The sequence below is a fragment of the Tamandua tetradactyla genome, chromosome 17, assembly GCF_023851605.1.
Source record: "Tamandua tetradactyla isolate mTamTet1 chromosome 17, mTamTet1.pri, whole genome shotgun sequence".
Classification (NCBI taxonomy): Eukaryota; Metazoa; Chordata; class Mammalia; order Pilosa; family Myrmecophagidae; genus Tamandua; species Tamandua tetradactyla.
This window is the reverse complement of record NC_135343.1, coordinates 64,328,727-64,400,815: the sequence shown is the minus strand read 5'-3', so window position 1 is coordinate 64,400,815 and position 72,089 is coordinate 64,328,727. Positions and strand designations below refer to the sequence as shown.

The window sequence follows — 72,089 nt, the reverse complement described above, 5'->3', positions numbered from 1 at the left end:
ATATCCTCCAACCTCAGAGTCCTCTGGTTACTGCCTAACATTTTTATTTCCATATGTTGCTTGAACAGTGGACACTATGGTGTTTTCCCACTCACCTTACCTCACAGTGAATTCAACCATGGTGTTTTAATTTCTGTATTGACTAGTCATGCTTCAATCATTAGCCATGTTGTCAGTACTTGAATATATAGATAATTATGTTAATGACTAATACCTATGTTATGTTTCTAATACCTCTTTTAATATTCATTTAAATCAGGTGAAATAATGTTTTATTGTTTTCCTTGATGTTTGTGGGAACTGCTTATGTGCTGTTGAGTTGGTTTCTAAATGCTCATTCACTGCCTGGTGAGACAGGCTACAAAAAAATTCTTTAGATTTTACTGAAATACAGATACACAAATTCCAATTCTGGGAATTTTGAACTGTTTGTATTGTACCTAAACTGTCATATTTTCAATGTTTCCAATATGATTCTAATATGCAGCTCATCTGGGAAAAAATGAGCATCCTTGCAGAAGATGTGTCCTTGTGTTATTTACAGTTTGTGGAAGAATTTTTTCCTTACTAGGGTAATTTTCTTCTTTATGCCATTCTGAAACAGTGCTGTCTATATACTTTTACTGAGATGACTGTCCAGTTGAGCATGTTTCAGTTATCAAACATTTTCCCTTTAAGTGTCATGAATTGCTGCATTTGAAAAAATCTTGGGGGATTTACAAACACTTCACTTGTTAATATTTTACTCTCTGCTTCTGATACAATTAGTTTCAGAATCCAAGTGTGGTGAAGAGATCACTCTCTAAACTGCAGCTCAATCTGAAATAGACCTGCAATAATACTTCTTTTTTTCCTGACCATTTCCCTTTTCATCTTGAGACAGCCAGATCCTCCTGCTTGATGCATCTGTCCCTGCAGCCTCTTGGCACACTGTTCACATGTGCTTTGGTCTGTGCTGTGCCTCCTCACTGTGCAACGTGGCCAGTTGCACTCAGTGAGTGCAGTGTTAGTGTTGGAAATTGTCAGTTATTTATTTGAAAAACTTTTTTTTTGGAAAATGTACTCAAGAGTCCTGGTGTACAACAGTAATAGAAGACAGTTTGTTTCTTACTACAGTGGTTTCTTTTCTTCCATTTAGTGTAGGTGTATATTGTGACAATATTGTTTCATAACAGTTTGTTTTTAAATTTTGTGGCAACTTTTAGGGTGCAATACAGTAACCCAATAAAAGTGAGTACAAAACAAACAATCACCTACTGAATTTTTCTTTCTCAATAAGAGCAAAATGATAAATGTGTTACATAAAACACTTGCCACTATTTACTATTTATATGTCTTGGGGGTGAAAACACATGAAAACTATAAGTCATTCATCCATGGAAAGATATTTACATTTATTTCTTAGTGAAAGATTTATTTTAACAGTGCTTGTCCAGCAGCAATTTGCCATTTTTATCTGCTGAATAGTTAAATATCATTCTACAGCATGGTTTTTCCTCAAATAAAATGAGGGTTCTTCTAAATTTATTTTCAATATCTTTCGTTCCATGTTTTCTTGAGAAAATAAGACATGTAAAGTGACATGTTTTTGCTTGGCTTCCTTATCAGAGAAACAATTTCACAGAGTACAATAATGGCTATATTATATGAATAAACTCATATGTTTCAAAAGAACATATTTTTACTCCATAATGATTTGAGTTTTCTTCATCAAATTTTTAGTATTGAAGAAGAGCTTATGAACTGGATAGTGTTAGTTGGGAAGGAAAAGAGGAAATTAAGCAAGAACTCCTGCAATGACTTAATTTTCAAATTCCACAATTGCATTCCGGAATATTTGGGCTGACAATTCAATTCGATTCTCCTTTACTTTGGCGAATGAAACACTGGGCAACACAGGACTGTTGCCTGTCTCTGCCATCATTTAATTTCCAATGTCCATCTTGGTGGCAGTGTGAATGTCCCTGCCTTTGATGCTGCAGAGGTTCTGGTTCCCTAAGAAATGTTTATGGTGAGGTGAGTGTTGGAATATTTTTATTACTAAAACACAAATTCAGAAAAATTACCTAACTTAAAGGTAGGAAAAGGGTGTCAGCAGCACAACTAAACACTTCTTCTCCTTATCTATTTTAGGAAAGAGTTTTGCACAAGATACAAAATTATAGGAATTGAACTGCTTTAAAGCTCTTTATGCACATGAAGCTCTGAGAAAATCTTGGTGTCACCCAGGGGCACATTTATACAGGTTTGAAAGGGCTGCTCTAGGGGATGTTTGCTTGGACAAAGAGTCTAATGAGGCAAATCAGGCATCAAAGAAGCATGTTTTTCAAATACTGTCAGGTCTCACCTGCACAGGGAGATGCTGAATGTCTAGTATAAGAGCTATAATGTCCCTCCAGAAGGGGAAAGGATGATCTCACATTGTCATTCATGACAGATTCCCTTGGTCACATCCAATATTCATTCAAATATACTATGGAATCCTTCCATGCAATTTTAAAAATAAGTTTTAAGTTTGGAATAAATTTCATATTTTTTCTGTAAAGATGCAGATATAGTACAATGTTCCTATACAAACTCAACCACTTGCCCTTAAGATAACATAGTATGTGATCATGCCACATTTATCAAACTAAGAAATTTACATGGGAGAGTCATATTAAATAAAATCCAGACTTTAATCATACTAATCATTTCTTTTCTCATGTCCTTTTCCTTTTCTAAGACCTAATCCAGGGCAACACATTCAACTTGGTTTTCATGAATTGGTTACAGAAAAATTATGTGACCTTTGCAAAAGAATGTCATGGTCACTGCTAATACAATGCTCCAATCTTACATGAATAACATAATGTTTTATTCTATCCATGAGTATTTTATGAGTTTGTCCACCCATCTCATTATTTCAATGTTATTGATGAGCATATGCCTCTATGGTAACAATTATCGAACTCATCACCTTCATTCATTTATACAGAAGAGGTAGTTGGTCACCTTCATGGGGCCATGGAGTCAAGTGAGGAAAGGAGATCCCAGAGACCGTGAATGGGTATCTGAGAACCCTGATGCATGGTAAATGTGGCTCGATGTGAATGGGCCCTTCCACCTCACTCAGTCTGATGACATGTCTGCAACAGGGAACCTTGTATTGAGTGTCCCAAGTAAGAGCATGTGGCAGTGTGAGCTGCCAAGTAAATGTATAAGGGAGTGTCAGGTAGAATTTTATCTCTAATTAAGAGATTGTTCCCATATTGACAGAGGATGTATCCAGTAATAAACCTAAGTTTAGAATTACACATTCTAAAAGAAATTGAAGAATAATAGTTTCTTGATTTTCTTTTTTTCACATGAAGACAAAAATACAAACAGTTATATGATTCCCCAGTTAGAAGGAAACATCCACATTGGTACATCTGACACTTCTGCGCAATTAAGCAGTATGTTTCAGGTCTGCTTGGGATGTCCCCCAATCACTCACATCTCTAAAAGAGAGCCCTGCTGAGGACTGTTTCCTTCCTCAGAGGACATGTCCATGAGAACAATCAGGGACAGACCACGGCTGTCTTAAAAGTTAATTCTGCTTTAATTTTTATAGCACAGTATTCAATCCAGATTGTGTGAAATGGAAGCCCATTAGGAAAATCTTTGTGGGTGAAATGGACAGATAACACATGGAGCATAACACTTCAGGAGCAGAAGTGCCATTAGGATCTTGACCAGGGACTAAATGGGATGGTTATTTCTTCGCTCTGACTTTATAATTCTTCTTATAGCATGAGGTACATTAATAAACCAATTCTCTATCATGTAATTACCAACTAGCAATATATTAACTCACAGTGTTACAGGTCAGAAGGCTGCCTGGATACTGTGGAAGGGTCTCTGCTCAGGGTCTACCAAGACTAAAATCAAGGTGTCAGTAGAGCTACAATCTTTTCAGACCTGAGAGCATTGAGGCAGCAAATCCCTTCCTGAACACTGAGGATGAAGGTCCACACTCTGCCTTTGGGGCAAACTCATACCTTCCATGTACATGGGAGGATCCACTCTCCTTGCCTGAGACACATGGAGATACAGGCAGAATTACCCTAGTGATAAGCAAGGACCACAGGAATAGCCAGGATCTGGAGAGAACCAAGGGAATATAAGAGACCTAATGCCAGAATTGGCTCCAGAGGAGCTAAGTGAGAGTCCACAGATGTTTGGAGAAAAAGCTACTGGCTTTTCCTCTGAGAAGTATCCTCATTTTGGTTCTCTAATTTGGACATTTTCATGTATTGTGTTACAGGTTAAGATTTCAACTTATAACACAATAAATCCCCTTTGTTAAAGCCAATCCATTTTTGGTACGCTGCATTCTGACAGCATTAGCAGGTTGAAACCCAAGGTGACATGGTTTGTTAGAATCAGTTCCTTAGGTGGTAGAACTGACATCCATTTTCCTCTTACTGAGCATATAGCAATGGATCTACCTAATCTTAAAAATAAAGTGAGAAAAGAGAATAATGGAAGAACATCTGACAACTGTAACACAACTAAGATGTGGGACATACAAATATGTATACCAATTGACAAGAAAGAAATTGACAGAAGAAATATTTGTTGAAATAATGGCTGAAAATTGTCCAAAATTAATGAAAAACTTGAGACTTCATGTCTAGGGAGCTCAGAGAACGCCAGGAAAGATAAATTCCCCTCAAATACAGCCATGTGTATTACATTCAAACTGCAGAGTATCAAAAAACAAAAAGAAACATTTGAAAGAGAACAGAGGAATGAAATATCGTACCTTTAGAGAAACAAGGGTAATTATTACATTGGACGTCTATTCATCAACCATGCAAGCAAGAATAGGTGAGTGAAATATTTAACGTAAGAAAAAACACCCAAATCTAGGAACCTGCATCAGAACTATCCTTAAAATTGAAGGAGAAATAAGGAGTGTCTCAGACAAACAAATGTGAGGCATTTGCAATTTTTTCTTGTGAGAAATGTTAAACACACTTATTCAGAGAGAAAGGAAATGATATAGGTTGGAAACTCAGATTTATCTATAGAAAGGAAAAGTATTTGAGAAGGAATATATGTAGGAGAAGTAGAATCTTTTCTGTTTCCTTTTTAACTGACATATTAGATAACAGTTTGTTCTTAATAATAGCAATAATCTTTTGGATAATTTATGCTTAAGTGACATGATACTATAAAATAATATGGCGGTACATGGCAACAGTGTTATAAGAGATGGGGGAAGAATTGGAATGACTCTGATGTAACCTGCAGTATATGTGAAGTGTGACAGTGTAGATTGAAAATGTATACAGGTAAGTTGTAAGTATATATTGTAAAATCTAGGACAATCATTAAAATAATTTCAAAAAGAATTTAGTGCTATGCATATAGACAAGTTAAAATCAAATTATATATGACACCAAAAGAAAACCAGTAAAGCAAGAAAATTATGGAGAAATAAGATAAAAGAAAATAAAAACAAAAAATAAAAGGAACAGGAACAATGAATACAAAACATAATTTCTCTTTCAATTTTTTTTGATGCAATATTTTTTAAGCACATGCAGTTTAACCTCAATATATTAGGGATATTTCCAGTTCTCCAGTTGTTATTGATTTCCTGCTTTGCTTCATTATGATCAGAGAAAGCACTTTCTACTATTTCAATCTTTTCAAACATATTAAAACTTGTGTGTACTCCAGCATGTGGTCTATCCTGGAGAATTTTCCATGAGGACTTAGAAGAATATTTATAGTGCTGTTTTGGATTTAATGTTCTATATATGTCTGTTAGATCTAGTTTATTTATCATATTATTTAGGTTCTCTTTGTCCTTGTTGATCCTCTGTTTAGATGCTCAGTTGCAGAGATGGGTGAGTTGAAGTCTCCCACCATAATTGTAGAGCAACCTATTTCTCAACTTTAGTTTTGCCATGGTTCGTCTCAAAAATTTGGACCACCTTGATTAGGTATATACATATTTATGATTGCTATTTCTTCCTGGTGAATTGTTCCTTTAATATACCTTATAGCACTTTTGCATTTAAAGTCAATTTTTTCTGGTATTAGTATAACTTTGCCAGCTTTTATTTCATTACTGCTTGTGTGGAATATCATTTTCCATCCTTACACTTTTAACTTATGTGTATCCATTTGTCTAAAATGAGTTGCGTGTAAAAAGCCTATAGCTGGGTCTTATATTTTATCCATTATATCAATATGTGTTTTTTCTTGAGGTGTTTAATCCATTAATAGTTAACGTTATTACTGTGACTCATCCTTAGTTCAACCCTTTTATCGTTTGGCATTTATTCATCTGATCTATTACTTATCTGTCCATTTATCCATTTTTAAGATAAAACGATGTGCATGTTTGAATCTATTATGTACCCCAAAAAGCTACGTTCTTCTTATCCATTATTGTTGGTAGAATGTTTTGATCAGGTTGTCTTCATGGACATAGGATCCACCCAATTCATGGTTGCAGTTAATGACATTTCTGGAGTCCTTTAAGGGACAATAAAAGGCAGAAATATTTTGGAGAGAGCTCAGATGCAGAGATGTTCAAAGAGGCACAAGCAAGGACACATAGAAAGTCAGAGAGAGAAGAGTCAGCAGACATCACTGTGTGCCTTTCCATGTCATAGAGAAATACAAATGCCATCGGCATTTCTTCAGAGTCAGGGTATGATGTCTTTGTCTGGATGCCTTCAATTGGACATTGTTTTAAGTTTAGAACTGTAAGTTTCTACTTAAGAAATCCTCTTGCTAAGAGCCAATCCATTTCTGGTATGTGGCATTTGGGAAGATTTAGCAAACCGAAAGGTTCTCTGGAAGTCAGGTGTCTGGAAGGGGTGGTTCATCAGTTCTGGAAGTCAGGTGTCCAGAAAGGGCAGTTCCAGAAGCCATGTTGGGAGGGGCGACACAGCCCCCACAGCTCCAGTTGCTGTGCCCTTCCCCGTTCCCCAGACCTAACATACAGATTGGTAATTGTTCTTCTAGAATATTTTTAAATGCATCTACAGTATTTTCATTTCCAATAAACCTGCTACATTTTGTATTTTGTCAAATCCTTCCTTATGTTCTCATAGTGCCTACTTGGTATCCTTTACTTTTAAAATATTATGGAAATTAATTAGGAATTTTGCATGAACATAAATGATTTGATATTCTAAATTCTTTAGTTCCTTTAAATCTTTAATCTGATCATTTGTGTGGCCATATCTTCTTGTTTGTTAATGTACATTGTAATTTTTCATGGTTTGTGGACATCTGATTACCTTGATAAGTTTATCTTGGAAGTTATTGTCCCTGTCTTGTTAAGATTTTGTTTTTTATTGGTTTCCTGTTGAAGATTTCCTTTTGCTCTATTTAACAGCCTAACCAGAGCCATGGTCCCATGCAGGGAGGGCAGCCCACTTCCAAAATGCCTTAGAAAAAGGGACAGGAAAGTAGCTCCTCATACTGCACTTCCCCAAGCTCCTAAGCAGTTGGTGCTCTTTAGTCACTTATTGTTTACAGCCCTGCATAGGTATGTTTTATTTCTGCTCTCTGACCCCCCAGTTTTTACTGTATATGGGAATAACTGTCCCACAATACTCGGGGTGCCTGTCCAAAAGAGAATAAGGCTGTGGATCCCTACCATCTTATTTATTTACTAACCAATATTTGTATCAGGACTGTTCCCTCCCTCCCTCTCTTCCTGAGGGGAGGGGGCTGTATGCCTCATCCAGACCATTGCAGCCCACCAGTCTAGAACCAGGCACACCCTGGGATTTTTTGCTATAAGGAAATACAGTTTTCCTACACTTTTGAGATAAGCTAGTCCAGATTCAAGACATCAGCAAGGTGCTACTTTCTCCACAAAGGATGTGGTACTGTGGGGCTGGCTGCCAGCATCCCTTGGATCTTGACTCCCCCCCTCCCAGGGCAATGCACACAGCCACATCTTCTATCTCTTCTGGGTTCCAATGCCTTCCAACATCTTGCTGCTCTCTGGCTTTTCCTCTACATCAGAATTTCATTCTGTTTACAAAAATCTCCAGTTAATCCTGATTAAAACCCAAATTGATTCACTTTCCCACGTCTTAACTAAAAGTCACATCTTTAAAAGGCCTGTTAACATGGATTCACATGCAAGTGATGATTCAGATAATGAACAAAGAAAAAGCTTGGCTCTGTATTTTTTTGGAGGGATGTTCTTTATTGAGAGTGCGATGTTCTCATTTACAGATTCCTTTCTTTATGATGATTTTCACATTTTTATCATTCCCTTTAAATTTTTTTGGAAATTTGAGAAGATGAAGTCTGATGGGACTTATCTGCTGTTGTGAATCTGTAATTACTCATGCATTTCATGTTTAGGATCTCTCTCTTTTGAAGATGTTGAGAAGTCTCTGACATCTTGCTAATACATACAGTTCAAAAATTACTTATGAGAATACTTGAGAGTTTTTATTGGAGTGCTCTCCTCAGGAGAAGTTTTAAACTTATTTCTGCTAAGTGCTTGTGGATGCTACCAAATAGAGTTCAAACCAGGTTCAAGTTCAAAAAGTCCAGACACACCCACCTTGGTGGATGTAACTCCAAGCATCTGACATGGAGAAAGCTTTGATCCAGATCTCATTAGCTGCTCCCCTGAGGATGGAGGCCCAAGAGAATCCCAGGTTAAGGGAGAACTGGTCTACCTGAGAACTTTCCAACCTGGTGGACTTTAGAACCCACTTCTGCCCCTCTGGCCTTTGCCAGACTTGAAAACGCAAGGTCAAAGTTTTGCAACATACCTGCACAAATCACCTTCAATATGAATACATTCCTTGTCTATACGATATCCAAAATATCATACTTTATTTTTTAAGATAACTGTTTAAGAAGGTAAAGATATTAAGATATAGATGAACTAAAAATACAGGCCCTTTATAGACCATCTTTTTGGACATAGTGTGTTTAATAAAAATATTGATCTTGCAAATCTATTTTATATTTCAACTTCTCAGACTTTATTGGAAATTTTAGACACTGATTTCTGTGTCTCTCAGTGTCGCAGTCATATTATCTGCAATGATGATGTCTTTAGCTCTTTCTTTACCTTTTATGAACCTGCAACCCAGCTCATTCAGTTTGCTTCTGTAATTGTGCTCTGCATTGTATAGACCCTCTGCATCCTAGGCAGCTGTCAGGGCTGCAAATGGGCCCTTTTGCTGCAATGTGACCTCAGCAGGGACTAATAGGGCAATAGCTAAATGATTATGTCACAGACCCAGATCCTCACATGCTGTTGCTTGGATTCCCAGGTGAGAACTTAAGCATATTCGTTCATCCTGATTATTATCTCTGAGGATTAGGAAAAATTAATATTAGATTAAGAGTGAAATAATTAATTCTAATGATTTTAGAAATGATGTTGCAAAACATATTTAAAATTTTTTTTCACAATAATGCATTTATATCAGATATTTGTCAAAAATGATTTTGTTTGTCAACTGTGGTCTCATCTTCTGATCTCCTGGAGAAAAGCATTATATACCCAGGGCATTTCATAGACCTTCACAGAAGACCTACTTTGCCTGGTAGCAGCAGAACAAAGACAAGTCCCTCAACTGTCAATTCCCAGGTATCCACCTGGCTGAATGGGGTTCCCCACCGATGCAGTGGCACTAGGTCAGTTACACATTCCAGTCTCTGCATCATCAGGCTCAAGGCTGAAGGTGTGGTGGATGACTTCTCTCTCAGTTACTTTACAGCTGTCTTCTCACAGCACTTCAGCCTTGAGCATGAATCTCTCTAGTTCTCACTTGTTTTGTCCTCCTCACTTAGGCCTGGATTTTCACAACCAGTCAGATTCACCAAGAAGGTGTTTATCCTGACAATTAAGGACAAAATAACTTTTGGATCTCCTATTGTTGAAGTCAGTGTAGGACAATGCAGTAAAGACCTCTTATTTGTTTTCTATGGGAGCTGAAACAAAATATCACAAATGTATTTGCTCAAATGTTAGAAATCATCATTTACACTCCTGGATGTTAGAATCTCATAAAAGAATCTCAGTGATGGAAAATCAAAATGCTGGCATGGCTGCATTCCATACTGGAGATTCTTGCAAAGAATATATTTCTTTGCCTTTGGATCTTCCCCACTGAGACCCCCTTACTCCCACCTCAAATAGAGAAAATTTGAATTTCTATGGTGGCTCTTCCAGTTTCATCTTCTTCTCATCACAACCTGTGGAATTGCAATTTTTTGGACTCGTGCAAATAGATTTAGTTCATGAATATAATCTAGGATAATTTCCTCAATTCAAGGTCAATATCTTAATCACATCTTCGGAGTTCCTTTTGCCATGTAAAGTAACTTATGCACATGTTCCAGGGATTAGATTATTGACACCTTTAGAGAGTTTGGACATCTACCTATCACCTCTCTCTATGTAGCCTCTGTTATATTATCACGAGATTACTGGATCACGAGAAACTGCCTTTTCCACAGAGATAGATGCTCATGACTGAACAATCATAGCTGCAGCTCTGCCCTCTGCTACGTCAGATCAGAGAGTTTTCTCCCCTGATGTGTCAACTACCAGTTCCCTGTGCCTTCTTGACATAAACTTTCCTATGGTAACTCCCCTAAGTGTCCTTCACGTCCTCTGCGATCACCTTCCCTCCTGGCCGTCACCCCTCAGATCCATATCAAGATATTACTCTGATCTTCTCAGGTCAAAATTCCCACTGGATACCTTGTATGCCTGTCTCCCTCCTTGCCTACTGCAGGTTCAGTTCCAGCCTTGCCCTTCTGCTCAGGGTTTACTCCTTGCGCTTGTACAGTCCTATCCCAAGTCTTTTCATTTCTGTTTTCTTTGGAAAACAAAAATACATTTGAAAGATAGAAATTTATTACTCTCAGTCATTCTCTTCCTATTTAAGGCCATTCCCCAATTCTCTAACCCTAATTAGAAATGTGAGCAAATTTCTCCATGGCTTTGTTTCTTAAGGCATCATTTTTTTTTTTTTTACATCTCTGATACTTCCTTGCAATGTGCCTTGAGTAAATGACCTAACTTCTAGTGGAAAGTTTGATGAGACGTATTGTGGATATAAAAATTACATCTATTGTGTAGGATATTTTGAGGCAAAATGATTCATGACATATAAAATGCTTTGAACAGCACCTGATGTATAGAAAATACTTGGGTACCACCTTTAATAGCATTTTCATGTCTCATTCAAAACGTGCTTTTGATTCTCCATTATTCATTAAGTTTTAGTGATTAGATTATATTTCTGTGGCTGCTTCAACAAATTACCAGAAACCTGCTCAATTAAAATAACAAAAATCAGCTCTCTCACAAGTTTGAAAGCTGAAACATTGAAATCAGTATCACTAGTCTGAAACCAAGGTGTCTCTAAGGCCACATTCCATTGGGATGCTTCTGGGGAGAACATATTCCTCACCTCCATCAACTGATTGAGGCTGAAGAACTCATTGTTGTTTTATTTTTTTTGCTACATTTCTCCAATCTTCAAGCCCAGCATCTTCAAATTTCCTAATACTCTGCCCTTCCATTACCTTTCCTCTGAGATTTTGTAAAATTTATGGGTAGTAAGATTTAGGACCACATATTTTCAGGCTATTATTCAGTCTCCAATGTGTACCCTGCAGCCCCAAATTTATTCATTTATCACACATGCGAAATACATTCTCCCCATTCCAACAGCTCAAACATCTCAACCCACTGAAGCCTCAGTGCTATTCCAAATCCTCACCTAAATAGCATCAGCTCACAATTGTCAAATCATCAATATGAAGTATCAATGACACTCTGAGTAGGATTCATTTTCTAGCAAAATTAACCTCTATCTGTTGAACAAATAAATAGGAAACAACATTATTGATTCCATAATACTGGGGTGGGTGGATGCACAGTTGAAAAGTTGAAGATTCCCATTCCAAATGTGTGAATAATAGCTGCATTTAAGAACTCATGATGGTCACAATTACCTTTTATTTGGTCCTTTACTCTCAGCTTCTTTCCTGGTGTTAGTTTATGAGAGTCTTGTGTGGGAACAGAGCTCTCATTCTAACCATTAGTTACATTGGAGAGACATCTATAAAATCCCTTCTTGCTTTCCTGGCCCTGCACCTTTACATAGTGAGATCACTGACTCCATGCAGCATAGGGAAGTGATGGGTGAAGTACTGGATACATCTGTCCCTCCAGTCTGTTGGTGCAGTGGCTCATTGTGCTTTGGTCTGTGCTGTGTCCTCCTGGATGCACAAAGATGCCAGGTTGATCTTGGCCTGAACGGTAGAGAATTATAGGTGAATTAAGCATAAAATATTTGTTGGTTGAGAGATTCAGGAGCCCAGACCTGGAAATAAAAGAGAATAATATGAAGTCTCTGTTAAAATGGTTTTGTCAATTAGCAAAATGTGTTGGTAAAAATAATTTTCTCACAAAGTGAGAATACCAAAAGTAAAGAAATTTTCTTTTAATTGATTTTGTTTGAGACATGTTCACAATTGTGTTCAAGCACCATGTGCTCTTCTACAAACTCAATGTGAAACTGCAGTGGCTAAATTTACAATGATTTATATACATTATTGTGTTTAATTGCACATGTTAATATACACACAAGCACAGACACATGCACACACACAGTAACTGAATTGGAGCTTATACAGTGTTGATAGTAAATAAAAAGAAAGTAGTTTAGTACATACCTTGTCACTCTGGTGTCAATTATAGGTTGATTTCCAGAAATTTGAGCCATTATACAATTACATATAGTGATGCAAATTTCCTAATTGCTAATGAACATTTGGAAAGATAATCTGTAAATTTTTTTCAAATATTGTTCAAAATCACTTGGGAACGTAAATTCCAATTGTTCATGGGTGTAGCAAAATCTCAATTTTGCTGACCTTAACTAGGTGCAATTAGTCAAAGCAAAATTTTCACCAGATACATCCTAAATGCAAGCAGGAAGACAAAAAAATTAAACAATGAAAAATATACCAATGATTTGATTTTGAAATTCATTACTAAATTCTGGAATATTTGGACCAACAATTCAACTGGATCCTCCCATTTTGTGGAATGTGAAACATTGGACACCATAGGAGTGTTTGCAGTCTTCAGAGTCATTCATTCTTCATGTTGACACTAGTGGGAATGTGAGATTCCCTTCATTTGGGAATACAGAGGTTTGGATCCAAAGGAAATGCTTATGATGAGTTGAGTAGTAGCTTTTTTTAAAAATTAAATCAGAAGAGGGTGATGTGATCTTGGATGTGGAAAAATGAATCAGCAGCACAACTTGACTGATCTTAGACTAATCCTTTGAGGAAAGACTTTGAGCAGAAGACAAAGATGTAGAAAGTAACTGCATTAAAGCTTGTCATGCCCATGAACCTCTGGGAAAACCTTTGCATCCATCCATTGTGACACATACCCTGGTTAGAATAGTTCTGTTCTAAGGGATTGCATTTATACCAAATGTTCCAAAAAGTGAGGAAGATCAAGTTTCAAAGAAGGATGTTTTTCAACTAGTGTCCAGCTCTCACTTGCAAATAAAATGTTGAACTTCAGAGCAAATCTATAATGTCACTCTAGCTCATGTCTGGCTTTTGAGAATTGTTAACACTTTACATCAGCTTTGGCAGACCTCACTCAGTGGCAGTATAGTCTCACTCAGCTTTTCCCAATCAACAGGCCATGTTGTTGATTTTTTTCTATTAATTTTGTTTATTTATTTTGAAATAATTCCAGACATGTAGAAAAGTTGCAAAAATAGTATGGAGAATTCTTGTGCAGCCTCACCCACTTCCTCTTTTTGCTAACTTCTTACATAATCATGGATCATTTTCAAAACTGCACTCTTTGTATTGGTAAAATAATAATAACTGGACTCCAAACTATATTTGTGCTTAACAATTTTTTCTAATGTATTTTTCCTATTAAAAGATCCAGAGCAGCACAATATGTGGCATAGGCTTTCCAGGAATTCATTAAAAGAATGTTGAGCTTCTTACACAAGAACATATTGGTCACTGCTAATGGAATGCTCCCATTTGAAATGAATAGCAGAGTATTTTTAATCTATATATGAATATTCCATGTGTTTTCAAATAATCTCATAATTTAGTATGAAAAATTAGCTTTCCCTTCTTTAGTAACAATTGGCTAAATCATCACATGCACTCATTCATCTTACAACATAATTGGGCACTCTCATCAGGCACTGCAGCTGCAACAGGAATGAACATTACATTGACCACAATTTTTGAGAATGCTGATGCATATTAAAGCTGTCTGTGTGTGAATCAACCTTTATAACTCACTTAGCCTGATGTTACATCTGCAACAGGAACACATGTGCTGAGTTTCCCTAGGTAAGGCCATGGGGCAGTGTGAGCAAATAGATAGGCAGCAGAGTAGTTCAGTTCTTCAAGTAATGTTCCAATCTGTCCCTCTATGACAGACTCCCTGTCTGGAATTCTATCAATGTGAAAGCATGATGATATAGTCAAAGAAAGGACAGATTCTGACCATTTTTACACTTAATTCTGTTCTTCCTTGTGTTTTCATAGCCCAGTATTCAGCCCTTATCCTGTGGATATGATCTAATGACAGGATAGTATTCATAGGTAACAGAGGTGTAAAACACACTCATTGTACTGGATGTAGGAGAGAAGAATCAGCATCACTCAACAATGAAGTAAATGGGATGACAGTTTCTTCGCTCTGGGTTCAGGAATCTCCTTTAACATGAGATCGGTTGATAAACAGGTATCAGTATTTTTTAGTTAATAACGAGTGAGCAGTTCATTAGTTCTCAGTGCTGTAGATCAGGAGTCTGTCTGAGCACAGTGTGAAGGGTTCTCTGCTCAGGGTCTTAGGATAAAATCAAGTAATCAGTGAGACTCTGTTCTTTCCAGAGCTTGGAGTTCTCTTCCAAGCTGATGTGGTTGGACAGAATCACTTCCCTGCGTGGTAGGATTGAGATCCTATTCCTTGTTGGCTGGGTGTCATCATCTCCTGCAGGCTGCCCTCATTCCTTGCCATGTGGCACCTCAACCTCCATAGTCAACATTGGATATTTTCTGCCATGTCACATCCTAATTATCTATGAATTTTACTGAATTCTTCATCTCTGGCCAGTACAGCAATATGTAAAGGGTTCTTGTAAAATGATCAGGCCCATTTGAATAGTTTCCCCTTTTTAATGTCAACAGATTTTATTTCATTTGCAATCAATGTCAAAAGATTTCATTAAGTATGCAAAATCACTTCATAGCAGAATCTAAATTAGTGTTTGAACATCTGGGATAGGGTTTGTACCTGCCGGCAACCAGGAAACTTGAGCACCCTCTTATATTCTACTTACCTCAATGCTCTTTTTATGTTTTATGAAGTATTGTTTTGCCCCAATTTTAATTTTTGGCAGTGAGGAGTTTGGGAAAGCTTAAATTTAAAATGTCATGATATGGCTTTAGAGAAGATGATACCAGCTTTATCTTCCCAGCTGGCACAGAAAGGATAATGATTCCACATTACCCACTTCTTCACAGTGTTAATGCCCATAAAATGACATAGAAAATATCTGCTGAACAACTAATGAATTCTGACTCATGTTCCATGGAATCTCACTGCCCTTAATCTAAACCCACAGCTCTCATCCAGACCTTATTGGGTGCCTAGAATCAGGTCCTTGTCTGCTTCTCACATTTTTTACTTTCTTAATCATCCAAGACCACATCCTGTGCATTTTTGGAAGTGTTCTTCCTTGAGCATTGCAAGCCAAGTCTCTATTTATTCATGCATGAGGTTAACTACCTACTCTTCAGAGAGAACATTCCCATACATTTTATGTGGACCCCTGATGCCGTCATTCACATGACACAACCTGAGTCATCACCATGTCGTCTATGACAATCTCAAGTTATTTAATGCATGTAGGCACAGAAAGAGCCTCTATTGTACAGAGGCAAGAAAATGGTCAATTACAAAGTAGAAATTTAAATTAAGAATATATGCATATTACCTTCATGGAAAAGCACCAAAAATAAACCATGGGGGATGAAGGCAAACAAGAAGCAAGTACTGGCATCTTTAAAACCCATATATATGGTGGACCAAGAACATGGTGGACCTTTGACTGAGTAGGAATGTCTTCCTGGGGGGTTGTGTCTGGGCCACCCCATTGCTCAATGCCTGGAAATTGCACTTTCACTTGATGTACTGGGTTCATATGAAGACAGCTACTGAAAAATAAATATATTATTAATTAGAATTGGAACAATATCTGCCTTAGTATGTGCAACATTAAGGGAAACTTCTTGGTGGCAGAAGGGTGGTTGCTTTGCAGAAAAAGTGGAAATTATGGAACAGGAGGGACTGTGTTGTATATGACATTGTTAAACTGTCTCAATTTTTATCTCTCTCTCTGACTCTGTTCATGATGAGGATGACCATGAAATGGACCTGGATGCACCTCACCCCAGTTGTCCTGTATCAACAGCTTTGCGGCAGGGGGGAAATCTCAGAGAAGCTAGATATGAGAGGCTGAGGATAAGTCCCTTGTTCATTGTCTGTCTCTCCCAGATAAATGAAAGGTTAAGAGGTCAGCGGTTGTTTCATTTGCTCATAATTTAATGTCCTAAGCGTAGAAAGGTTCATATTATTATTCGTATAATTCTACACGTATGTTTTATTTTTGGAAGGAGTAAGTAAAGAACTTACTCTGAGACCTCGGGAGGGGGGCTATTTTCCCTATTACCACAAGATGGCACAGTTCTTTTTAGGCTGTGAATCTCTTCTTCTGTGATTTGAAAACTCAGGGTCTAATGGGCAGGGCCAGGGGTAATTCTTACGTGTCTGGTGGCTCATTTTCAGAGATATTATTTGGGTTGAGAGCAGTATCAGAGGTTGTGTTGTGGACACACTGAGGTGACATTGAGATGTCAAAAAAGAACTTCATATCCATATTTAAAGTTCAGAATAGGCTGAGATAGATGCATAATTTGTGCACTGTGTCCTCATTCTATCCCATGATATGAATATATTCCACATAGTTCCTGCTACCATATTTTAAAAGTTCAATTAGTTCAGAAACTTTACACTTACTGACACATATATTTTATTCCAAAATTAATTTTAGGCACACAAGATGATTGCAGTTAGTTTGAAACTTAAAGTGGCTAGTAAAGTATTTTAAAATTCATAATTTTGATACAGTTTGTTGAAAAGTATAGTTTGCAGTTGATTTTTGGGAAGTCTGCAGGACCACACTCACATTTACTGTGGTAATGTTATTTTGTCCCCTTCTTTCCATTATCTGTCTTCACAGTTTACTGCACAGCACGTTTCCCTTTATACCCTGAGCTGATTTGCATAGACTCCTGGGGACTTGGCTACTGCTCAGACTCTATTAATGGGGATTCCCTGGAGACAGGGCCTGAGTGCACGAGATGTTGAACAAGATGCTGTCACAGTCCCAACTCCTCATCCTCCTGGGGCTCTGGGTCTCAGGTGAGAGCTTCAGAAGAGCAATGTCTTTATAAAGCTGGAGAGATATTTTTCACATGCAAAGTGTAAAGACTATTTCATCTAAAACAGATCTGATTATATATGATAAATGAGGAATCCTACATGTGAATATACATTTTATATACCTGTGATTTGTTGTGTGATCTTGTCCTTTTCTGCCTGCAGGTGCCAGTGGGGACATCGTGATGACCCAGTCTCCAGTCTCTGTGGCTGTGACTCCAGGGGAGACCATCACCATGAGCTGCAAGGCCAGCCAGAGTCTTTTGTACAGCTCCAACCAGAAGAACTACTTAAACTGGTACCAGCAGAAACCTGGACAGTCTCCCAAACTGCTCATCTACTATGCATCCACCCGGGCATCTGGGGTCCCTGACCGATTCAGTGGCAGTGGGTCTGGGACAGATTTCTCCCTCAGAATCAGTGGAGCCCAGGCTGAAGATGTGGCCACTTATTACTGTCTGCAAGATTATAGCACTCCTCCCACAGTGCTTCAGCCTCGAACACAAACCTCCTCTCCCAGCTGTGGGGCACTGAGTCCTGCAGCAGCAGCTGCTCCCCCTCCTCAAGCCTCTTCATATTGAAACTTTCTGCCTAGTAGTTAGTCTTCTTGTCCTACTTTTTCCTTCAGTGGACTCTGTCTTTCCTTCAAGCATTCCTTCTCTTTGTTACTGAAGTAGTTATACTCTACCTCCCTTCTAACTGTCTTTTTCCTTCACTTTTTTCCTTTCCTTTACTTACTCTTTCAAAGGCAATTCTGTAGTTCTCACAACTTGGTTTCAAAAACTTTTCCTTTGAGGTAATCGGGCTACCTGGATCCTGTAAGGGCAGAGATACAGGAGGAGGGAGAAAAGGAGCTGCCTAGTTAAGAGTCTCCCTGGGCAGTGGGGGGAATGTAAGGGGGAATTCCTGGTACATTGGTATTTAGAATAGTTAGAGTTGGAATGTGCCATGTTTTCTGTCTATTCCCTGCAGTTCAGGTTGTTCTTCTCTGCTCTCCCTGGTGTGAAGGTGGTGAGGAGGAGGAAATCAGTGCGAAAGGGGCATGAAGGAGTGAGGCTGGTATTTTGGTTGAGATGGAAACAGTCTTTATCAACAATGAGACATTGTTTTCATATGTGACAGCACTAGGTGTCCACCAAGTTTCTTTCCCCTGGGTATTTATTTCATGCCAACATATTTACACTTCCATTAAGGCTGAAATGCTTAACATCGATGCATTAAACAATTGATTATTCTATTTTAGTGTTATATTTGTGCATGAATTTGTTATAGTTAAGGCTTTTCTTCATTGATTTCTCTTTTCTTTTTCATTCATTAAATAAATTCTAATTGAGAATCTTTTATATGCCAAATACACTTCTGGGTGTGTGTTATAATTATAATAAGGAATTAAAAAATCAGTCTGTCTGTCAGAGTTTAAGTTTGAAGGGGTAGCAGATATTGATGAAAGAAAATTAGGAAATGCAAAATTTGATGTAAGATATGCATGTTTGAGGCCAATAAGGCTGTACCTTCTATGTTTGTGTGTATGTGTGGGTGTCTGTGTCTGTGTGTTTCTGCATCCTGTAAGGCAGGGTCACATTTTATTCTTTTTCCAGGTGAGTATCCCTTTATTGCAGCATGATTTGTTGATTTTTTGTTGTTTTTTGTTGTTTTTTTTGGAGAGTGCATGGGTTGGGTGTCAAATCCGGGCCTGCCACACAGCCAGTGAGAATTCTACCATTGAACTACAATTGCACCCCAGGTTTCACAGGGTTTTTATTATTTATTTTTATTTTTAATTTCATTTTTTTATTTATGAAAACAAACAATACACTTAGAATGACCAAAAATGGGTACATTAGTTTGTTTAAACATAGGCATATTTACAGAAAATGTCATGCTTAGAGTAGGTTTTTAAGCAGCCAGATGGCATGAAAAATGTGCCTTTTAATAAGAACACTCTGGTTTTAGTGAAGTTAACTTATTATAAAAAATGTCAAGAATAGAAGTAGGCATCTTCAGCGGTCTTTGTTTCTCCTCACCCGTTGTCAGGAGCGCAGGGGCAGGTGTTCAGCTCCCTTGGGCCCACTGGCCCCTTCATTAGTGACGTATTTCAGCACACGTTTGGAGAGTTCGTTACTGTTGTAGGTGTTAGATTTCTGGGGGCTGAGTGCAGAGCAGGTGTTAAGTTGGCAGACGCGGTTGGGTTGCAGTTTCTGACAAGGAGAGGGCTGGGCGCTCCGTGATTTAGCCCGAGGCTCTTCACCCACCCATCTTGTGTCCACGCATGGCCTCTGCCATTGGTTTTCGCCCCCAGCGCCCTGAAACGATGGAAGAACGCAATCCGGTTCCAGAAAATTCGGAGGCAAATGGAGGCGCCTGGTGCCCCGCCCAGAACCCTGACGTGGGAAGCTATGAAGCAGATACGGTATTTACATAAGGAATTTGCAGAATCCTGGTCAGTTTCCAGATTGGCCGAAGGCTTTAATGTTAGCACTGATGTGATCCGAAGGATTTTGAAAAGCAAGTTTGTACCCACGATGGAGCAGAAACTGAAGCAAGATCAAAAAGTCCTTAAGAATACCAGTCCTGCTCCTTTGCTCCAGCAGCTCAAGGCCTCTGGGAATTCCTTGAAACCACTGGCTGCAGGCCACTCTGCATCAGGCTCTTTGCTGATACCAGGGAATGAAGCCCTATCCAAAGGCTAGAATCATTGCACAGCTTTGAAAATGATAGAACTGAACACTTGCGGGGGAAATACACCAAGGAGGCAGAAGGGAAGGAACAAAGGAATCCAGGGCCTGGAGAAAGAGAGCTTTGTGCCTATGGTTTCAGCCCTAGGTCACCACAGGGAGAAGAACTCCGTCGGCAGTTGTGAAGGTACTGGAGGAACTGAAAATGATGGATTGACAAGAGACCAGAAACCAGAGGAATTAAAAGCAGGGGAGCCAGGTGACCAGAACTTCAGCAGCAAAGTAGTGCAGAAGGGGCGAGAGTTCTTTGACAGCAATGGGAACTTCCTATACAGGATTTGAGCTGAGGCCTAGCTTGTGGAGGCGCCATGTGAAGAACACAGCTGGGCAAGTATATTTGAAGCTGCCTGGATTTCTGTTTATGGATTAGCCATCTTGGAATAGCAAGAAGTGATGGATCTGGGATGTGGAAGCGGGAAGGAGCTGCTTGTACGTGGGTGTGACAAAGGGCAATAAATTTCATAAGGTGAATATCTAAGTCGGCAGGCTGAGTGTGAGGGGCCAGAGAGCCTCGCTTCCTGGAGCACTGCTCCTGGTCTGACCCCTGTGGCTCATCAATACTCACCCTTTTTGCTTTGACTTTGTTGAAAACCATCCCCTGTTGCATTTGTCCTTGTGAATTTTTGTGGTATATGTTTGGAAGGAGATGAAAAGTTTGCTTTTTAACCTCATTTCCTCCTTGATTAACGAATACTAAGAGCTCTAAAACCGCTTAGTTAATTGGCTGTTTTCCTTATGTGCAAAATAAAGTGTAATATTGCAAAAAAAAAAAAAAAGAATAGAAGTAATAAGACCAGTTAGGAAGTTATTTCAGGAATCCAGGAGAGAGATGTGGGTGGGTTGATCTAAAGCCATGGTAGTGGAGACAGGAAGAAGTGAATGCATTGGGGAATATGTAGTTGTAAAATTGACAGGAGCTGGCTATGAGTGCTGTGGTAAAGAGTATTGCTGAGGATGACTCCACTGATTCTGGTGTAGACAATAGGATGTGTGTTGCCCCTTCCCTTGGGTGGCATTGGGTGGGGTTGGCTTGTGTGGAGGTGTAAAACTCATGAGATAAGTGTCAGAGATACTGAGCGAGAAGTGCCATAGAGACACACAGGAATGAAGAATTTATAACTCAGAAGAGAAGTTTGAATTGACAGTATAAATAAATTAGAACAAGATATAACTTCTATCAACTAACATGATTATTGATAGAATTAAAGCTTTTCTACATTCATTTACTCAACATTTTTTTAATTTACTCAACAAATTTTAATTGAAAAAAGACTGTCAAATACACTGTTGGGTGCTTTGATGATATTATTTTTCATATGTGTCAATAAATCTATGAAATTATGTCTATGATTATATATTAAATATTTACAATTTTATTTTAAAGTATGTTAAAGAATATTGCATAAAACACACACATCTACACATTTTTGATTAACAACAACCTAGCAGTCACCAAGATTTCACCATGACCTGGCATATTTCTGACCAAAATCCTACTGAAATCCACTCCTCCCTTACCAGACATAACTCTTCTTTTTTGATTTTTCTGAATCTCATAGTAATCACTAACTTGAATCAAACTTTGAAATTCCACATGCACATCACAAAACCATATAGTTTGGCTTGTTATGGAGTTTTATATAAATGAAATCATCCCCCAATGCACATTGTTTTGTTGCTAGTTTTTTCATTCAATGTTTATAGAACATCTCTTCTGTTGTATGCACCTGCAATTTATTCACTTTCATTGCTGAATAGAATTTCACTGTGTGAATCCACCAAAATTTATCCAATCAACTCTTTTAAAAATAGTTTTCTTCACACACCATACATTCCATGGCTTTGAGGGTCCTTCTGATCAGGCCACTGTGGGCTCTAGGCCTGTTGCATGCACCTGTGTCCCCACTCCCTCTGCACACCTGCACTCTGCCCCTACCTGTGTCTCTCCTGTGCCCCTCCCATGCCTGGAGGATTCCTTCCTATTGCCCAGAGACTGCAGACAGCTCTGGTCTATGCAATCCAGCAAACTTCCATGCTATACAGAGGATGGAAATGACAACTTCTCCAACAAGGTCTAAAAGCCAATCTTGGGAAGGGACCCCACTTCCCTGTATTTCTCTCAGGGATGCATTCTCTGCTCAGATGCCATGTGGAGTTCTCTTACATCTCAAAGTTGCTTCTCTGTCATAGTTTGACAATTCTTTATATTAAACTTCCCTTTTCTTAACTGTTGACTCTCTTCCAGAATTTACCAGGCTTTGTTAAGATCCAGTGCTTCTATTATTTTGAATTTTGTGGTGAGTTTATTTTATCTATAGAACATTCTGTCTGGTAGGAGCTTACTTGTGCTTGTCAGATGTGGAACATAAATAAGAAATTACTATTTTAAAGATATATGGATATTTTAAAACCATGTTTTATTATTGATCTGTAGCTTAGTTGCCTGAAAATAAGAAAATCTGTTTTGAAAGTGTCCAGTGTTCTGAAATGTGCTCATGTGTGTTTGCTCTCTCTACCTATGAGCATTTTTTTAATGTGGTTCCAGGTGTGATTGAAGTGAATGTGTCAATCTGTTAATGTTTTGATATTTCTTTTTGCTGGTTCTTCAGATTTTCTTATTTTTATACAATTTTCCTGTGTGTTTAATAAAGCTGAAGCTAGGGATTAGTGATACCGCCTTTCCCATTGTACATTTATGCTTTTTCTCTTTATAATTACTCATTTTTTGCTCTCTATATTTTGAGGTTTGTTTATTAGATGGGTAAAATTCAGTATTATTAGATCTTCTTTGTGAGTTGAAACAGATGTCATCATGAAGTGCTTTACGTAGTGACAATTTTTGCTTTAAGGCATATGAATTTTGGATGTTATTATAACTGCTGTAAACAGTTTTATTATTTTTTTGTTTATGTTACAATTTTGTACATATATATGTCATTTTTCTTTCTTTTACTTTCAACTTTTCTTTAGCTTTATGATCCTTTAATATTACTCCTTTTAAGGACTATGATTCTGGGTGAGTGAGATTCATAAAATGTGAAGAAATTTGTTTTAGTTGGAGAATATGATACATAAGATCCTATTATGCTTTTATGCTGACTGGATAATTTTATTATCCCTTCTTCTTTCTTAGTGCTTTACATATAATGTGCTTTTAATTCTGTTACTGGTTATTCAAGAAATTATAGCACACATAACAATATTAATCTCTAAAATTAATTAAAATCTCTGTGGTGGTTTGTAACTGTTGTGTATCCCAGAAAAGTGATTCCTTAATCCTGATTCAATATTGCTTGGTGGGATCTTTTGACTAAGTTGTTTCCATGGAGGTGTGGCCCACCCAGTTGTGGTTGGGACTTTCTGAACAGGTAATTTCCATGGAGATGTGTCTCCACACATTCAAGGTGGAGTTGCCTACTGGAGTCCTTTAAGAGAGAACCATTTTGGAAAAAAACTTCATAGCAGACACAGCTGTCAGAGTTGTCAGAGTCAACAGGAGCCCAGATGTTTGGAGATGCAGAAAGAAAATGCTTCCAGGGAGGCTGTTTTAAATGAGAAGTCAGAGGACCCACAGACATCAGCCAGAACCAAACCAAGTGTGCTGACCCAGCAGCCTTTCTTGAGTCAAGTTATCTTTCTTAGGATACCTTGGCATGGATATTTTTATAGTCTTAGCATGTAAACTTGCAACTTAATGAATTGCTTCTTTAAGAGCCATTCCATTTCTGGTATATTGCATTCTGTCAGCACTTAACAAACAAATGCAATGTTCCACTGCCCTCATGGGCAATATCCTTAGATCACTTAAATTTTCTTCAGTTCCCATACTGACATAAACAATTTTGCCAGTTATTTTAAGTACATTGTTTTACCTTTACATGTCACTGAATATCACTATTACTGCTTATGCAATTAATATGCATTTTTATTAACCACTATCATGACTTTCTACTGGTCTTTGTTTCACAAAATTCCCCCATGAATAATTTTGATCAGCTTAAGGATCCTTTAGAATTTCTCTGGAAAGTTTCTGATAGTAATGCATACTTTTGCTTTTTGTTTGTCAAGAAATCTCCTCAGATAGCTGTTCTTCTTACAGTATATATATATTTATTTTAAATTTTTTGTGGTATAATATACCATAAATACCCAACAAAGAAAGAAAAAGGCAGTAGTTTTCAAAGCACTCTTCAACACATATTTACAGGACAGATCCCAGGTTTTGTCATGGGCTACTATGTGATCCTCTCAGATTTTTCATCTAGCTGCTCCAGTATATAGGAGGCTAGATGGAATAAATATCACAATAGATGTTTTTTTCTTTTTTGTGTAAAATGACATATATACAAAAGAACAATACATTTCAAAGTACAGAATCACAATTAGTTGTAGAACCAATTTCATAGTTTGGCAGGGCTCACAATTCCACAATTTTGGGATTTTATGTCTAACTGCTCTAAGATACAATAAAAAACATATCAATTTAATGATTCAGCAATCATATACATTTGTTAAATCGTTTCTTCTCTGTATAACTCCAGCATCAACTTTGATCTTTATATCTTCCTCTTAAGGGGTATTTGGGCCATGATCATTCTAACATTTTCATGTTTGAAGGATCTGTCACTAATAGGGGGTAGGGAGAGGGAAGTAGCTTATGTTCTGGAGGGGCTGCAGCCTTTAAATTTCAGGGCTTATCTGGTCCAGTGGCCCACATGGAGGTTGCACCTTTCTAGAATGTTACTAAAGTGTATGAAATCTTTGTAGAATCTTATATATTGTCCTAGGTGTTCTTTTGGATTGGCTGGAATGGTTTTGGTTAGGGTTTGGCAAGGTGTGGTAGGGAGTAATTGTCCAGCTGAAGCTTGCAAAACAGTAACCTTCAAGTAGCCTCTCAACTCTATTTGAATACTCTCTGCCACTGATACTTTATTAGTTACAGTTCTTTCCCCCCTTTTGGTCTAGATAGAATGTTTATCCCACTGTTCCAGGTCGGACTCATCCCTAGGAGTCATCTCCCACACTGCCAGGGAGAATTTCACCACTGGATACCATGACCCAGGTAGAGGGAGGGCAGTGATTTCACTTTCTTGCAGTATATGTTTACATTTAGAATTCTTGACATGAAGATATTTTCTTCACCTCTTTGAAGATAACACTTTAGTGTCTTTAACATTCATTGTTCTGATGGAAAAAGTCAGCTCTCTAAGTGTGTTTTGAAAGTAATGTGAAAGTTCGTTGGGTGATGAGGCACAAATGCAGGTTGCCAGCCAGCTGCTGCTTCTCACTCCTTCTGAACAAATCCCTCGAGAACTTTGAATTTCTAGTCTGGTAATATTTATGGTTGCAAAATTTGTTTCTTGCCCTCCAGGTTTTGCTAATCTAGGTCGTTAAGGAAAACATTTCTGGTCCCTCTGTCCTGTCTCAGATTCTGCTGTCTTTCTCTCCAAGGTGTCCTGCTTAAGGTCAAAGCACGTAGGACCTACAGGTTTCACCCTCCAAGTGACTGAACCACTGTGCAAGGCTCCCAGACCCCATGCTCTTGAGAGCAGCCCTCTACCATGTTGATAGGATGTAGTGCTCAACCAAGCCCAGCCCAAAAGCCTGGGTGTCTCACCTTTCTTCAGTAGGGTGGAAACTCATTTACAGGTCTAAGATGGAGCCCACAAAAGGTGCTCAAGTCACTAGCATTTTCCCATGAGATCCTTGGCCACTGAGCATCAAGGATAGGACACTTTAAACCTGCAGGGTTGGGGAGCTGAGTGGCCACAGTGCAGAAAACAGCAACATAAGGGTCTCAGATCTTAGTGGACCTTTGTTCATGGGGTGCCCTGTTACCCCAGCAGGAATATTCCCTTCCATATGTACTCTTTCCAGACAAATGTTCCCCTCACTCAGGAATGTTGGTCTAGTTTGCTAACTGCTGGAAAGAAATATACCAGAAATAGAATGGTTTTTAAAAAGGGGAATTAAATAAGTTGCTTGTTTACAGTTCTAAGGCTAAGAAAAGATCCTAATTATAACAAGTCAGTAGAAATGTCCAGTCAAAGTCATCCAGGTAAAGATACCTTGGTTCAAGAAGGCCAGTGAAGTTGAGGGGTTCTCCCTCAAGTGAGAAGGCACATGGTGAACATGATCAGGGCTCCTTTCTCAGCTGGATGGGCACATGGTGAACACAGCATCATATGCTAGCTTTCTCTCCTGGCTTCCTGTTTCATGAAGCTACCCGGGAGGCATTTTCCTTCTTCATCTCCAAAGCATGGGCTGGTGGCCTCTCTGCCTCATGGTGCTGCAGCCTTCTCTGCTCTCTCTCTGAATTGTCTGGCTTTCTCTCATGTCATTCCATTTTATAGGATTCCAGTCCTATAAAACTAATCGAGACCCATCCAAATGGGTGGAGACACATCTCCAGGTAATCCAGTTTAACAACCACACTTGATTATATCATATGTCCAGGGAGATGATTTAATTAGTTTCAAACATACAAGACTGAAGAGGGATTATTCTGCCTTTACAAAATAGGATTTTGAAAAAAACATGGCTTTTCTAGAGGATGTACATCCTTTCAAACCAGCACAGATATTATGAAAGACTTGGAGAAATTCTGGAAGTCACAACTCGGACAGGACAGTCAACATAGTCTCCTTTCTCAACACGTGCCATCTTCAGGCCTTGGGGTGATTTGTCAGACACAGCCAAAGGCAGGCCCATGAGTACTTGCTTGGATGGCCTAAAACTGATAGTTCCAGAGCTGCTCCTTCTGTGTATCCTCCATATCTCTTCAGAGCAAGAGCCAATTAATTTATGTTAAATTTCCGTTGGTCTCACCCAGTCCATTGCTCCCTTTCAAGGAGTTCCCCTCCTGCCCTTGATGAAAATCATCATTTTTATACACCACACTGAGACTCTATCTCCTGTTTGTATTTTCAGCTGGCAGAATTCCCTTTAGTATCATTGAAGGGCAAGATATTATTGACAAAGTCTCTCAGCTTCTGTTTATACGTGACTATTTTAAGCTTTCCCCTGCTTTTTAAGGATCACTTTGTTTAATTATGGTTGACAAATTTTTTCTTTCACTAACATAAACATATAAATGTACCCCTGACTTCTTCTCTCAATGATTTCTGATGAAATGTCAGCATTTAGATATATTGTTTCTCTTATATGTAATGAATCACTTTTCTATTGCTTCTTTCAGGATTCTCTCCTCTTTGGCATTTTTATGTCTGCTTAGTATTTGTGCAGGAGTGATGCAGATTTATTCTATTTTGGAGTATGTTGCTGCACTGGTTTGAATCTGTTATGTACTCCCAGTAAAGCTATGGTCTTCTAATTCATTACTCTTGGTGGTAAGTTTTGTTTAAGTTGTTCAATGAAGATAGGACCCACTAAATTCAAGGCTGATGTTAATCATCTTTACTGGAGTCCTTTAAGAGAGGATAAAATCAAGACATTTTGGAAAGAGCCGAGATGCATAAATGTCCAAGGAGACACAAGCAAGGACACACAAAAACTCACAGAAAGAAGAGCCAGCAGACATCACTGTGTGCCTTCTGATGTGACAGGAATACAGATCCCATCCAATTTTCTTCAGAATCAGGGTGTCTTTGTTCGGATGCCTTGAATTGGACATTGTTTTGGCTTTAGAACTGCAGATTTGTAATTTAATAAATCCCCTTGCAAAGTGTCAATCCATTTCTGGTATCCTGTGCTCCAAGAGCTTTAGCAAATGAAAGAATTAGGTGACTTTGATTTGCATATTTTTGTCTTTTACATGGATGGGAAGTATTTAGCCATCATGTTGGAAATATCCTTACTGACCCTTTGCCTGTCTGTCCTCCCTCTGGGACACCTATAATTCAAATATTTGTATGCTTTGTTTTGTCATCCATTTCCCTGAGATCCAGCTCAAATATTTCCATATTTGTGTCCAGTGATTCTTTGCGTGTTTAAGATGCTATGTACTCTAATTCACTAATCCTTTCTTGTGACTCTTCAAAACTGCTGTTGTGCTTCTAGAATATTCTTAAATTCTTCTACAGTACCTTTCATTTCTATAAAACTGCTATAATTGTGTATTCTTTAGAATTCTTCTTTATGATCTTCTTGTATCTTTTTGATATCCTTTATCTCTTTAATGGCTTACAGAAATTAAGAGTTTTGCATGAACCTATTTGATTAGATGTTCTAAATTCTTTATTTCCTTTAACTTTTTGATTTTATCATTTGAGTGGCCATATCTTCAGGTTTGTTAATGTGCCTTGTAATTGTTTATGATTTCTGGACATCTAATTATCTTGACAAGATTATCTTGAAAGTCGGCTTCTCCCTCTTGTGTAAGATTTGGCTTTTGATTAGGTTCATGTTGAAGGTTTCCTTTTGCTGTATTTTGCAGCCTAACTAGTGCCATGCTCCCATGTACAGAGTGCAGTCCCCTTCCAAAATGCCATAGAGAAAGGGACAGGAAAGCAGCTTCTAAGACTGCACTTTCCCAGCCTTCTAAGGAGATGGTACTCTTTGGTCACCTGTCACACACAGCCCTGCATAGGTACATTATGTTTTCTGCTCTGTGACCCTCTGATTTTTTTTTGTATGTGGGGATAATTGTCCCACAGTGCTGGGAGTGCCTGTCCACAAGGGACTAAGGCTGTGGGTCCCTGCCATCTTATTCTATTTGTAGGCCAATATTTGTGTCAGGACCATTCCCTCCCTCCCTCTTTTCCTGAAGGTAGGTGTCTCCATGTCTCCCCCAGGCCACTGCAGCCCACCAGTCTAGAAGGAGGCAGTCCCTGGGATTCTTGCGATAAGGAAATACCATTTGCCTACACTTTGGAGATAAGCAAGCCTAGAACCAAGGCATCAGCAAGGCCCTGATTTCTCCACAAAGGATCTGGTATCCCTGTGCTGCCTGCCAGCAACCCTTGGCTTTTGACTCCCCCCTCACAGGTGAATGCACACAGCCACACCTTCTGTCTCTGCTGGGTTCTGTTGTCTTCCAATGTCTTGCTGCTCTCTGGCTTTTCCCCTACATCTGAATTTCATTCAGTTTATAAACAACTCCAGTAATCCCAGTTAAAACCCAAATTGATTCAGTTATCCATGCATTAACTAAAAGTCACATCTTTAAAAAGCCTGTGAACATGGGTTCATATGCAAGTGATGATTGAAATAATGAACAAAGGAAAAGAATTGGCTCTGTATGTTTTGGGAACAAGGTTCTTTAACAGTGCAATATAGTCACTTAGTTTCTTTTCTTTACAAATATTTTCTAATTTTTATTATTTTCTTAAACAAAATGTTGGAAATTTGAAAATCTGAAGTCTAATGGAACTTATCTGCTCTCTGTGATTCTGTAGTTACTCATGTGTTTCATGTTCAGGTTCTCTTATTTTTGGAGCTGTGAGAAGTCTGTGACATCTCCTCCATTCAAGGTCACTCACATCTTCAAAGTTCCTTTTGCCATGTAAGATAACATGTGCACATAATCCAGGGATTATAGCGATGACACCTTTAGATAGGTTGGACATTTACCTATCATCCCTTCTCAATGTACCCTTGTTATACTTTCAGATTTGTGGATCACCAGAAACTGCCTGTGCCATAGAGATAGATGCTCATCAGTGAAATAGCAAATCTGTCATTCTGCCCTCTGCCATGCAAGGTCAGAGAGTTTTCTACCCTGTTGTATCAACTACCAATTACTTGTGCCTTCCTGATTTGAACCTACCTATGTTAACTCCCTCTCCATCTCCTTCAATTCCTCATCTTTTATCTCCCCTCCCTGGTACTATCCTCCAAATCCACTATCAAGATAAGAAGACAGATCTTCTCAGGTTCAAAATTTCCACCATTGATCTTGTCTGCCTGTCTCCTGCCTTACATACATGAAACTCAGTTTCAGCCAGGCCTTTAACTTGAGGGTTTTCTGATTGTAGTTGTGTTGTGTGAAACCAGGAACAAGGCTGCAAGCCTCCAGAAACATTACATGGAAATAGATCAAACCTAGGCTCTGAAGTTTCAGGAAGGAGATTTTACTTGCCTATGGCCATAGGGCTCACCCAAGTAGCCTCTGAGAGTCCGAGCACCCAAAAGGGGTTGGCAGCACATCACACTACATGCTGATGTACAGAAGGGGAGGCAGCTCTACAGGAATTTGTCTCATCATTTATGTGCAGTTTCAGACATTCCCAGGGCGAGTGAGACATCTCAAAGTTTGCATAGTTTGAGTAAACAGAGACCTGCCTGCTGTGAGAGGAAATGACTTGGGCAAACAGGCACTACCTGCTACAGTTGTTTGGTTTTATCCCAATGTGTTTTCTCATTCCTTATGTTCATTGAAAAAAAAATTGAAAGATAAAAAATTATTACTCTCAGTCATTTTCTTCCTATTAAGGGCCATTCCCTAATTATCTAACCCTAATTATCTAACCCTAATTATCAATGTTTGCAAATTCCCCAAGGACTTTCTTCCATTAGATATCAGGTTTTTTTTACATATCTGAAATCTCCTTCCCATGTGTCCTTCAGTAAATTATTTATCTTCCATGTGGAAAGGTCTTTCAGATGCAAAATGGATATAAATTTGCTGCTATTTTGTAGGATTTTTTGAGGCAAAATGTATCACTATACATAAAATACTTTGAGCAGCACCTGATACATAGAAAATACTCGATTACTGCCATTAGTAGCATTTTCATGTCTCAATCAAAAATGCCTTTGATTCTCCATTATTCATTAAGTTTTAATGGTTAAATTATATTTCTGTGGCTGCTTTAACAAATTAGAAGACTCCTGATGATTTACAATAACAAAAATAAACTTTCTAACAATACTGGAGGCTGGAAAATTGAGATCAGTATCGCTAGTCTGAAATCAAGGTGTCTCTTAGGACATACACTCATCAGATGGTTCTGGGTAGAATATATCCCTCACCTCCATCAGTCATTGTGGTGGTCAAAGCTCTTTGTCTATTTGTTTGACAGGCAAGAACATGAGGTAGTGAGAGCAAATGCACAGGCAGCAGAAAGGTTCAGGTCTTCTAGGGATGTCCCCAGATCACTCCTCTCTATGACATATTCCTGCCCAGAATTCCTTCAACTGTCTGAGAACATGGTTCTTATAGTCAAAGAAGGGACAGATTTGGACCATCTTTAAATCTAATTCTGTTCTTCTTTTGGTTTTCATAGCACAATATTCAGCCCTGAACCTGTCTATGTGGTCTGATGACAGGAAATCATTTATAGTGAAAAGAGGTGTAAAATATGTTCATTCTGCTGGAGGAGAGAGATATCTTTCTTTTGCTCCTGGCCCTTTCCCTTTTCACTGTGGAGCAGCCAGATCTTCCTGGTTGGTGTGTCTGTCCCAGCAGCCTCTTGGCACCCTGCCCAGTTGTGCTTTGTTGTGTGATGTGCACTCCTCAGTGCACAAAGTGGCCAGGTACACTCAGTGGCTGCAGTGTTAGTGTTGGAAGCTGCCAGTTACTTATCTTAGGAATATATTTTGAAGTAAATGCTCAGGAGTCCTGCTGCACAATTGTACAAATAACAGAGGACAGTTTATTATCTTACTATAGGGGTTTCTTTTCTTCCATTTAGTGTATGTGCATATTGTGACAATATTACTGTTTGATTACAGTTTGTTTTTAAATTTCATGGCACCATTTATGGGAGCAATAAGGTAAATAAATAAAAGTGAGTGCTAAACAAAAAATCATCTACTGAATTTTTGTTTCTCAATAAGGACAAGATGATAAATGTGTCACTTACATGAAACACTGGCTATTTACCATCTGTCTTGGGGCACATGGAAACTAGAAGTCATTCACCTGCGCAAGGATGTTTACATGCATTTCTCAGGGAAAGCTTTGTTTTAAGAACACTGGGCCCTACAGCAATTTGCCATTTTTCTCTGCTCTATAGTTAAGTATCACTCTGAAGCATGATTTTTCGTTAGATAAAATGAGGGTTCTTCTAAATTTATTTCCTATATCTTTGATTCCATGTTTTCTTGGGGAAATAAGAATTGTAAAGTGACACATTTTTGCTTGGCTTCCTTAGCAGAGGAACAATTTTGCATAGAGTATAATAATGTCTATATTATATGAATAAACTCATATACTTAAAAAGAACATATTTTCACTCTAATGATTTAAGTTTTCTTAGTGAAATTTTCAGTATTGAAGAAGAGCTTCTGGACTGGATAGTGTTAGTTGGGAAGGAAAAGAAGAAATTGAGCAAGAACTCCTGCAATGACTTAATTTTCAAATTCCACAATTGCGTTCTGGAACATTTGGGCTGACAATTCAATCAGATCCTCCTTTACTGTTGTTGAATGAAACACTGGGCGCCACAGGACTGTTGCCCATCTCTGGCATCATTTAATTACTAATGTCCATCCTGGTGGCAGTGCAAATGTCTCTACATTTAATGCTGCAGAGGTTCTAGTTCCCAAGGAAATGTCTAGGGTGAGGTGAGTGCTGGAATTTTTTTATTACTAAAGCACAAATCCAGAAAAATTACCTAACTTGAAGGTAGGAAAGGTGTGTCAGCATCCGAACTAGACACTTCTTCTCCTTATCTATTTTAGGAAAGAGTTTTGCACAAGACACCAAATTATGTTAACTGAAGTCCTTTAAAGCTCTTCATGCACATGAAGCTCTGAGAAAATCTTGGTGTCACCCAGGGACACACTTATCCAGGTTTGAGAGGGCTGCTCTAGGTGATGTTTGCTTGGACAAAAGGGTCTAATGAGGCAAGAACAATCAGGTCTCAAAGAAGCATGTTTTGCAAATACTGTCAGGTCTCACCTGCAAGGGGAGATGCTGAATGTCTAGTATAAAAGCTACAATGTCACTTCAGAAGGGGAAAGGATGATCTTACATTGTCATTCATGACAGACTCCCTTGGTCATATCCAATATTCATTCAAATATACTAAGGAATTCTTCCATGTGCTTGTTAAAATAAGTTTTAGTTATGGAATAAATTCTGCTTAATTTCTGTAAAGATGCAGAAATAGTACAATGTTCCTATACAAACTCAACCACTTGTCCCTAAAGGTAGCATGTTTTGTGATCATCCCACATTTATCAAACTAAGATATTTACATGGGAAAGTCATATTAAATAAAATCCAGACTTTAATCATGCTTATCATTTATTTCCTCATGTCCTTTTCCTTTTCTAAGGTCTATTCCGGGGCACCACGTTCAACTTTGTTTTCATGAATTAGTTACAGAAAAATTATGTGATCTTTACAAAAAAAGTCATGCTCACTGCAAATGCAGTGCTCCAATCTTATATGAATAGCATAATGTTTTATTTTATCCACGAGTATTTTATGAGTTTGCCCACCAAATTCATTATTTCAATGTTACTGATGAGCGTGTGCCTCTACGTTAACAATTATTGAACTCATCACATTCATTGGTTTCTACAGAGGAGGTAGTTGGTCACCCTCATGTGGCCCTGGAGCCAAGGGGGGAAAGAAGATCCCAGAGTCCATGAAAGGGTATCTGAGAACCCTGATGCACGGTAAATGTGGCTGCATGTGAATGGACCTTTCCACCTCACTCAATCTGATGACATGTCTGCGACAGGGAACTTTGTACTGAGTGTCCCAAGTAAGAGCAAGTGGCAGTGTGAGCTGCCAAGTAAATATATAAGGGGGTGTCAGGTAGAATTTTATCTCTAATTAAGAGATTGTTCCCATGTTAACAGAGGATGTATCCAGTAATAAATCTAAGTTTAGAATTATATGTTTAAAAGAAATTGAAGAATAATAGTTTGTTTATCTTGAGATGAAGACAAAAATACAAACAGTTATATGCTATCCCAGGTGGAAGGAAACATCCACATTAGGACATCTGACATTCCTGCCCAATTAAGCAGTATGTTTCAGGTAAGCTTGGGATGTCCCCACCTCACCGACATCTCTAAAAGAGAACCCTGCTGAGGATTGTTTCCTTCCTCAGAGGATATGGCCATGAGGACAATCAAGCCAAAACATGAACATCTTAAAAGTTACTTCTTTCTATACACTAGTAATGAACAACCAGAGGGGGAAATCAAGAAACGAATCTCATTCAAAATTGCAACTAAAAGAATAAAATATCTAGGAATAAATTTAACTAAAGAGACAAAAAACCTATATAAAGAAAACTACCAAAGCTGTTAAAAGAAATCAAAGAGGACCTAAATAGATGGAAGGGCATACCATGTTCCTGGATTGGAAGACTAAATATAGTTAAGATGTCAATCCTACCTAAATTGATTTACAGATTCAATGCAATACCAACCAAAATCCCAACAACTTATTTTTCAGAAATAGAAAAACCAATAAGCAAATTTATATGGAAGGGCAGGGTGCCCCGAATTGCTTAAAACATCTTGAGGAAAAAAACGAAGCTGGAGGTCTCGCGCTGCCTGGCTTTAAGGCATATTATGAAGCCACAGTGGTCAAAACAGCATGGTATTGGCATAAAGATAGATATATCGACCAATGGAATCAAATAGAGTGCTCAAATATAGACCCTCTCATCTATGGACATTTGATCTTTGATAAGGCAGTCAAGCCAACTCACCTGGGAAAGAACAGTCTCTTCAATAAATGGTGCCTAGAGAACTGGATATCCATATGCAAAAGAATGAAAGAAGACCCGTATCTCACACCCTATACAAAAGTTAACTCAAAATGGATCAAAGATCTAAACATTAGGTCTAAGACCATAAAACATTTAGAGGAAAATGTAGGGAGATATCTTATGAATCTTACAATTGGAGGCGGTTTTATGGACCTTACACCTAAAGCAAGAGCACTGAAGAAGGAAATAAATAAATGGGAACTCCTCAAAATTAAACACTTTTGTGCATCAAAGAACTTCATCAAGAAAGTAGAAAGACAGCCTACACAATGGGAGACAATATTTGGAAATGACATATCAGATAAAGGTCTAGTATCCAGAATTTATAAAGAGATTGTTCAACTCAACAACAAAAAAGAAAGCCAACCCAATTACAAAATGGGAAAAAGACTTGAACAGACACCTCTCAGAAGAGGAAATACAAATGGCCAAAAGGCACATGAAGAGATGCTCAATGTCCCTGGCCATTAGAGAAATGCAAATCAAAACCACAATGAGATATCATCTCACACCCACCAGAATGGCCATTATCAACAAAACAGAAAATGACAAGTGCTGGAGAGGATGCGGTGAAAGAGGCACACTTATCCACTGTTGGTGGGGATGTCAAATGGTGCAACCACTGTGGAAGGCAGTTTCGCGGTTCCTCAAAAAACTGAATATAGAATTGCCATGCAACCCAGCAATACCATTGCTGGGAATCTACTCAAAGAAATTAAGGGCAAAGACAGAAACGGACATTTGCACACCAATGTTTATAGCAGCGTTATTTACAATTGCAAAGAGATGGAAACAGCCAAAATGTCCATCAACAGACGAGTGGCTAAACAATCTTTGGTATATACATACAATGGAATATTATGCAGCTTTAAGACAGGATAAACTTATGAAGCATGTAATAACATGGATGGACCTAGAGAGCATTATGCTGAGTGAGTCTAGACAAAAACTCAAAGACAAATACTGTATGGTCCCAATGATGTGAATCGACATTCGAGAATAAACTTGGAATATGTCATTGGTAACAGAGTCCAGCAGGAGTTAGAAACAGGGTAAGATAATGGGTAATTGGAGCTGAAGGGATACAGACTGTGCAACAGAACTAGATACAAAAACTCAAAAATGGACAGCACAATGATACCTAATTGTAAAGTAATCATGTTAAAACACTGAATGAAGCTGCATCTGAGCTATAGTTTATTTTTTTTTTACTGTTATTACTTTTATCTTTTTCTCTATATTAACATTCTATATCTTTTTTGGTTGTGTCGCTAGTTCTTCTAAACCGATGCAAATGTACTAAGAAATGATGATCATACATCTATGTGATGATGTTAAGAATTACTGATTGCATATGTAGAATGGTATGATTTCTAAATGGTGGGTTAATTTCTTTTTTTCATTAATTAATTAAAAAAGTTAATTCTGCTTTAATTTTTATAGCACAGTATTCATTCCAGATTTTGTGACATAGAAACCCATTAAGAAAATCTTTGTGGGTGAAATGGGCAGATAACACATTGCTTCAGGAGATAGAAGTACTGTCAGAATCTTGTCCAAGGACTAAATGGAATGATGATCACTTCTCTCTGAATGTATAATTCTTCTTTTAACATAAGGTACATCAATGAACAAATTTTCTATCATGCAATATGCAACTAGCAATAAATTAGCACACAGTGTTACAGGTCAGGAGGCTCCTGGATACACTGTGGAAGGTTCTCTGCACAGGGTCTAACAAGCCTAAAATCAAGGAGTCAGTAGAGCTAAAATCTTTCTAGACCTGAGACCATTAAGGCAGCAAAACTCTTCCTGAGCACTGAGGAGGAAGGTCCATGCTCTGCCTTTGGGGCAAACTCATCCTTTCCACATACATGGGGGAATCCACTCTCCTTGCCTGAGACACGTGGAGATACAGGCAGTATTACCCCAATGATAAGAGAAGGACTCACAGAATAGGCAGGACCTGGAGAGAACCAAGGAAAACTAAGGTGCCAAATCCCAAAATTGGCTCCAGGGGAACTAAATGAGACTCTACAGATGTTTGTAGAGAAAGCTACTGGCTTTTCTCTGTGAAGGTATCCTCATTTTGGTTCTTTAACTTGGACATTTTCATGGTCTTAAGATTCTAACTTGTAGCACAATAGATCCCCTTTATTAAAGCCAATCCAGTTCTGGTTTATTGCATTCTGACAGCAGTAGCAAGTTGAAATCCAAGCTGGCATGACTTGACGGAATCAAATCTTTAGGTGGTAGCACTGACATCCACTTTCCTGTTTTTGAGGATGTAGCAATGGATCTACCTAATCTTGAAAATAAAGTGAGAAAAGAGAATAATGGAAGAGTATCTGACAACTGGAATGCAATTAAAATGTGTGACATGCGAATATGGATACCAAGGGACAAGAAAGAAATGGACAGAAGAAATATTCGATGAAATAATGGTGGAAAATTATCCAAAATTAGTGAAAAACATGAGACTGCATATCTAGGGTGTCCAGAGAACACCAGGAAAGGTAAATTCCCCTCAAATACAGCCATGTGTATTATATTCAAACTGCAAAGGATCAAAACAAGAGAGAGAAATTTGACAGAGGCCAGAGAAATGAAATATACTACCTTTAGAGAAACTAGGGTGATTATGATGTTTAATGTCTATGCATAAACAAGAAGAGGTGAGTGAGATATTTAATGTAAGAAAAAATCACCCATAAAATCTAGGATTCTGCATCCAGAACTACCCTTAAAATTGAAGGAGAAATAAAGAGTGTCTCAGACAACAAAGTGCAGGGCATTTGCAATTTTATCTTGTTAGAAATGTTAAACATAGTTGCTCAGAGAGAAAGTAAATGATATAGGTTGGAAACTCAGATTTATCTAGAGAAAGGAAAAACATTTGAGAGGGAATAAATGTAGGTAAAGTAGAATCTTTTCAGTTTCTTTTTTTGACTGATGTAGCGGACAACACTTTGTTCTTAATAATAGCATACTATTTTGGATAATTTATTGCTAAGTGACACGACACTATGTTATACCATAAAATAATAAAACAATACATGACAACAATGCTATAAGAGATAGGAGGCAGAATTCGAATGACTCTTATGTTACCTGCAGTACATGTGATCTGTGGCAGTGTAGGGTGAAAATGCATATAAATAAGTAGAAAATATATATCATAAAGTCTAGGACAACCATTAAAATAATTTTTAAAAGAAATCAATGCTATGCATATAGATAAGAGAAAATCAAATTATATATGACACCAATAGAAAACCAGAGAAAGCAAGAAAATCATGGAGAAATAAAACAAAATAAAATATAAACAAAAAATAAAAGGAACAGAAACAATGAATACAAAACATAATTTCTCTTTCAATTTTTCTTTGATGCAAAATTGTTTCAGAACATGCAGTTTAACCTCCATATATTAGTGATATTTCCAGATCTATAGTTGTACTTGATTTCCTGATTCACTTCATTATGATCAGAGAAAGCACATTCTACAATTTCAATCTTTTCAAATATGTTAAGCCCTGTTTGTAGTCCTGCATGTTGTCTATCCTGGAGAACTTTCCATGGGCACTTGGAAGAATGTTTATAGTGGTGTTTTGGACTTAATATTATATATATGTCTGTTAGACCTAGTCTATTTATCATGTTATTTAGATTCTCTTCGCCCTTGTTCAGCCTCTGTTTAGATACGCTGTTGCAGAGAGTGCTGTGTTGAAGTCTCCTGCTATGATTGTAGAGAAACATATCTCTCAACTTCAGTTTTGCCAGGGTTCATCTCAAGAATTTGGGCCACCTTGATTAGGTATATACATATCTATGATTTCTTTTTCTTCCTGGTGAATTGTCCCTTTTATTAATACATAGTTTCCTTCTTTATACCTTATAGGACTTTTGCATTTAATGTCAATTTTTTCTGGTATTAGTATAGCTTTCCCAGCTTTTATTTCATTACTGCTTGTGTGGAATATCATTTTCTGTCCATACACTTTTAGCTTATTTGTATCCTTTTGTCTAAAGGAGTCACTTTTAAAAAGCCAGTAGTTGGACCTTGTATTTTATCCATTATGCCAATATGTGTCCTTGTGTTTAGAAGTCTAATCCATTAATAGTCAACATTAATATACTGAGTCACCCTTATTTTAACTCTTTTATCCTTTGGAGTGTATTTGTCAGATCTATTATTTATCTCTCTATTTATCCATTTTTAAGATAAAAAGGTGTGCATGGTTGAATCTGTTATGTACCCCAGAAAAGTTACACTCTTATAATCCATTATGGTTGGTAGGATGTTTTGCTTAGGTTGTTTTCATGGGCATAGGACCCACCCAATTCATGGTTGTGGTTAATGACGATTTCTGGAGTCCTTTAAAAGAGGATAAAACGCAGAAACATTTTGGAGAGAGCTCAGATGCAGAAATGTTCAACAAGGCACAAGCAAGGACACACAGAATGTCCGAGAGAGAAGAGCCAGCAGACATCACTGTGTGTCTTCCCATGTCACAGAGAAATACAGATGCCATCAGCCTTTCCTTAGAGTCAGGGTATGTTGTTTTTGTCTGGATGCCTTCATTTGAACATTGCTTTGAGTTTAAAAGTGTAATCATTGTTTTGAGTTTAGAACTGCAATCATTTCCCTGAAACCCAGTTCAAAATTTTCCACATTTTTCTCCAGTTTTTCTTTTGCATGTTTAAGTTGCTATGCCCTCTATTTCACTGATCTTTTCTTTGGCCCCTTCACATTGCCAGTTGTCCTTTCAGAATAGTTTTAAATTCATCCACAGTATCTTTCATTTCCATAAACCTGCTATTTTTATATATTTTTTGAATTCTTCTTTATGCTCTTTTTGTGCTTGTTGATATCCCTTATCTTTTAATATTACTGAAATTAATTAGGAGTTTTGCATGAACATAAATGATTAAATGTTCTAAATTCTTTATTTCCTTTAACATTTAATTTGATCATTTGTGTGGCCATGTCTTCTTGTTTGTTAATGTCGCTTGTAATTTTTCAGGGTCTCTGAACACCTGATTATCTTGATAAGTTTGTCTTGAAAATCACTTTTCCTCCCTTGGCTAAGATTCTGTTTTTGATTGGGTTCAAGTTGATGGTTTCATTTTGTTGTATTTCACAGCATAACCAGAGCTGTGGTCTCATGAAGGGAATGCAGACCCTTTCCAAAAGGCCCTAGAAGAAGGGACAAGAAAACAGCTCCTTACTCTGCTCTTCCCGTCTTATAAGCAGATAACGCTCTTTGGTCATCTGTTCCCCACAGCCCTGCATAAGTATATTATGTTTTCTGTTCTCTGATCCCTTTGTTTTTAATGCATATAGGGATAACTGTCCTGAAATCCTAAGGGTGCCTGTCCAGAAGGGACTAAGGCTGTGGGTCCCTGCCATCTTGTTTTATTTAGCAGCCAATATGTGTGTAAGAACTGTCCCCTCCCTCCCTCTTTTCCTTCAGGGATGGGACTCCATGCCTCTCCCAGACCACTGCAGCCCACCAGTCTAGAGCCAGGCACACCCTGGGATTCTTGCTATAAGGAAATACAAGTTGCCTACACTTTTGAGATAAGTTAGTCCAGAATGAAGGCATCAGCAAGTCACTGCTTTCTCCACAAAGGAGGTGGTATCCTGGGGCTCGCTGCCAACATCCCTTGGCTCTTGACTGCCCCCTCCAGGGCAATGCACAAAGCAACACCTTCTAACTCTTCTGGGTTCTGTTGTCTTCCTATGTCTTGCTACTCTCCAGCTTTTCCTCTAAATCTGTATTTCATTCTGTTTAAAAAAACTCCAGTTAATCCTGATTAAAACCCGAATTGATTCAGTTGCTATTGCTTTAACTAAAGGTCACATCCTTAAAAACCTTGTTAACATGGGTTCACATGCAAGTGATGATTTAGATAATGAACAAAGGAAAAGGCTTGGCTCTGTATTTTCTTGTAGTGAGGTTCTTTAGTATGAGAGCAATGCTACCATTTACAGTTTCCTTTCTTTATGAAGATTTTCTTGTTTTTATCATTCCCTTAAAAAATTTTGGAAATTTGAAAAGCTGAAGTATAATGAGACTTATCTGCTGCTGTGATGCTGTAATTACTCATGTTTTTCACATTTAGGATCCCTTACTTTTGAGGATTTGGGGAAGTCTCTGACACCTTGCTAATATTGGCAGTTCTAAAATGCTTATGAGAATACATGACAGTTTTGATTGGAGTGCTCTCAAGAGAAGTTTTAAATGTATTTCTGCTAAGTGCCTGTGGATGCTACCAAGTAGAGTTCAAACCAAATTAAAGTTCAAAAATTTCAGACCCACCCACCTGGGTGGGTCTAATTCCTAGCATCTGAAATGGAGAAAGGTTTGTTCCATATCTCATTTGCTACTCCCCTGAGGATGGATCCCCAAGGGAATCACAGGTTAAGGGATGACTGGTGTACCTGAGAACTTTCCAACCTGGTGGACTTTAGAGCTCACTTCTGCCCCTCTGATCTTTCCCAGACTCCAAATTCAAGTAGAAAGTTTTGCAACATATTCCTGAACAAACCACTTCCAATACTAATACAGTCCTTGTCTACAGGACATCCAAAATATCATACTATCTTTTTAAGACAACTGTTTTAAGATGGTATAGATATTAAGATATAGATGAACTAAAAATAGAGGCTCTTCATAGCCCATATTTTTAATGTAGTGTGTTTAATAGAAACTATTGATTTTTCAAATCTATTTATATTTCAACTTCTGAATATTTATTGGAAATTTTAGACACTGATTTCTGTGTCTTTCACTGTCACAGAGTCATATTATCTGCAATGATGATGTCTTTAGCTCTTTCTTTACCTTTTATGCATCCACAATGCATAGCTCATTTGATTTGCTTCTGTAATCACTCTCTGCATTGTATAGACCCTCTGCATCCTAGGCAGCTGCCAGGGCTGCAAAAGAGTGCTTTTGCTGCAATGTGACCTCAGCAGGGACTAATAGGGCAACAGCTGAATGATGATGTCACAGACCCAGATCCTCACATGCTGTTGCTTGGATTCCCAGGTGAAAACTTAAGCACATTCATTCATCCAGATTATTATCTTTGAGGATTAAGAAAATCAATATTAGATGAAGAATGAAGTAATGAATTCTAATGATTTTAAAAATTATGTCCTAAAAAATATTTTAAAATATTTTTCAAAGTAATGCATTTATATAAGATATTTGTCCAAACTGACTTCATTTGTCAACTATGGTCTCATCTTCTGGTGTCCTGGAGAAAAGTATTATATACCCAGAGCATTTAACAGAGTTTCATCCAGAAGATCTACTTTGCCTGGTAGCAGCAGAACAAAGACAGTTCCCTAAACAGTCAATTCCTGGGTATCCACCCAGCTGAATGGTGTTCCCCACTGATTCAGTGGCACTAGGTCAGCTACAAATTTCAGTCTCAGCATCCTCAGGCTCAAGGCTGAAGGTGTGGTGGATGACTTCTCTCTCAGTTACATTACAGCTGTCCTCCCACATCACTTCAGCATTGAACACAACTCTCTAGTTCTCACTCAATGTGTCCTCTCCACTCAGGCCTGGATTTTCCCAACTTGTCAGTTTCCAAGAGAGGACAAAATGACTTTTGGATCTCCTGTTGTTGAAGTCAGTGTAGGAAAATGCAGTAAACATCTCATATTTGTTTTCTATGGGAGTTGAAACAAAATACCACAAACCTTTTGGCTCAAATGTTAGAAACTCATCATTTACACTCCTGGAAGTAAGAAGCTCATAAAAGGATCTCTGCTCAGGGTCTTAGGATAAAATCAAGAAGACAGTGAGGCTGTGTTCTTTCCAGAGCTTGGAGTTCTCTTCCAAGCTGATGTGGTTGGACAGAATCAGTTCCCTGGGTGGTAGGATTGAGATCCTATTGCTTCCTGGCTGTGTGTTCTCATCTCCTGCAGGCTGCCCTCATTCCTTGCCATGTGGCCCCTCAACCTCCATAGGCAACATCAGATATTTTCTGCCATGTCACATCCTAATTATCTATGAATTTTCCTGAGTTATTTGTCTCTGGCAAGTACAGCATGATATGTAAAGGGCTCCGGTGAAATGGTCAGACCTGTTTGAATAGTTTCCATTGTTAATGTCAACAGATTTTATTTTATTTGCAAAGTCAAAAGATTTCATTAAATATGCAAAATCACTTCATAGCAGAATCTAAATTAGTGTTTGAACAACTGGGATAGGGTTTGTACATGCCAGCAGCCAGGAAACTTGAGGACCCTCTTAGTATTCTACTTACCTTAATGCTCTTTTTATGTTTTATCGAGTATTGTTTTGCCCCAATTTTAATTTTTTGCAGTGAGGAGTTTGGGAAAACTTAAATTTAAAAAATTGTGAATGGCTTTAGAGATTAGGATAGAAGCTTTATCTTCCCAGCTGACACAGAAAGGGTAATGATTCCACATTACCCGCTTTTTCACAGTGTTAATGCTCATAAAATGACATAGAAAGTATCTGCTGAACAAATATTAATTCTGACTCATGTTCCATGGAATCTTGCTGCACTTAATCTAAACCCTAAGCTCTCATCCAGACTTTAATGGGTGCCTAGAATCAGTCCCTTGTCTGCTTTTCACAGTTTTGACCTTCTTAATCATTGAAGACCACATCCTGTGCATTTTTGGAAGTGTTCTTCCCTGAGCTTTGCAAGCAAAGTCACTATTTAGTCATGCATGAGGTCAACTACCTACTCTTCAGAGAGGACATTTCCATACATTTTATGTGTACCCCTGATGCCGTCATTCACATGACACAACCTGTTGCATCACCATGTTGTCCACGACAATCTCAAGGTTTTTAATGTATGTAGGCTCAGGAAGGAACGTCTATTGTACTGAGTTAAGAGAATAGTCAATTACAAAGTAGAAATTTAAATTAAGAATAGAGGCATATTAACTTCATGGAAAAGCACCAAAAATAAACCATGAGGGATGAGGGCAAACATGAAGCAAGTACTGGCATCTTCCAAACCCATATATGTGGTGGACCAAGAACACGGTGGACCTTTGACTGAGTAGGAATGTCCTCCTGGTGGTTTGGGTCTGTGCCACCCCATTCCTGAATATGTGGTAACTGCACCTTCACCTAAGATACTGGGTTCATATGGAGAAAGCTAGGGAAAAATAAATGTACTATTAATTAGAACTGGAACAATATCTGCCTTAGTATGTGCAACATTAAGGGAAACTTCTTGGTGGCAGAACAGTTGTTGCTTTGAATGAAAAGTGGAAATTATGGAACTGGAGGGATTATGTTGCATATAAGATTGCTAAACTGTCTCAAATTTTATCTCTACCTCTGACTCTGTTCATGATGAGGGATGACCATGAAATGGACCTGGATGCACCTCACCCCACTTGTCCTGTATCAACAACTTTGCGGCAGGGGGGAAATCTCAGAGAAGCTAGATATGAGAGGCTGAGGATATGTCCCTTGTTCATTGTCTGTCTCTCCCAGAAAAATGAAAGGTTAAGAGGTCAGGGATTCTGTCTCATTTTCTCATAACTTAATGTCCTAGGTATAGAAAGGTTCATATTATTATTTGTATAACTCTAAAGGTATTTTTTTTTATTTTTAGAAGGAGTAAGTAAAGAACCTACTCTGAGACCTTGGGAGTTGGGGCTATTTTCCCTGTTACCACAAGATGGCGCAGTTCTTCTGAGACTGGATATCTCTTCATTTGTGATTTGAAAACTCGTTGTCTAACGGGCAGTGCCAAGGGTAACTTTTACGTGTCTGGTGACTCATTTTCAGAGACTTTATTTGGGTTGACAGCAGTATCAGAGGTCTGGTTGTGGACATATTAAGGTGACTTTGAGATGTCAAAAAAGAATTTCCTGTACATATTTAAAGTTCAGAATAGTCTGTGGTAGACGCATAATTTGTGCACGACGTCCTCATTCTATCCCATGATATGAATATATTCCACATAGTTCCTGCTACCATATTTAAATGTTCAGAAACTTTTCACTCACTGATAAATATATTCTATTACAAAATTAATTTTAGGCACACAAGATGATTGCAGCTAGGTTGAACCATAAAGTGAGTAGTAAAATCATTTAAATTTCATAATTTTGCTAAAGTTTGTTGAAAAGTATAGTTTGCAGTTGATTTCTGAGATGTTTGCATGACTACACTCACATTTCCTGTGCTAATGTTACTGTGTCCCCTTCCTTCCATTATCTGTCTTCACAACTCACTGCACAGCACATTTCCTTTTATACCCTGTGAAGATTTGCATAGAGTCCTGGGGACTTGGCTGCTGCTCAGACTCTATTAATGGGGATTCCCTGGAGATGGGGCCTGAGTGCACCAGACGGTGAGCAAGATGCTGTCACAGTCCCAACTCCTCATCCTCCTGGGGCTCTGGGTCTCAGGTGAGAGCTTCAGAAGAGCAATGTCTTTATAAAACTGGAGAGATGGTTTCCACATGCAGAGTGTACAGACTGTTCCATCTCAAACAGATCTGATTATATATGATAAATGAGGAAACCTACATGCGAATATACATTGTATATATTTGTGATTTACTGTATGATCTTGTTCTTTTCTGCCTGTAGGTGCCAGTGGGGACATTGTGATGACCCAGTCTCCAGTCTCTGTGGCTGTGACTCCAGGGGAGACCATCACCATGAGCTGCAAGGCCAGCCAGAGTCTTTTGTACAGTTCCAACCAGAAGAACCTCTTAAACTGGTACCAGCAGAAACCAGGACAGTCTCCCAAACTGCTCATCTACTATGCATCCACCCGGGCATCTGGGGTCCCCGAGCGATTCAGTGGCAGTGGGTCTGGGACAGATTTCTCTCTCAGAATCAGTGGAGCCCAGGCTGAAGATGTGGCCACTTATTACTGTCAGCAACACATCAGCTATCCTCCCACAGTGCTTCAGCCTCGAACACAAACCTCCTCTCCCAGCTGCAGGGCACTGAGTCCTGCAGCAGCAGCAGCTGCTCCCCTTCCTCCTGCCTCTTCATATTGAAACTTTCTGCCTAGTAGTATTTTTTCCTGTCCTACTTTTTCCTTCAGTGGACTCTGTCTTTCCTTCCAGCCTTCCTTGTCCTTGTTACTGATGTAGTTATTCTCTACCTCCTTTCTAACTGCCTTTTTCCTTCCTATTTCCCTTTCCTTTACTTATTCCTTCAAAGGCAATTCTGTAGTTCTAACCACTCATTGGGACTAGTTTCCTTTGAGGTCCTGAGGCTGCCTGGAGCCTGTAAGGGCAGAGAGACAGGAGGAGGGAGAAAAGGAGCTGCCTAGTTAGGAGTCTTTCAGGGGGGAAGTGTAAGGGGGAATTCCAGGTACATTGGTATTTAGAATAGTTAGGGTCTGAACGTGCCATGTTTTCTGTCTATACCCTGCAGTTTAAGTTGTTCTCTGCTCTCCCTGGTGTGAAGGTGGTGAGGAGGAGGGAGTCAGTGTGAAAGGGGCATGAAGGAAAGAGACTGGCAACTTGGTCAAGGATGGAAAACAGTCTTTGTCAACAATGAGACATTGTTTTCATATGTGACAGCACTAGGTGTCCACCAAGTTTCTTTCCCCTGGGTATTTATTTCATGCTAACATATTTACAATTCCATTAAAGCTAGAATGTTTTACATCGTTGCATTAAACAATTGATTCTTTTATTTTAGTTTTATATTTGTGAGTGAATTTGTTATAGTTAAGGCTTTTCTTCATTGATTTCTCTTTTCATTTTTCATTTACTAAATAAATTCGAATTGAGAATCTATTATTTGTCAAATACATTTCTGGGTATTTACTTTATAATAATGTCAATAAGCAATTAAAAAAATAAGACTGTCTCTCAGAGTTTAAGTTTGAAGGGGTAGTCGATATTGATGAAAGAAAATCAGTAAATGCAAAATTTGTTGTAAGATATGCATGTTTGAGGTCAATAAGGAAGTACCTTGTATGTTTGTTCGTGTGTGTGTGTGTGTGTGTGTGTGTTTAACTTGGTGCAGTGGAAAGGTGTAGGAGATAGGATTAACATAAGACCTGCAGAACTACTTGGGATAGATGGCATTAGGGTGGTGGTGGCAGTAAGCTGCTTTATGTTATCTGATTTATGTAAGACAGTCTAGGAGGAAGAGAATGTTTGTTTACCCAAAATGGTTATTTTAAGTATGAAGGTAGAACACTGAAAGATAAGAACTTTGTTCCCTCAGGAAATGCATGCATGCCTATTGTCATCCTGTGGTATATAACCAGAATCTGGTTAGGAATAAAATTGTCTGAAGTCTGTCTGAAGTAAACTCCAGCTTCAGACCCCCTGAGCCCGTCTGTGTCTTTCTTTCTTTCTTTCTTCCTTTCTATTTTTCTCATCATTCCTTAATATTCTTCGAGCTCCGTTTCAACAGGAAGCAACAGAAAGGTGTTTCTATGTTTGTGTGTGTGTGTGTGTGTGTCTGTGTGTTTTTATATCCTGTAAGGCAGAGTCACATTTCATTCTTTTTCCAGGTGACTACCCCTTTATTGCAGCATGAATTGTTTATTTTTTTGCTAGCTTCTTTGTTTGTTTTGGAAAGTGCATGGGCTGGGTATCGAATGCAGGCCTGCCACACTGCAAGTGAGAATTCTATCATTGAGCTACAATTGCACCACAGGTTACACAGGGTTTTTTATTATTTATTTTTAGTTTTTAATTTCATTTTTATTTACAAAACAATATACTTAGAACCACCAACAATGGATACTTTAGTTAGTTTAACTATACACAAATTTAAAGTGTCATGCTTAAAGTAGGTTTTTAAGCAGCCAGATGGCATGACCAAATTTGCCTTTCAAAAAGATCACTCTGTTTTTAGTGAAGTGAACTTATTTTTTAAAAAGAATGTCAAGAATAGATGTTAGAAAATCAGTTAGGCAGCTATTTCAGGAATCCAGGAGAGAGATGTTGGTGGGTTGGTCTAAAGCCATGGCAGTGGAGTTAGGAATATGTGGATGGTTTGGAGAATACGTAGTTGTAAGATTGACAGGAGGAGGATGTGAGTGCTAAGATAAACAGTATCATCGAGATTACTCCACTAATTGTGGTTTAGACAACATGATGTGTGCTGCTCCTTCCCTTGGGTGGCATTGGGCGGGGTTGGCTTGTGTGGAGGTGTAAAGCTCATGAGACAGATGTCAGAGATACTGAGCTAGAAGTGCCATAGACACAGACAGGAATGTTGAATTTAGAACTCGCAAGAGAAGTTTGAACTGACAATATAGATAAATTAGAACAAAATATAACTGTTTTATCAACTGACATGATTATTGATAGAATTAAACCTTTCCTAGATTCAGTTTGTTTTCATTTTTTAATTTATACAACAAATGCTAACTGACCAATACTCTGTCAAATAAAGTGCCATTTGAGGGTATTATTTTTCATATGTGTCAATAAATGTGTGAAATTCTATGTATTCTAAATGTATACTAAGATTCAAAATTTTATTTTAAAACATGTCAAGGACAATTGCATAAAACATGCACACATACACAATTTTGATTAACAACAGCCTAGTTGTCACCAAGATATCACCATGACCTGGCACATTCCTGCCCCACATACTGCCGAAATCCACTCCCCCCTTACCAACAATAACACTTCCTTCTTGATTTTTCTGAATCTTGTAATAATGATTTCCTTGATTCACATGTTGAAATCCCACATACACATCACAAAACCATATAATTTGGCTCGTTATGGAATTTTATACATACATTATTCTGTTGCTAGCATTTTTCATTCAATATTTATAGGCTATTATTCTGTTGTATGCATCTGCAATTTATTCACTTTCATTGCTGAATAGAAGGTCACTGTGTGAATCCACCAAAATTTATCAAATCAACTTTTTTAATCAATTTTCTTCACACACCATACATTCCATGGCCTTGAGGGTCCCTTTGATGAGGTCGCTGTGGGCTCCATGCCTGTTACCTGCACCTGTGTCCCCTCTCCCTCTGCACACCTGCACTCTGCTCCTACTTGTGGTTCTCCTGAGCCCCTCCCATGCCTGGAGTGTTCCTTCCTGTTGCCCAGAGACTGCAGACAGCTCTGGTTTGCACAATCCAGCAAACTTCTCTGCCATTCAGAGAGTTGAAACAACACCTTCTCCAAGAAGGTCTAAAAGCCAGTCTTGGGAAGGGTACCCCACTTTCCTGTTGTTCTCTCAGGGATGCATCATCTGCTCCGATGCCATGTGGAGTTCTCTTACATCTCAAAGTTGCTTCTCTGTCACAGTTTAGCAATTCTTTATATTAAACTTCCCTTTTCCAAACTGTTGACTCTCTTCCAGAATTTACCAGGCTTTGTTTAGGACCCAGTGCTTCTAGTATTTTGAATTTTGTGGGGAGTTTATTTTATCTGTGGAACATTCTGTCTGGTAGGAGCTTTCTTGGGCTTTTCAGAAGTGGGACATAGACAAAAAAATACTATTTTTAAGATATATGGATATTTTAAATCATGTTTTATCGTGGATCTCTAGCTCAATAGCCTGCAAGTCAGAGAAAACATTTTGAGAGTGTTCAGTGTTTTGAAATGTGTTCATGTTTGTTTGCTGTCTCTGCCCAAGATATTTTTTATTTTTATTTTTTAGCATGGACAGGCACTGGGAATCTAACCCAGGTGTCTGGCATGGCAGGTGAGAACTCTGCCTGCTGATCCACTGTGGCTCGCCCCGTGATCATTTTTTGTGTGGTTCCATGTGTGCCATGAAATGAATGTGTAAATCTGTTCATGTTTTCATGACGTTTCTGTTGTTTTTCAGATATTCTTACTTTTATTAAATTTTCCTGGTTGTTTTGCAAAGCTGAAATTGGGGATCAGTTAAACCACCTTTACCATTGTGTATTTATGCTTTTTCTCTCTACAATTTTTCACCATTTGCTCTCTGCCTTTTAGAGTTTGGTTATTAAATGGGTAAAATTCAGTGTTGTTATATCTTCAGGGTGAATTGAAACATCTATCACTATGAAGTGAAGTGTTTTCCTCAGTAATGATTTTTGTTTAAATCATATGCATTTTGGATATTATTATAACTACCCTATTTTTTTAGTTAATGTTGCAATTTTATGAATATATAAATAATTTATATAAATAATTTGCATTTATGTATAATTGTTTATATTATTTATATAAATATAAAAATAACTATAATTATATCATAATTATATGTAAATAAATAAGTACATATATATAATTTTCCATTCTTTTACTTTCAATTTAGCTTTACAATTTCTTAATGTGTCTCCTTTTAAGTACTAAGAATCTGGTTATGTGTGATTCAAAATGTGATGAACTTTACATTTTAGTTGAAGAAGAAATGATGCCTTCTTTTTAGGGCATTATATATAATGTGCTTTAATTCTTTTAGTGGTTATTCAATAAATTCAATCACACATAACATTATTAGTGACTGAAATTGATAAAATCTTTGCAATGGTTTGAAACTGATGTGCACCACAGAAAAGTGACTCTTTAATCCGATTCAATATTGCTTGTTGTGGTCTTTAGACTAAGTTGTGTCCATGGAGGTGTGACCCAGCCAGTGGTGGGTGGGGCCTTGTGAACAGGAGGTTTCTTTGAGAAGGTGTCTCCACCCATTACAGGTGGGATTTCTTACTGGAATCCTTAAAGAGAGAACCATTTTTGAAAAAACTTCAGCATTGATACAGGTGACAGAGTTGTCAGAGTCAACAGCATACACATATTTCTGGATGCAGAAAGAAAATGACTCCAGAGATGCCATTTGAAATGAGATGCAAAAGGATTGGCAGATTTCAGCCACACCTGACAGAGGTGTGCTGGACCCATCAGCCTTTTTGAGTCAAGATAACTTTCTCTGAATACCTTTGTTTGCATAGTTATATAGCTGTGGAATGTAAATTTACAACTTAATGAATTACCTTTTTAAGAGCCATTCCATCTCTGGTATATTGCATTCTGGCAGCATTTAACAACTGAATACAATCTTCAACTTTCCTCAGGGCTAAAGCAATATCCTTAGAGGAGATATTCAGAATTTTACTGAAATTCTGTTTATTTCCCAAATTTTGACAGTTATTTTAAGTACATTACTTTTGTTTTATCTTCCACTAAATATCAGTGCTACTGTTTATGTAATTAATGTGCATTATTATTATTACACACATTTATCATTTTCCATTTATCTTTTTTCCCCAACATGCCATAATGGAGATTTTCTATCAGCCTATAGATCCTTTGGAATTTCCCTGGGAAGTTGTTGGTAGTAATGATGCTTTCATTGATAGTCAAGAAATCTCCTGAGATAGCCTTCATTCTTGAGGGATAGTTTTACATTTAGAATTCTAGACATGTAGATATTTTCTTCCAACTCTGAAGATAGCATATTGTCTTTTGAATTCATTGGCATTACTGAAAAAGACAGCTCTCTTAGTATGCTTTGAATGGTATGTGAAAGTTCTTTGGGTGAAAGACCCAAATGCAGATTGCCAGCCAGCTGCTGTTTCTCACTTCTTCTGAACAAATCCCTTGAGAAACATTTGAATTTCTAATCTGGTAATATTTCTGCTTACAGATTTAATTTCCTCCTATGCAGGTTTTGTTTGACCTTGTAGGTCATTAAGAAAACCATTTCTGGTCCCTCTGTCCTGTCTCCAATTCTGCTGTCTGTCTCTCCAGGGTGTCTTGCTGAAGCTCAGAGTGGGTAGGGCCCACAAGTGTCACTCTCTGTTCTAGTTTGCTAGCTGCTGGAATGCAATATACCAGAAATGGAATGGCTTTTAAAAAGGGGAATTTAATGAGTTGCAAGTTTACAGTTCTAAGGCCGAGAAAATGTCCTAATTAAAACAAGTCTATAGAAATGTCCAATCAAAGATCTCCAGGGAAAGATACCTTGGTTCAAGAAGGCCAATGAAGTTCAGGGTTTCTCTCCCAAGTGAGAAGGCACATGGTGAACACAGTCAGGGCTTCTCTCTTGGCTGGAAGGGCACATGGCAAACATGGCATCATCTGCCAGCCTTCTTTCCTGGCTTCTGGTTTTATGAAGCTACCCTGGAGGCGTTTTCCCACTTCATCTCCAAAGGTTGAGGGCTCATGGACTCTCTGCATCTCATGGCTACATCGTTCTGCTCTCTCTGAATCTCTCATTCTCCAAAATATTTTCTCTTTTATAGGACTCCAATAGACCAATCAAGACCTACTCAAATGGGTGGAGACATGTCATCCCCTAATCCAGTTTAACAACCATTCTTTTTTTTTTCTTTTGGATTAACAACTATTCTTGACTAAATCACATCAACCAGGGAGATGATCTCATTACAGTTTCAAATATACAGTATTGAATAGGGATTATTTTACCTTTATGAAATGGGATTTATATAAAAACATGACTTTTCTTAGCGGGCATACTTCCTTTCAAACCAGCACATTCCATCCTCTGGCCCCTAAAAAAGGCATGTTTTTCCCATATACAAAATACATTAATTTCATAAAAATATCAGAAATCCTTAAACGTTTCAGTAACAATACAATAAAGTACAAAATTAGAGACAGTATAAAATCTCATCAAGTCCCTTACAGGCTTGGTCTGTCCTAAGGCAAAATCTCTCCATTTGCTCTGGACCCAGCCTAGATAATACCTATCCTATGCTATCCTTTGGGGTAAAGACTTAGGGTTCCCTAAATCTTTGGGTAGCTGTATTCTGCACAGGCCTTTAGCAGCTTCTTTCAATTCCCAAGTATGCACAGATGCCCTTGGTTTTTTTAATTCTTTCCCTTACCCTAAAAGAAAAAGTCTAGGTGTCCAGTGAATCTTCTTCCTGGGCCCTAGCTGCTCCATTGTACGTCTCAACTGCAATACTTTGTCCTGGGTGGCAGCAGTTTTCTAGCTCTGTGCCATTTCTTTGCACTACTTCTCTGTCCTGCATGAGAGTCAGGTTAGATGAAATCTTTTCATGGATACACCTGATGGGTTGGAAAAGACCTAGTAATAAATGAAACTTGTCAGTTAGGTTCTCTCCATATCCACATACAGGGGACCTGAATTGGGAACATGGATCCCCATCACAGAGACATGTCTGACCAGGGGTAAGGCCAGGGCAAGTAAAAGTGTCTAGCATCTTTTCCAATTATTTTAAATTGACCTTTTCCTTTATTCAACACTCACATTTTAGTTGTATGTCTTTCCCTCATCTCCAGAATTCTGTGAACGTTGGGTCTAACTGTGTCTGCTTGTCTTATCAGGTTTGTGTATGTGTGGGTTGTAGATTGGTAGCTTCCTAAGCCACCATCTTGCTCATCTCATTTCACTTTTTTGTCTTTTATGGTAGTCTGATGCTATAGCTGCCTGTATCTCCTTTGAAGCCTGTTTGCAGATAATGTATTTTTTTTTAGAATTTTGTTTTAGCCTATTCTTATTTTTGAATTTAAGCTGATTTTCTTTTTAATGTCCTATAGTTAGATCATGCTTTTTCATATATACTGCCAACATCTGCCATTTGATTGAAGAATTTGTTCATTTACATTTAAAGTAACTGCTGATGAGTTGGGGTTTTCATGCTATTTTGCTTTTTGTTTTTATTTTTCATACCTTTTCTATTTCTCATTTTTACCATTACTGCTTACTCTCATTTATATATTATCTTTTGTAGTAAACTGTTTTGAATCCTTCTCATTCCCTTGTGTGTACATACCTTAAAAAATATTTGTTTTGTGGTCCATGGTTCTTAAATTTAACATCACAAATTCCTAATGATCAATTTAGATGAATGTGACTTCAAAAGTCTATACAAATTTGCTTTGATGCCCCTCCAAAGTTCCCTTTTATGTTGTACATGTCAAATATCACATCTTCCTATGTCAAATGACACCAATATAGAATTATAAATATATTTGTGCTTTTGTGCTTGAAATCATGTAAGAAAATTTCAAGCTATTGTTACAATCCAATTATTCCATAATACTGGCATTTATTTTTATTCATGTAACCACCTTTACTGTGGATATTTATTTTTTCATGTGACTTAGAGGTTCCTGTCTACTGCCTTTACCTTCCATCCTGCATGACTCTCTTCTGCTTTTCTTGTAAAGCAGATCCGGGGATAGGGAACCACCACAGCTTTTATCTATCTGAGAATGCCTTGATTTTCTCATTTTTGAGGGACAACCTTGCTGCATATAGAATTCTAGTTTGCAGCTATTTTCCTTTAGTGAATTAAAATATCTTACCCCACTACTATACAACATAATTGGTGTGGTTGAATTAAGATCTTTGAGTTGTAATTCCAAAGACAGTGCTTCCTCATACTTTTGTTATGTCACTTTATTTGGTCCATTGAATGGGCCGTCTTTCCCACTTTTGTTGTATGTCTTGTGATTTCTTTGTTGAAATCTGGACATTTGAACATTTTACCATGTTATCTCTTGGAGCAAGATTCTCTCCATTCCCCAAGTTCCAATGTTAATATATTTTTTTAATTGTCTGAAACTTTAATCATCTATTAGTTTAGAGATTTTCAGCAAATATTTTGACAAATACTGAATTCTTTTTGTATGTTTAAACACTGGTTTCTATGTACATTTGGCCACAGTTAGCTGGTATTACAACAGAGGTTTCTTGTCCAGATCTACACACCAGAAGCTAACAACCAAAAACCAAAACGAACAAAATATACCTCTCTCAGACTTGCAGATTGTTGCTGTTTTCAGACTTTCCTTCCGTGCATAGCCCACCTTGTGCTGAATCTGGAGATGAACCAATTGTTAAAGGTAGGGTCTTCCTACAGCCTAGTTGAATTAAAAACATTGGAAATTATAGGGTTGTAGTCCAGTCTCCAGAGTCATGAACTTCCTTGGCAATGTCATGAAAGTGAAAAGTCCTTTTATTTCGTGCTGTAGAAGTTTTGGCATTCAAGCAAATGACCATGGTAAGTGTTGGGTGAGAGAAATGACTTTATTATACTAAATCAGAAGATGGTGTTTATGAAATTGGTGGTGCAAAAAGAAAGCCAGGGTGGTGTGATGGTGGCTTAATGGCAGAATTTTTGCCTGCCATGCTGGAGACCTGCGTTTGATTCCTGGTGCCTGTTCATGAGGGGAAAAAAAAAAAGGAAAGCCAGCAGGACTTGACTGCTATTTGATACATGTATTTTAGGAAATAGTTTAAGCAGAACATAAGATGATTATCTTAAATTTATACATTCCTATGAACCTCTGGGAAAATCTCCGTGTTTACCAAATGATACATTTGCCTGATTTGTAGAATGCTCTTCTGAAGGAAATATGCTTGGAACAAGGGCTCTGTCGAGCTGAAGACAATTCAAGTATTAAAGAAGTACATTTTGCAAGTAATGTCCAGCTTTGCCTAGTAAAGTGAGAAACTGAATGTTTAGAGTAAGACAGGTGGTACCACTGGAGATGGGATCCAGATCTGCCACAGGATTAAAATAATCCTGTGGCAGATCATCATGAGGTCATCATGGGCAGACCTCATTGGATCCATCCAGTGTTCCTCATCTTTTGAATGCATCTTTCCAGATAGTTTTTCAATTAGACATTTCAATTCGAAGAATTGTAAATGTATTGGAAAATGCCAGCAATAGTACAGAAATCTGCATAGGCTTCACCTACCTTCCCTAAAGTTAAGATTTTGCATAAATAAGATACATTTATCAAACATATTTATCAAACTAAAAAATATTTATTTATCAAGTTAAGAAATATACATTTTACATTAATAGTAACTAACTTCAGACTCATTCATATTTAACCAATTTTTCATTAATGTCCTTTCTTTGTTCTAGAAGTTAATCCAGGAAATCATGTTGCATTTCTTCTCAATGAATTTTCATACTAGAAAACGGGGTGTCCATTACAGAAAATGTCATGTCACTGCTAAAGTATTTCTCCCATTTTAAATGAACACAGTAAAATTTTGTTCTATTCATCAATAAAATATTCTACAAGTTTTTCAACAATCTGATTATTCACGATAAAGAATAAATATGGTTCAACAATATGCCTGAACATCAAATTGTTTCATGATATACATAATTGAACCTGATATTTCTTTTCATCGATTTAGGCCAGCTCTATTTTGCAAATGTTTAACTTAGAGTTCAATGAATGTTTTAATAAGGTTCAATATTGGGGGACCCCAAATCAGACTAATGATGGATGTGATTTTGTGCAAGATAGATTATTCCTCCCATTTCTCAAATCTCTTTAAAATACAAAACTCCACTGCTTAAAATAAGTGTTTTCCTCTAAACTACAAATTTACTAATACAACGCATTGACATATTTATTCAAAATATTAAGTGATCACCCACTTTTTAACGTTAGTGATACAATGGGGATGAGAGTACCTTCCCACATATAATAGCTTTAGAAACCTAATTAAGAGAGATCATAGGGAGCATTTAAACTGTGAATGAAAATATATTAATGGATAGTATGAATTTGATCTCTAATTTGGAAATCTATGAAATTTGCACAATATGAATATTCAATATTAAAGCCAATGATTAGAATTCTAAAACTGAAAGAATGGAAGAATAAAATGCATATTTTCTCCCTCATAAAACAATCCAGACAGTTCCTTTTTGCCCCATGTTGAAGCAGACATACATATTTGGATATGTGGAAGATTCTGGACCCGTAAGCAAATATGCAGGCAGAACATGATTCACATCTGCCTGAGATGTCCTCAGCTCTCTCCACTGTATTACAGAAAGACATGCTCAGAATTTACTCCTTCATCAAAAATATGACCATGAAAACAAAGACCATGACCATCTTCAAAGTTAATTCTACTCCTAATTGAATCTTTTTTTTGGCATGGGCAGGCTACAGGAATCGAACCCGGGTCTCTGGCATGGCAGGTGTGAATTCTGCCACTGAGCCACCATTGCACTGCCTCCTCCAACTTGAATTTTTATAGCACAATATTCTGTCAAGATTGTGTGATGTGGACATTAGGAAAATATCTGTAGGTGAAATACAGAAGACACCACATGGCTTAGGAGGTAGAAGTGCCATCAGAATCTTGGGCAGGTTCTTAATGGGATGATCGTTTCTTCTCTTGAGATTTATGAATCTTCCTTAACATGTGGCTCATGTACATCTTTATAATTTTTTTGGTCATTTATTTCCTAATTAGCAGTTTATTAGCTCTCAGTGCTGAAGGTCAGCAGTCTGGCCAGAAACACAGTGGAGGGTTCTGTGCTCAGGGTCTAAGAAGGATAAAATGAAGGAGTCAGTCAGGCTACATTCTTTCCAGGGTCAAGTTCTCCAACAAGCTGATGGGGTTTGGCAGAATCATTTCCCTGGGTGGTAGGATTGAGATCCTATGTCCTTGTGGCTGTCAGCTCTCATCTCCTAGAGGCCACCCTCATTCCTAGCCAACTGGCCCCCTCTACCTACATAACCAACATCGGATATTTTCTGCCATGTGAAATTCTAATTTTCTGAGTCTTTCTGAGCTTTGTTTCTGAGCAATAAGGCAAGATTTAAAAGGCTCCTGTTGAAAGGTCAGGGCCACAGGCATAATCTCCCTTCTTGGAGTCAAGGGATTTCATTACAGATGCAAAGTCCCTTCACAGCAGAGCCTAAGTTACCATTTGAACACCAGGGGAAGTTGTGTGTGTACCTGGGGTCAGGATCCTTGAGGACCCTCTTAGAATTCTATTTACCACAATATCCTTTTTCATCATTTATGAAACATTGTTGGGCCCCAATTGTATCACTCATCCTGGGGAATGTTTGAAATTTTTTCTTTTTTAAATTTTTTGATATTAGATGAGAAGAGTTAGTTTCCCAGCTGGAACAGAAATGATAATGGTTTCCACACTTTCCACTTCCTCACAATGCTAATGCACGTACAATGACCTGGAATGTATGTGCTGAAATAAAATTAATTCTGACTTGTGTTGCATGGATCCTCACTGTATGTAGACTGCAAACTTTCATACAGACTTCAATTTTTCCCCATGATCAGGCCATTGTCTGGTTTTATACACTGTTTCATTTGTCCTTGAACATCCAACCCCATCTTCTCCCAGGTCCTGTGCATTTTTTGACATGCTCTTCCCTGAGTTTTGCATGCCAACTCCTTACTTTATTCATGAATGAGTTCAAATGTCCCCTCTTCAAAGAGGACATATCTGTATCCCATGTTTTATGTGGCATCCTTAGCAGTCATTTTATGATGCATCTGGTTTATCCACAGGTAACCAGTGACTATCTGAAAATTTTGAATGTTTATAGAAATGGGAAGGAGATTTTAATTTATTGAAGCTGGGAAGCTATCAGTTAGGAAGTACATATTTGAACTGCTAATAAATTTAAGAGTGTATGTATGTTAAATATAATTTCATGGAAGAAGAGTTAGAAGCATGCAGGATGAGTGCCAACCTGTAAAAAGTACTGTCATCTTCTAAACCCAAATATGTGGTGGACCAAGAATGTGGTGGGCACTTGGCCAAATAGGAAGGTCTTCCTGAATGATGTAGGTCTATGTCACACCATTCCTGAATGCCTGGAAAGGGGACACTCATCTAATGTAATAATTTTGTAAGGAGAAAAATGTGGAAAAATTAACTTAGTATTAATTAAAATTGGAGCTGTATGTGCCTAAGGGTGTCACAAAACAAGGTGAGGTCCTTGGGGGGCCTCAGGGAAGTTTCATTTTAAGAAATGTTGAAATCCACAGAGAGGAAGTATTGTTTCACCTATTTTCCGTTTTTATTTCTTTCTTCATCTGACTCTGTTCATTGTGAAGAATGACCCACAAAATTGGCCTGGAAACTAAGGCTCTGCTTGTCTTCAGTAAGGAATTTGCTATGGGGGTGGGGAGAAATCTCAGAGAAGCAGAGCAGATTGTCTACAGAAATGTTTTTTTAATTATCTGTCCCTCCCAGTAAATAAAGCTTTATGGGGTTAAGGGTTCTGCTTGATTTGTTCATCATTTAACCCCTTATTCCTATCACTTAATGTATAATTTGAGAAACTGACTGACAAGTAATCCTTTGGCACTGCCTTTCAGGTCCACCAGCTTCTCAAAACAAAAATGAAGTGGTCAGCAGACATATGGTGCATCCACACTTAGGTACAGTAGCCTCAGCTCCCAATTTTTGATGGAGTAGATTTATTCTTTCCTCCACTCCTTCATTTATCCCTATTCTTTTTCAGAGAAGGAAGTATTAGAGTTCAGATTGTGGATGTATTGCTGTGATTTTGAAATGTCAATGAGGAAATTCATATCGGTATTTAAAATTCAGAAGAATATGAGATAGACATATAAATGTGCACACTACATTTCCAGCATATCCAATGATATGTACATATTCCACATACTGGCACCACTTTTATGAGTTTCAGTTGACTGCTGAAATTATTCACACACAAACACATGTTCGTATTCTATTAAAAATTGGACTTCCAGGAAAACGGCCAAATAGAGTGACTCAAGATTAGCCCTGCTCCATGGAAAAGTTAGAGAAGGGACAGGAGAGTAACTAAGGCAATGATTCGGGAGTGCAGCTGACCTGGGAGAGCTTGCTGAACCACATAGGGCAGCCTTAGTTGCAGAGGCCAAGGAACTGAGAGGCAGAAGGCTGGAGCATGGCACGGTAGCATGGAGCCCACGGGAGTGCACAGACAGGAGCCAGGGATTAGGAAGTAAGCCTGACCATGTTTCTTGGGCACACTACCCTCACCAGCATAGCCCCATAATCAGTGACTTACCCCATATCCCACATACTCAAACTCCAACCTGCTCCCATAACCTGCACTCTGGGTGCCCCCACCCCATCAGTCCCCGGTGCACATTACTGCCCTTCACCCCCACCCCAAGCACAACTCAACCCATCTCTCCTGAATCCCTCCCAAGCACTACCTCCCCCTCCCTGTTCCCTTCAGGCTGTTACCAGTGCATAAAGGCTGCAGACACCAACCTCCATACCCAGGCTGTATCTGCACCCTTGCCCATTGTGTCTGCAGCCTCTCCCCACACCCCTTTCCCCAAGTCTGCACAACAGTTTATGACACTCATATACCCACACATGTGCATGGGCCCCCAATAACATAATTCAGCTCTGGGAACTTCAGTTTACAGCAGTCCTAGAACTGTACATGTGGGTGGCCCTCAGCCACACTTCCAAGCTCTAACAAAGTACTGGCTTGTGCAGCCAGGTCACATCAGCCCCCAATCCATGAAGGCATGATGCCAACCTGCTGCCACAGCTCTACGCATGCGCAGAACTTCTATTTGGATCTATTCTCTTTGGGGTGCATTTTAGGTCTTTCATAAGAGTTGGGAAATTTTCAGTGATAATTTCTTCCATTAGTTTTTCTCCTCCTTTTCCCTTCCAGGGACACCCACCACATGTATATTTGTGTGCTTCATATTATCATTCAATTCCCTGAGGCCCTGCTCATATTTTTCCATTCTTTTCCCTATAGTTTCTGTTTCTTTTTGGATTTCAGATGTTCCTTCCTCCAGTTCACTAATTCTAACCTTTGTCTCTTGAAATCTACCATTGTAGGTTTCCATTATTTTTTTCATCTCTTCTACTGTATTTTTCATTCCCTTAAGTTCTGTGATTTGTTTTTTCAGACTTTCCATTTCTTCTTTTTGTTCATTCCTTGCCTTCTTCATGTCCTCCCTCAATTCATTGATTTGGTTTTTGATGAGGTTTTCCATTTCTGATCATATATTCAGAATTAGTTGTTTCAGCTCCTGTATCTCATTTGAACTATTGGTTTGTTCCTTTAACTGGGCCATATCTTCGATTTTCCTGGTGTGATTTGGTATTTTTTGCTGGCATCTGGACATTTAATTACCTTAATTATTTCATTCTGGAGATTGCTTTCACTTGTCTTACCTAGGGTTTTCTTGCTAGATGAGTTTGTTGTCTATCTGTTCTTTGACCTTCAGTTCATCTTTTTCTGGGCCTCTAGCTTAAGTTTTGTTTAACATAGGGTAATTTTTCAGTTCTTGTTTTCTTGTTTCTTGTCCTGCTTGTAAGGTGCCTTTTCCCTCCCCACCCTTAGCAGGGTCTACATAGGTATTACAGACTCCAGCCGGGTTTTCCCAGAATAAACTGGCCTCCTTCTGGGGGAAGGAGTCACCTGCATCAGTTTTCCCTGAGGGTGAGACCCAGCAGGTTGAAAGACTTTCCTGTGAAGTCTCTGGGCTGTTTTTCTTATCCTGCCCAATATGTGGTGCTTGTATGTCTGTGGGTCCCACCAGCAAAAGCTGTTGTGGCTCCTTTAATTTTGGAAGACTCTCCCTGCTGGGGTCATGGTGGAGACAGAGGAGAGGTAGTAGGCTGGTTTTAATGGTTTCAAACCACCAAGCCCTGGGGTCAGAACTCCTCGAGAGAGGGACTCCACCCGAGTTGCACTTCACCCCTCACCTGAGGAAGGATCAGGTGGGAGACAGCCCTGAAAGCAGCCTGCCTCTGCGTAAACCCAGGGCAGCCACAGCCTGCACAATCCCACCGCTGAATCCAGAGGCAGCCAAGCCTCCATAGAAACAGCCACAAAAGCCTCCTTTTCGTCCCCTTTCCTCTTTTTTGGTTAGCCCAATAGGCGACCTCCGCCTTGACCAGTTTCGCCTGAGCTGGGGGCCTATTTTTAGTAGTCAGAATTTGTTTATTAATGTCACAATTGGTGTTTGGTTGGACTCAGTCCCTGCTCCTGTTAGAGTGTCTTTCCTTTCCCTCTGGGAAGCTGCCTGTGGGGGAGCGGCGCTGGGCGCTGGCCACCACGACTTGGGGAACTCACTGTTCTGGAGACTCGCAGCCAGTCCAGCTGGTCCAGACTGAGGTACGCTGGGTGTGCAGTCACTATAGTGGCTCTGGGAGCTCATCTGTATTGTTTCTGGTTATTTAGTAGTTCTTCTGAAGGATGAGCTAAAACGCTCACATTGCTAAGCTGCCATCTTGGCCCCGAAAAATCAATGGTGGTGTTTTGAGTATCTTTTTTGCCAACTCACTCCATTCACTGTCAGTGTCATCTTGATTATTGGAAACAGAGTCATTAGTGCCTCTGAGTCTAGTCAGAGCAGAAAACCAATTGTAAAAACCTATTTTTGAGATTCTGTTTCTTAAGAACCACTCCTAGTACTAAGCTGTATTAGTCAGAGTTCTCTAGAGAAACAAGAACTGACAGGGTATATTTGTAAATACAAGATTAATAAAAGTGCCTCATGTGATTGTGGGGATGTAAGTCTGAAATCTGTAGGGCAGACCACAAGCTGATAGGTTCAAATAAAGATTCTCAATGAGTTCTGAGAAGAGGCTAGCTGGCTTAAGTGGAAAGAGAAATTGTCTCTTTTGAATTCTCATTAAAAGTCTTTGGGTGATTAGTTTAAGTGTCACTCATTACAGATGACATTCCCCGTAGCTGACTGAAGTTGTAATAAGCCAGGGATGCAACCAATGTGTCCATGATTTAAGTCCATGAAATGTTCTCACAATAGATAAGCCAGCACTTGCTTGACCACACAACTGGGAACCACCTACTGGCCAAGCTGACACATGGACCTGAAATCACAACACTTATCTGATAAGTGGTTTCCAAACACTGTTTCCCATTGCATAGGCTACCTTTGTACTTTCCTGACAAAATTTTTCAATGTGCAAGTGTTTAATTTTGAGAGATCTCATTTATCTATTTTTTTGCTCATTGCTTGTGCTCTGGGTGTAACATCTAGGAAACCATTTCCTATCACAAGATTTATAAGATGTTTTCTTCTAACAGTTTTATGGTCTCGACTCTAATGCTTAGGCTTTTAATCCACTTTGAGTTAATTTTTGTATAGGGTATGAGACATGGATCCTTTTTCATTCTTTTGCCTATGGATATCCAGTTCTTCAAACACCATTTATTGAAGAGGCTGTTATGTTCCAGGTGGGTAGGCTTCATAGCCTTGTCAAAGATCAATTGTCCATAGATGAAGGTGCCTATTTCTGAGTACTCAATTCAATCCCATAGGTAATATATCTATTGTTATGCCAGTACCATGTTGTTTTGACTACTGCAACTTTGTGATATGCCTTGAAGTCTGGTAGTGTGAGACCTCCAACTCCATTTTTCTTTCTCAAAATATTTTTAGCCATTCAGGCCATTCAACCCTTCCAAATAGATTTAGTTATTGGCTTTTCTATTTCTGCAAGGTAAGTTGTCGGGATTTTAATTGGTATTACATTGAATCTATAAATCCATTTTGGTAGAATTGACCTCTTGACCATATTTAAATTTCTAATCCATGAACACGATATGCATTCCCATTTATTTAGGTTTTCCATGATTTCTTTTAGCAATTTCTCATAGTTTTCTGTTTATGGGTCTTTTGTATCCTTGGTTAAATTTATTCCTAAATATTTTATTCTTTTCATTGCTATTGTAAATGGAATGTTTTCTTGATTTCCTCCTCACATTGCTCATTACTAGTGTATACAGACACTACTGTTTTTTGAGTGTTGTTCTTGTACTCTGCCACTTCACTGTACTCATTTATTAGCTCTAGTTGCTTTGCTGTAGCTATTTCTGGGTTGTTTTCTTTCTTTTTAAGTATAGTATCATGTCATCTGCAAAAAGTTAAAAATTTACTTCTTACTTTCCTATTTGGATACTTTTAATTTCTTTTACTTTTCTAACTGCTCTGGCCAGAAATTCCAGCACAGTGTTAAATAACCGTGGTGACAGTGGGCTTCCTTACCTTGTTCCGTATCTTAAAGGGAAAGCTTTCAGTCATTCCCATTGAGGATGATGTTAGCTGTGGGTTTTTCATATATTCCCTTTATCTTGTTGAGAGATGTCGAATTTTGTCAAATGCCTTTCTGTATCCATCAAGATGATTCTGTGGTTTTTCTGCTTTGACTTTTTGATATGTTTAATACTAATTGATTTTCTTGTGTTGAACCAGCTTGCATACCTGGAATAAATCCCGCATGGTCATGGTGTATAATTCTTTTTGCAAGTATTTTGTGGCAGATTTTTGCAACTATATTCATTAAAGGAATTGGTCTGTAATTTTCTTTTCTTGTAATATCCTTGTCTGGCTTTGGTATTAGGATGATTTTGACTTCATAGAATGAGTTAGGTAGCTTTCTATACTCTCCAGTTTTTTTGAAGAATTTGAGCAGAATCGGTACTAGTTCTTTCTTAAATGCTTGGTAGAATTCTGAAGCCACTAGGTACTGGACTCTTCTTTTGAGGGGAGCTTCTTTATGACTGATTGAGTCTCTTTACTTGTGATTGGTTTGTTGAGGTCATTTACTTCTCCTCAACCTCCTCAATGCTGGTTGGTCATGCCTTTCTAGGAAGTTGTCTATTTCATCTAGTTTATTAGCACATAGCTGCACATAGTATCCTCTCATTACCTCTTTTATTTCTGTGTTGTCAATGGTTATATCCCCTCTTCCATTAATTTTATAATTTGCATATTTTCTCTTTTTTTTCTCAGCCTAGCTAAGGATTCATTGATTTTTTATTTTTCTCAAAGAACCAACTTCTAGTTTGGTTGATTTTCTCTATTGTTTTCATACTCTCAACTCCATCTATTTCTCTGTAATCTTTGTCATTTCTTTCCTTTTGTTTGCTTTGGAGTTAGTTTGTTATTCTTTCTTTAGTTCTTTCAGATGAACAGTTAATTCCTCAATTTTTTTCTTTTTTTTTTAATTATAGACATTTAAGGCAATAAATTTCCCTCTCAGCACTGCCTTTGCTGTATCTCAAACATTTTCATATGTTGTGTTTTCATTTTATCTGCCTCAAGATATTTACTGATCTTTCTTGTAATTTCTTCCTTGACACACTGATTGCTTACAAGTGTATTGTTTAGCCTCCATATATTTGCATATTTTCTGGCCCTCTGTCTATTACTAATTTCCAATTTCATTCCATTATGATCTGATAAACTGTTTTGATAATTTCAATCTTTTTAAATTTATTGATGCTTTCTTTGCAACCAGTATATAGTCTATCCTTGAGAATGATCCATAAGCACTTGAGGAAAATGTGTATCCTGCTGTTGTGGGGTGTAATGTTCTGTACACATCTATTAAGCCTAGTTCATTTATCATATTATTCCAAATCTCAGTTTCCTTATTGATCCTCTCCTGGATCTTGTATCCATTGATCACAATGGGGAATTGAAGTCTCCAAAAATTATGGAAGAGTTGTCCACTTCTCCGTTCAATGTGCTTAGTGTTTACCTCATGTATTTTGCAGCACTCTGTTTTGGTGCATAAGTATTTATGAATGTTATGACATTTGTAGAATTTTCCTTTTGCTAATACATAGTGTCTTTCTTATCTCTTTTAATTGTGCTACTTTTGAAGTCTAATTTGATAGGTATTAGTATAGCTACTCTTGCATGAAATATCTTTTTCCAGCCTCTCATTTTCAATCTATTTTTGCCCTTGTGTCAAAAGTGAATCTTATGTAGATAGCATATATATGGATACTCTTTTTTAATCCATTCTGCCAGTCTATGCCTTTTGATTGCAGAATTTAATCCCTTGATATTTAATATTATTATATAAATGTTGTACTTCCTTAAGTCATTTTGTCTTTGGATTTTTTTTTTTCTCATAGGCTGGCACCGGGAATCAAACACAGGTTTCCGGCAGGTGAGAACTCTGCCTGCTGAGCCACTGTAACCCACCCTGTCTTTGGATTCTATATATCATATCTAATCATTTTCTCTTTTAACCTTTGCTGATAGCCTTAATTTCTACACACTTCTCCAGGTCTCTCTTTTCCTCTTTTTTGGTATCGTTCTCTTTAGTACTTCTTGTAGAGCCAGTCTCTTAGTCACAAATTCTCTCAGTGACTGTTTGTGTGAAAATATTTTAACCTCCCCTCACTTTTTCATTCTTTTCTTTTTGGATACATGGTTCATGAATCAAACCTGGGTCTCCTGCATGGGAGGTGAGCATTCTACCACTGAACTGTCTTTCCCTCATTTTTATCTTTGACTTAGATTTTTAACTTTTTTTATTGTATAATAAACATATATACAAAACAAAGAAAGAAAAAATCAATAGTTGTCAAAGCATTCTTCAACAAGTAGTTACAGGACAGATCCCAGGGTTTGTCATGGGCTACCATACCATCACCTTAGATTTTACCTTCTAGCTGCTCCAGAACATAGGAGGCTAAAAGGAATAATTTTTTTATCATCACAAGTGACTTGTTTTTTTCTTTTTTGTGAAAAATAACATATATACAAAAAAGCAGAAAATTTCAAAATATCATCCCAAATTAATTGTAGAATAGATTTCAGAGTTTGCTACAGGTTGCAATTAGACAATTTTAGGTTTTTACTCCTAGCAGCTCTAAGATACTGCAGACTAAAAGAAATATCAGTTTAATGATTCAGCAATCATATTCATTTGTTAAACCCAACTTTCTCTGTATAACTCCACTATCACCTTGGATCATTCCATTTCACTCTTTAGTGACATTTGAGCTATGCCCATTCAAGTTTTTCATGTTGGAAGTGGCTGTCAATAATATGGGGTAGGGAGATGGAACTAGCTGATGTTCTGGAGAGGTTGGGTCCTATAGGTTTCTGGATTTATCTGGTCCAGGGACCCATCTAGATGTTGTAGGTTTCTGGAAAACTTCCTAGTGCATGGAAACTTAGTAAAACCTTGTATATTGCCTTAGGTGTTCTTTAGGGTTGGCTAGAATGGTTTTCGTTGGGGTTTGACAAGTTATGATGGGTAGTATTGTCTAACTGAAGCTTGTGTAGGAGTGACTTCCAGAGTAAACTTTCTTCTCTGAAATCTTTCAGCCACTGATACGGTATTAATTACACTTCTTTTGCCCCTTTTGGTCAGGATGGAATTTTTGGTCACATGGTGCCAGGGCTGGACTCATCCCAGGAAGTCATCTTCATGCTGCCAGAGAGACTTTCATCCCTGGATGTCATGTTCCATGTAGAGGGGGTGGTAAGGATTTCACTTACAGAATTGGGCTTAAAGAGAATGCGGCCACATCTGAGCAACAAAAGAGGCTCTCCAGAAGTAACTCTTAGGCACACCTATAAGTAGGCTAAGCTTCTCTGCTACCTACATAAGCTCCACAAAAGTAAGCCTCAAGATCAAGGGTTCAGCCTATTGATTTGGGTGTCCCTAATATTTGACACAGCATCAGGGGATTCCCTGATGGTAATGTTTAAGAGTTCTATATTTTCCTCCCACCTCTCAAGGGACTTTGCCAATACTTTTTGATTATCTGCTTAATATATTCTTGGATTAATCCAGATATTACATTAAGCTGTACATAATTAAAGGCCCTCATTCTTATCCTGGGCTCCCTGTGTTTCAATGATTAAAATGAGCAATCCAGACAGGTTGAGGTAGATTATGTGCTACAGAAAATGTAAAAACTTGACAAAATAAAGCTTTATTCCTTTGTTCTCAAAGAGTAGATGTGGTTCTAAAATATAGACAATGTCTTCCTTACCCCTGTGTTCTGAATTACCTTAATCCTGACCTGATTGGCTTTGTACTTATTTCTAAATATCAGGTTATAGGTATATAAAACATCCTCTCAAAATCCAGAAATAATAATTACCACTCTAGACTAAATCTGCCTGCTATAAGACCTTACAATCAAACCCATTTTCTTATATGTGTCTCCTAAAGGAGACCATACAATAACTGTCCTTTCATTTCTGTCTTATTTTGCTTCACCAAGTATCCCACAGATTCATTCTCATTATTACATGCCTCCTGAATACGTTCCTTTTTGTAGCAGCACAATATTAATATTCAATCATATGTGTACACAATCGTTAGCCAATCTACTTCAGTCAGTGCATCCTTCAGCCACCTGTGCTCATTAGGCATCATGTATAATGCCCAAAATCCACAGTTCATCAACACTTTCAATTTTAGATAATTTCATTGTTCTCAAGAGAAAGATAGCCAATAAACATACCTTCACCGAATAGGAAATCTAAACCTCCTCTTAACTCTTGTCCCTCCCCCCCATTATTTACCCCTGCTGTTGCTGTGGATCCACTCATGTTTTCTTGTTAAACATAGCCCATAGCATGCAACAGTAGTTTTCGTCCTGTACCCTGGGCTTAAACAATATTTGTACACAAACCATACCTTTGAAGTAGTTCTTGCAAGAACTTATTTATATTTCTGGCATTAATCAGTGGGACACATAGGTCTATACAATTCCTTTAAATCTTGTTTACCTTCAATACGGTAATTTTACTTATAGATCCCCTAGAGAACCAGTTGCACTTCTATCTATTTCCTTACATTTGAGTTCAACCTCATTAGCTAACCCTTCACCCATAACTAACTTCTATGTATCTCTAAGTCCCCTATATTCTGTATTATAAACCTCTGATTTTACCTTTTCCATGGCCATAAAAGTGGAGTCATACAGTATCTATTCTTTTGTGTGTGGATTATTTTACTCACTCAGCATTATGTCCTCAAGGCTCATCCATATTGTCATGTGCTTCAAGATGTCATGTTGTCTTATTGCTGCATAATATCCCAACATTTGTGTATACTACATTTTGTTAATCCACTCATCTGTCGATGGGCATTTGGATTGTTTCCATCTTATGGCGATTGTGAATAATGATGCCATGAACATCGGTGTGCAAATATCTGTTTGTTTCACTGCTTTCAGCTCTTCTTGGTGTATACCAAGTAGTGGCATTACTGGGTCATAGGGCAACTCAATATTTAATTTCCTAAGGAACCACAAAGCTGTCTTCCATAGCAGCTGTAACATTATACATTCCCACTAGCAGTGCATAAGTGTCCCAATTTCTCCACATTCTCTCCAACATATGCATTTCCCTGTTTGTTTAAGAGCGGCCATTCTTCTAGGTATGAGGTGGTATCTCATTTTCATCCTGGCTTGAATTTCCCTTACAGCTAATGAAAATGAGCATCTTTCTATGTGCATTTTCCCATCTGCATTTGCTTTTTGGAAAAATGCCTACTCATAATTTTAGCTCATTTTATAATTGGGTTGCTTGTTCTTCTGTTGTTGAGTTGTATGATTTCTTTCTGTATACAGGATATCAAATCTTTGTCTGATATATGATTTCCAAATATTATCTTCCATTGAGTTGGCTGCCTCTTCACCTTTTTGACAAGGTCTTTTGAGGTGCAGAAGCATTTGATTTTGAGGAATTCCTATTTATCAGTGTTCTCTTTTGTTGCTTGTGCTTTGAGTGCAAAGTTTAAGAAGTTACCTATTATTACTAGGTCTTGAAGATATTTCTCTACATTTTCTTCTAGAAGCTTTGTGGTACTATTTCTTATATTTAGGTGTTTGATCCACTTTGAGTTAATTTTTGTATAGGTGTAATGTAAGGGTCTTCTTTCATTTCCTGGCTATTGATTTCCAGTTCTCCCATGCCCATTTATTGAAAAGACTATTTTGTCCCAGCTCAGTAGATTTGGGGGTTTGTCAAAAATCAGTCGACCATAGATTTGGTGGTCTATTTCTGCACTCTTGATTTAATTTCATTGGTCAGTACTTCTATCTTTGTACCAGTACCATGCTATTTGGGAGGGAAGGCATGGGCAGGCACTGGGAATTGAACCTGGGTTTCCAGCATTGCAGGTGAGAATTCTGACACTGAGCCACCATCACACTGCCAAGTATCATGTTATTTTGACTATTGTGGCTTTATAATAAGTTTTAAAGTCAGGAAGTGTTAATCCTCCCACTTCATTCTTCTTTTTAGGATGCTTTTAGCTCTTCAGGGTCTTTTTCCTTTCTGGATGAATTTGGTAACTAGCTTTCCCAAGTCTTCAAAGTAGGTTGTTGGAATTTTGATTGGTTCTGTGTTGAATCCGTAAATCAATTTGGATAGAACTGGCATATGAACTGTATTTCACTTTCCTTCCACGACAGGAATCTAAACTTATTTAGATCTTTGATTTCTTTTAGCAATGTTATATAGATTTCTGCATACAAGTCCTAGCTAAGTACATTCTATTCTTCAGTTAGGTCATTGCTTGTGTATAGAAACATTATTGATTTTTGCACATTAATTTTATATCCTGTCACCTTGCTGAATTTATTAGCTCAAGTAACTTTGTTTTAGATTTCTCAGAATTTCCCAAATATAGTATCATGTCATCTGCAAATAATGAAAGTTTTCCTTCTTCCTTTGCAATGTAGATGCCTTTTATTTCTTTATCTTGTCTAATGCCCTGGCTAGAACTTCTAGTACGATGTTGAATAATAGTGGTTACAGAGAGCATCCTTGTCTTGTTCCTGATCTTAGGGGGAAACCACGGAGGCAAGAAAGCAGTGGTATGGTATATTTAAGATTCTAAAGAAAAACTGCCAACCAACAATTCTGTGCCTGGAAAAACTGTCCTTCAAAAATGAGGGGGAGGTAGAGGTTCTGGGAAGATGATGGAATAGGATAGGTCAAGTTCACCCCTGCCTCAAGGAACAGCTAAGTAAGGGATGGGAGGGTGACTGAGATAGCAATTCCAGGTGTAAGTGACCTGGGAGGGTCTTCTACACCACATAGGGAGGTCCAGGTTTTAAAAGCTGAGGGACTGAGAAGCAGAGAACTGGGGAGCATGATATGCTTAGTGATCTTCTGCTGTCTTTTTGGCATGTAAATATGCTGATTGATTTACTTTGGAAGTTGATTTCCTTCAGTAGTCTAAACCCTTGTATCTACAGGCTGGATGTGGAGCAGAATGTAGGGTGTGGGGTGGGGGACAACAGTGCAGTGATGCATTGCAGCACAGAAATAGGTGCAAGTTGGTGATGCTTCACTGGTGCCTGTGAGCATGGGCTTCCAGCAGCAGGAAAGGATGTGGTTGTGCAAGTGCACGGGTCTGGGGGGTGGGGTCCTGGTGGGCCCTTGTCTACGGCATGGGGCCTTTTGTGGGCCTGCATGGGCTGGGGGTGGGCTAGGGTCAGATGTGGCCCAACTGCACAAGCCAGTCCTTCCCTAGAGCTGTGGGCATGACTGGGGCTTGTGTGCATACACAGAATCTGAGAGGGTTGTAAACTGATGTACTCATGCACAGGGCTCAGGGTGGGTGGGTGGGTGGGTTGGGTTTACAGGATGTATGGGCTTGGGGGGGTGTAGCCTGGGTGTGGAGGTAAGCACCCACAACCTTTTTGTGCTGGTGATGCCTTCAGGGAGCAGGGACAGGGATATAGGGCTTAGGAGGGGCAGGGAAAGACTGTTTGTTTTCAGGAGAGGTGGGTTGTGCTTGAGCAGGAGCGTACGTGCTTGGGGTGGGGATGTGGGGCAGGTACTCACCTGGGGGTTTGGTGGGGCAGGATCACCTGGAGCACAGAAGGGGGACTGGTGATGGGGTTGATGCCTGTGGGGTGTGAGGTGGGTCATTGGTCATGGGACTGGGTTGGTGAGGGTAGCACATTCAAGGAATGCAGCTTGACTTCCTCCCTAGTCCCCATCTTCCCATCCATGTACTCCTGACAGCTCCAGGCTTTCATGCTAGGCTGCTTCCACCAGCCAGAGGATTTGCACCTTCAAATTTATTTTCATAGGTCTCCATTGTTCTCTCCATCTCTTCTATTGTACCTACATTCCAATAAGTTTGAAATTTGTTTTTTCAGACTTCCCAAGCTCTTCTTTATGTTTGTCCAATGTCTTCTTTATATCCTCCCTCAACTTGTTGATTTGATTTTTAATGAGATTTTTCATGACTGTTCAAACATCCTGAATTAGTTGCTTCAAATTCTGTATCCAATTTGAAATGTTGGCTTGTTCCTTTGACTGGGCCATGTCATTGATTTTCCTAGTATGACTCATTATTTTTTGCTGGTGTCTAGGCATTTGATTTCCTTAATTAGTTTATTCTGAATGTTGTTTTCTCTTGTTTACTTAGGGTTTTCTTGTTTGTTGGTTTTGTTCTCTGTCTATTCTTTGGCTTTCTGTTCAACTTATTCTAGACCTCTAGCATAAGTTTTGCTTCACTGATTAGAATATTTCCGTTCTTGTTTCCCTGTATCTTACCCTGCCTATACGGATTTTTTTTCTTGAGAAGGGGATACTCAATATTACTCATTCCACAAATTTTCCCAGACCAGACAGGCCAATATTTCAGGAGGAGAGAGTAGCCAGTACCAAGTTTT

The 72,089-nt window shown here is 38.3% G+C and overlaps 2 pseudogenes and 1 gene segment (V, D, J or C); all 3 read left to right on the top strand.

Moving 5' to 3' along the window:
* The first annotated feature begins 17,448 nt into the window (after positions 1-17,448).
* LOC143661196 (immunoglobulin kappa variable 4-1-like) lies at positions 17,449-18,135 on the top strand. The segment is given in 2 exon segments: positions 17,449-17,536; positions 17,720-18,135. Coding segments are annotated over 2 exon segments (477 nt in total).
* Positions 18,136-18,596: 461 nt separating this feature from the next.
* On the top strand, positions 18,597-20,902 carry LOC143661195 (neugrin pseudogene; annotated as a pseudogene).
* A 24,356-nt stretch (positions 20,903-45,258) lies between these two features.
* LOC143661194 (immunoglobulin kappa variable 4-1 pseudogene) lies at positions 45,259-45,959 on the top strand (annotated as a pseudogene). Its single transcript, XR_013164436.1, has 2 exons — positions 45,259-45,357; positions 45,541-45,959. The product of XR_013164436.1 is annotated as an immunoglobulin kappa variable 4-1 pseudogene (transcript).
* Positions 45,960-72,089: the final 26,130 nt, after the last annotated feature.